A 72089-nucleotide genomic window follows, 5' to 3' on the forward strand; every position below is an offset into this window, starting at 1 on the left:
CTATCCATGTTTTATTGGGTATTCTCCTTGGGTTTTCCTAGCCTTCCACTTGAATCAAATCCTAACTCCTAACCAATGCCCACTTGATTTTTCCATTTTGTAGATGAAATAAATAAAGTATTTCCAACATATATTTATCTATCCTAACGTATCATTACAATAGAGATATTGGTGTCTATAATGTGGTCCCATGGGACCACACTATGCACACTATGTCTAGGGAAAAACATTTATCACACCTTGTGAGAAAAAAAAAAAAAGGATTTTTGTTTTTGCGAGTTTTTACCTCGTAAAATCCTAGATTTGATCATCTATCAAATAGAAGACCAGAGTTAATTTCACTCAGAGCATGACTTTTCATATTGATCTCAATTTTTGAGACGAACATATATCTCTTAAACTGGTACTCCGCGGGACCAAGTCTACAATTAGGTACGTGGGTCCATATTACCAATGAGTCTTTTCCCTTGTCACATAGCCAAGAACGGAAAAGTTCATCCTTTTCCAGGTGAGAATAACACAAAAGGATGTTTCAATTATATAGGAAAATTTATCAAAATATACATTGTATTGTATCTATCATGTTTGATTTAGTTTCAAAATACCCATAAGACGAACTATTTAACATTGTATCCATAATATTTGATTTAGTTTCCAAATACCCATAAAAAAACCTATGATCATGAGTTAGAATAGTGTCAAAAAATGGAAAATACTAAATAATGTGTCTTTCATGAATATTTTGATAAATTTCCTAGATATATATTGTCCCAGCACTTTCTATGTTATAGTCTTTTACATAAGCGTCAAGGACACCATTCCACTTGCTTGTATTCAAACTAAGTGCTTGTACTAAGCCCGGAAAATGTCGTTGTCTTAAAAACTTCAAAAATTAACTTACACTATTTTTTCTCTCCCTAAAAAATAAAAAATAAAAAATAAATAAAAAAAAGAGAAAAGAAAAGAAAAGAAAAGAAGAGATGAGAAGAGAAAAGAAAAGAGAGGGAGAGAAGAGGCAGTCTCACTCAGCTCTGAAAGTAGGGTCACAAGACTTATTCCCTCAAACAAAACTCTATTCACCCTGTTACCCCGTCCAAGCCTCAATGGCAGACCAATTCTCAAACTCTGTGTTTAAATACCCACTTCTCTCCATGCTGTTCCGGCACTCCAAACCCATTGCTCCATTCCCACTCTCTCTCTCTCTCTCTCTCTCTCTCTCTCTCTCTCTCTCCACCATGACAGGCCGCCGCAGTCAGCTGAGCCCCGATGCTGACAATCCAAGCCGCGACCAACAGGAGCGGTTGCTCCCCATCGCCAACGTCGGTCGCATAATGAAACGCTCTCTACCTTCCAATGCAAAGATCTCCAAAGATGCCAAGGAAACCGTCCAAGAATGTGCGTCCGAATTCATCTCCTTCGTAACAGGCGAGGCCTCTGATAAATGCCTACGCGAGAAAAGGAAGACGATCAATGGCGATGATCTCATATGGGCCATGACGACTCTTGGCTTCGAGAACTATGTGGCCCCTTTAAAAGCTTATCTGAATAAATATAGAGACATAGAGGGAGAGAGAGTGATAAAGTTGAGTGGGGGAACCCCGTCGCTGGTTTTCGATGAGAGCAGTGGTGATTTTCAATCGAGAAATGGTGAGGTTCAGGGGAGGACAGGAAGTTTTCAGGGTGGTTTTGGGGGAGGAGGGGTGGGGGGGTTTATGGTGGAGAGGGTGGGCTATGGTGGGGATGGACATGGACAAAGAGTATTGCAGTGGTAGTAGTCCAGTAAAACTTGATTTCTTTTTCTTGGTCTCCCTCAACTTTGGTGGAAATGCTCTCTCCCTCTCTCTCGGTCTTAGATTTTACAGTAGAGAGGAAATGTGGTGGAATGTTCTTGTTTACCCCTTTTTATGATACTCTAGCTAAGCCATTTTATATCAATTTGGTGTATGACTTCTTACTATATACTCTTGATTTCTATGAATTTGATGTACCATTTCTGTATCAGTGTTCTCTCTCTCTCTCGTTTGGTTTAAGCCGAACTTCATCCTTCATGTTGAGGTGGAATTAACAATCCCTTTTGTTTACTTATTTGCTTATTAAACAGGTGAATATGTCATGACCTAGTTATGATTTTTAACCAGCAGCTTTGTCCGACTAGTTTTAGTCGGTTGAATTGGTTGGATTGGAATTTTTTTTTTTTAAAAAAAAAGATATATAAAATTTATTATAAAGAAAGTTGTCTAACTTTGTTTTGTTGGACTAATTGATTGGTCAGTCAAGCATCTAAAACTGGCTAAACATTGGTTTTGATCTATTTGCAATTAATTTTTCCTTTGAACTAGAATGACAAAGGCACTGTTGATAGTCTGACCAGTTACACGAGCCGGCCTGGTCTTGGTGCCATTGGTTTAGGGAGTACACATACATGATTGATGGTAAGACTTGGAGGTAAGTAGCCTCAAAAGGTCAGGGCGATTAGTGAGAAAAGAAGCTAAGGTCCTCATTTAGATTATTCGAAGAGGAAAAAATCAATTGATTGGCTTATTTAAGTTATAGCTATTATATGCAATGTTTCAAATCCGGCAATCTAGACTACGAATCGTCGATCTAGATAGTGAATCATTTGGGACCAAACTGGTCCCGGAAGGTATGACACACTAGTCTAGTTCTCACCTAAATCCCCCTACCATATTTGTTGTCTTTTTCTTTTTTATCTAAAGTTTTCTTAGCTCCCTCTAAATCCCCCCACCCCATAAACTCCTATTCGAAATTTTCCTCTTTTCTTTTATTTTTGATATTTTCTAGATTGCGATTCAAACCGATTCAGATTGGCAATCCGACATGGGTCTGTGGGATGGATAAACCATCCCAACAATCCGGGTTGTGAAACTAATATGATTTTAGTAAGGGTGAGGCTTATTCTAGTATCGTAAACCTTATGATGGCTTCAAAATATATTTTTATTCCTAGTTATAAAACTTAACATTTGAATCAAGTAGATCCATAAACACTTGAAAATCTTGAAATATACGGTCCAAATAACTTGTTACACGATGCACTACTTTTAATATTTATTTATTTATTTCCGTATCCGCATATCACGAAGTGGAGATGATCAATTTGATAGCTTTCCAACTCGAAATAATCTAGACTCTGGAGGATTTTTAAGGCGCAACTTTCTTCAATAGTATAAGTTACAACCTTATATAAACTTTTTCCCCTGTAAATTGGTATCGAAGTCGTTTGCTAAGCAAGAGAAGTTTTCAAGGAGTGATATAAAGTAAAATCCAATTGAGGTTGGTCCATATTGCTATTCTAGTTCTTTTGACAAGCATCTTTTCAGCTTGAGTTTTTTCCTTTTTTGTGCTGAGTTTTTGGTGTTTGTAAATTCTCTTTAGGTTATTTTCAGGTGGGTGGTAATTTATCCACAAGAATGAAAAAATGAAAAAACTCGGGCATATCCAAGCTTTCAAGTTATAGAACCAATGTTTTAAAGCCTGGCGATGTTTTATTTGGATCAGCCAACTAGGATTTGGTATGCTGCTGGTCCCGGTGGATCATACTTTTTTTTTTTTTAAAGCCTATCTAATATTTTATTAGGCTCCCCTTAAATCCGTACCCTATAAAACCATGTTGTATTTTAGATATTTTATGGATCACTGATTTAGATGGATCTGGATCATAGATCTGATGATTCGATACAAATTTGTGGGATGAATGTTCCAAATCACTGGTTGGAAATGAATTTTTGTTCACTTAAATAAGCTCCATTTTCATTTGTAAATCAGGTTAAATGATGAGTCACCTCGGATTATCTTTTCCAATATTTATTCACTTGAATCATGTGATGCCTGCTGAAGTTTAATGGTCTAAAAATTGTATTTTGCAGATTTTTTCTAAAAGAAAAAATCTATTCACTTGAATCATGTGATACATGTCGAAGTTTTAGTGATCTAACAATTTGTATTTTTGTAGGTTGTTTTTACTTAGAATCAATTTCTATCCAAACAGAGTTGTTTTGCCAAAGCTCAATTTGACTGGAGTTCTATTTGGTCGGAAATCTATTTGATCGGAGCTCTACTTGGCCAGAGGCCGAGAGCTTGACTTAGTTGGAGCTCAACCTAGCTCTAGCAGAAACCTACAATACGTAAAACTTCAAATTTGAAGGTATGAAATGGTCTCGCTTTCTTCGAAATGGTAATACCCCTAACTCGATCTTAAAACTAAGTTTTAAGTGGGTGGGTTCATGTGAGCACACTCCCACATATGCTTCTCCTTTTTTAGTTGCACTCTCGAGAAACCCAAAAACTTCTTGGCTGCACCCTTCAAAATAGATAGGATTTGGTTGAAATATCGATTTGAATTGAATCTCATGAAAAGGGATGAGAAATATCAAGAAGATATGTTCTCTAATTAGCAGCAGTGAAGAACGAGAAGAAATATATACGGCTGGAAAATTTCGAACCCGGAAAATTTTAATTTTATTCTGAACTTACTATGGATAATGTGATATCTGTTGCATCAATGAAGCAGAACCAAGAGCAGTATTACGAGTTCTTCATATACTCGCAAGAATAACTAAGAAAACCATTAAAGAAGGAGCTTCTGTCAATGGATGGAGCAAAGAAGATACTGTAATCCTTTTAGCACCTTACATCATACATTGACAAGTAATCATGTGGCAACTTACATCAACTTTTGACAAATTCAAAGATATCAAAGTTCAAACAGGCACCATGAATATAGAAGCTGATGAAACTTTCAAATGAAGGATCAACCGGCCCTCCACTGGACCGGTATAGATCGGCAGGATTGTTATTTTAGCAAAATAAATAAATAAATAAAAGAAACATGAAATTGAACAGTATTTTCGTCTATAGGTTCAGCACCGTCATTTTTTCTTGGACTGTGGGGATTTGGCATAGCTACGAACCTATTATGTCCTTTACGGCACCTCTACAAAAAGTTGAACATAGCCCAATTTTAAATTGTTTTTTAAGGACTTATGATTTAAATTGTCAAATAAATATTAGAAAAAATAAAATACGGAATATGGTAAATTAGAGGGATTGGGGCCAATTTTTTAAGTTGGCCAGGTAACTCGACGAATTCAAATCCAAGCTGGATCGGTGACTCATAATTTTTCAAACCCTCCTGAAGAAGGAAAGGCAAAAACTCCCTCAGAGGACCTACCCGTTCGGGAGGTTTTTTTTTTTTAATCCATAATTTTGAGAACCGAATTATTTTCAAAAGAAAAACATTTGAATTTGAGTTTTATGATACTTAAATCTCACCTCACCTCTAATAAATTGGACTGTCTTATTCAATCTTGAGATTTCATTTTTTTCAAGTGCATGGATGCTGTAATTAGGAGACTCTTTTTGTTGAGGTTGATGTATAGGTTGAAGATGTTACATCCCCAAAAATTAGAGTCTTAAAATTGATCCTAGATGAGCTCAACCCAAAGGATAGACATTGTGCTCCCGGGGGACTATAATGACGTCTGGCATTATTTTTATAAATAGTATTAACATTATGCATAGCCATTACAAACTACCGAGAAATTTAGAAGAAAGATATTTTGATGGGGCTGCAACCAGCTATCAAAATAATTAGAGTCTCACCTCCTTGACAACTAAGATTGTAAAAAAATTTTTAGAATTTTAAGTCTTAAAAATAATACATAATTTAACGTATTATCTAGACCGTCTATTTCACACACTGAAAACAAGTGTCACAAACCTACAACCTCGGGTCTGTGCATGGGTCTAAAATTGGAACTCGAAACGTCGGGTCTGGGTACAAAATATAGACTCGAATACTATTCGCTGCCCGTAATACACTTTGTCCATTATTTAGCAGATAAGTTGCATCGTTTAGTCGGTTTAGATTCAGTATTCACCATACGCTACTTCCCACTGTTCAGAAAGCAGTCTGGAGTTGATGAGTGAGAAAAATTTGCAGAGTTATTAAACGAGGTGTGCGAAAATGTTATCGGGCAATGCATTGTGAACAAAATGGCGAGAGAGAGAGAGAGCGTTGCAGCGATGAAAGCCTCTTCCACAATGGCTTTTTCTCGTCCCAATGAATAGGTTTTTCGGGTTTGAAATCGCGGCTTTAAAACCCGCAACAATGGCTTACATCTCACCTCTGAGACGTTTGCCATTGTTTCAGAAAGACCAGCTGCTCTTCCTCTTGGTCTATGGAAAAACCCATTTTCCATTGCCTTCTTTACATAGAAAAATCTCTACCTCTCCAATTCTCTTTACTGATTACTCTTCATCAAAATCTCAAACCAGGGAGACCCATTTCAAAATCCATGGATTGAGGCTCCCTCAATCTGACATTGAAGAAGTGGTTTTCGAAAGTCCTTTGAAGAAGAGCAGGAATGAAAAGAAACGAGAGGCTCGACGGGCTGTGCAGTGGGGAATGGAACTTGCAGATTTTTCTCCTCCTCAGATCAATCTCATTCTTAGGTGCTTATGCTCCTTTAATTCCTTTGTCAGATATTTTTTTTTTTGTCATTTTTATTTAGTGGGGATGTTGCAAACAGAAAAATATTGGCATTTAGGAGTCTTTAATGGTGTAAATCTATTCATATTTTAGATTTGTTTCTGTACTCTTCATGTCCTCTCTCGTTCTCTCTACCTTTATCTCTATCTTGTATCATGTGTCATATAGGATTTTATTTCAGTTTATGCTCTCACTCATCAATAATCCATTGAGTTCAAAATTTCCTTTTGTTTTTTCTTTCTTGGTTAAATTTTCTATTCTGGCCATGTGTGTTTTTGAAATGGGATTTTGGGAGTTACAGTGAAATGGTTGATATAATATGATTTGGCTTAGGAGTTTAGGCCCCTAATGCTGGAACGCTTATGCATGTTTTATTATTTCAAAATTCACGCTTTTTTAAATCCTGAACTGGTTCAGTCTATTTAAGTGGTTTTCTTAACACAATGAATTGGAAATTTGTGGTGAATTGTCGATTGTGTTGAAGTTTTAGGTAGTGGGCATTTGCTTTTCTTTTTTTGGATTAATATTGTGAACGGTGTATATCTATATTTGGTGTTTCAAATAAGATTTTATTTTTGAATCACTGGTGTGATGGTGGAAATCTACTATAGTTTACTTAATCGGGAGAAAAACGTAACATTTATTCTTTATTTCTTTTTCTGAGTAACATTGTGATTTGAGGGCCTGCTTGGATGCACCAGTTATCACAAATAATTCACTCTTACGTAAAAATACCTGTTACACATAGTTATTTGTTGTTTGATAGTGTCCCTTATAAGTTTATTTGTGAGAATTTTTGTTTGATTTGCATATAACCTAAGGGCCTGTTTTGGATGACAATTAATTTTTTTTGGAGGAGACTATTCTGTGTAAAATTAATATATTTTGTATAATATTACTTTTGTCAGCTGTGTGGTAGGTGCCCCATATTGGTACCCTAACCCTAAACAATGCATATTGAAAGTTGGTGATGACCCTAATCTTCAATGCTCCATTATCCTCCATTCCAAATCCTACTCTCACTGTAGTGGACTGGCGTCCCATCAACCTGCATGCATCGGAGTGGACCATCTCCAGTGGAACCTTTGAGAAGGACTTTGTTAGAGGGAATGGTTGTTGGTGTTCTTTTCCATATTAGCAGCCTGCACACACTGTTTCATGCCAATTCTCAAATTGTGGAGGCCCCCTTCATAAGTTGTTGCCTTGACATTATATGTGACTTGTCGTATGCAACATGAGCAAGAAGACATGCCACTAGTCTGACATCTCGTTCTAGCAGATTTTATTGACTTATGCAGTCCCCACATACCGAACGTATACCGCCTCCATTTGCCACCCATACATGATCAGGTTTTCTTCGATCTTCACCTTCTTGAACACCTTCACATCTTCGGATCCAAACATCATATTGTGTCCCGCAGCCATGATATGTGGTACCCATACTAAGTTCTTTGTCATGCTTGGGACATGATACACATCCTCCTGGATAGTCTCTCCACTGTCACCCCATCTATTAACATGCACGTTACCCACATTGACATTGGGAAGCATCGAGTTGTCCGCCGTCACTACAGCATGATTGCCCTTGAGCTTTCACAGCCACACGAAGTTTTGGGGTCCCCGTCACATGTTCTCCGATACAGTGAAAGCAAGGGAAATCTGCCTTTCATGATGAATTCCCAAGACAACCTGCACAAATCCCACTTGCGCATCTTAGTCACCATCATCACTTTGCGAATCACACTGTGTTATCTGTCACAATGTTCCCATTCTCTGTCTTCCGCGGCATTCTATAGTGTTTCACAAAATGGCCCTGCTTTCTATAGTGATAGCAAATATTTTTCTGTTTCTTATCCTGCGACCCAATGCTGTTCTCCTCCTCTATGTGTGAATCCAACCTCGGGCCTGATTTTTGTTTTCCTCCACCGTCTCTAATAGTTAGCCGTGAATGCCTCCTCACTCTCTCTCACAAAGAGCCCCGCCATATGTCTTGCTAGAGCCTCTTGATTTACTAAGAGGTTCTCTAACTCAACCAACATGGATTGTGTGGACCAACCTTGAGTCGCGGTCAAATCCTATTAAACTCCAATCTTAACCCACGGATGATCAACCTCCCCATATGGCTGTCACTGATTTGTGACTTCATATCAAGTTGATAGATCTCGTTGCACAGGTTCTTAACTTTCATAAAATACTGAGAAACTGAAAGAGAACCCTATGTCAATGAACTGAGCTCATTCTGCAACAGTTGCAATAGGGCTGTGTGTTCTTTTGCGAGAACAATGATGAGAACACATCCCATACCTCCTTCGGTGTCTTCACATCCCTTATGTGGTCCATCAACATTTTGTGCATGGAGGCTTTCAACACAAAAAAGTGCCTTACCTGCTTGGATCTTCCACTTACACAAGGCCTTTCCGTTTGCAACCTCTGCTACTGGTGGGACAGTGTCTTTGCCATTCACCGTCTCCTAGAGATCTTGCCTCTGCAAATATGACTCCACGCAGGATCGCCAATCAACATAATTATGGTTCCCGAGCTTCTTGATCCCGGCCATCAAACTCATGTTTTCTGCCATGTCGGTTGTGTTTCATTTGGTTTTGATGATCCAATCTTTCAAGTCAAGCGCCCAAAATCACAAACCTAGGCCTTGTGGGTTATGGGCCCATAACACTTCCACTGCGTAAGTAACTATGGTGTACTTTGAAAGTGGATGAGTGTATGAAAGAAAGCGTTCTTTCTCTTTCTAATATTCTCTTGTGTTTTCATATTTCTAATATTCTCTTGTGTTTTCATACATGGTGTTCTTTTTACAACCTTATGTTGGTGGGCGTATGATGTTTATCGAGCAGTAGTTTGTTTCTCAAAGCTCCTTTATATTTTTCTTTGTGCTCAGTGTGTGTTTCTCCATGTGCATGATCATTCCGCATGTCATCATCACCAGAGCCTTTTCCCTAATATTTGGGGTCAGCTTGATCGTTCCGTATGTAACTCTACAAAAAGATTGCGAGAGGGGCAAAGGGATAGAGAAGGGTAGTTAAGAGGGGCCTGAAGAGGAGGTTTGCTTGATGGGATCATAGGTTGGGGGAGTTTGGCTATGCTCTGAGGAGAGGGAATTGGAGCTCTACTTGTTGAGCTATGCTAAGAGGCATTGGAGCTTTTTCTTAATGAGGCCATTGGACTTTTACTCAATGAGCTTTGTGAAGATCGCAACGGAGCTCTTCTCCTTGAGCTTTGAAAAGAGAAAATTGGAGCTCTTCTCCCAGAGTTATGAGAATGGCAATGGGGAGTTTTGAGAAGGGAGTATGGGAGAGACTTGCAACTTCAGTGGTTACGAGGCCAATGAGATTGGGGGATTTGAAATGAAAACGAAGAGATCGAGTCTGTCTCCTACCTAAATCAGATTATGAAACCAGAGGAGGCATCATTGATGTATGGAGAATTAAGGCAAAGGCATTTTATTTCAGTTGCCAAAAATGAGATTCTGTTTAGGGATCCATGGCCCTTAACTCGGGGGTTAGGGTTAAGGTTGTAGGATGGGGGGAGAGAGAGGATTTGAGGGTTGATAGAAAGAGGAGATCATGAGAAGAAGAGAGCTTCCTCTGTTTAGACAGAAAGGGCTTGTTCTCCAAACCATTAATCCTTGTCAAAAAATGAAAGTTCTATTTTTTTTGAATCTGTTAATTGTTCTATTCTATTTCGTAAAAGGGAAATACAAGTGGTCCAAAAAATAGGCATCCCACGCCTCGGGAGCACTATACAAAAAATAAGCTACCCACTAAGTGGTAGCGCTATACAAAAGGAAACTAAAGGCAAACCATATTAACGGCTGCCCTATACAAAAAACACCGAGACAGTGTGTAGACAACACAAAGATACCAAAAATTCTCTCTAGCTGCTGCTGAGGAATCTGCCACGAGTAATTGCCATGTGCTCCATCCTTAGCAAGAGAGTTAGCTTCTGCGTTGGCCTCCCGCAAAACATGCTTCTATTAGACGTCCATATGCCTTCAAATGCGAGTGATTTCATCAAAGACATGAGCAAGAGACCAAGAGCATGGGGAAGCAACTGAGGCCACCAAATTACATTCTTAGAATCCCCCTCTACAACTAAAGTCTGGCCCCACTAAGGGTTGAACAGTTTGAGGCCTTCGAGAAGGCTAAGGCCTCGGCCATTTGAGAATCCAAATGTATGATATGTTTGGAGAAAGTGGCAATGGTGTTGCCCTCATGATCCCTAAAGATGCCACCTAGACCTGCAGGGCCAGAGTTGCCTAAAGAGCAACCATCAAAATTGAGTTTGGTTTGCCCAAGGAGAGGAGGTATCCATAAGGAAACACAGGGTGTAATGCATGCCAATTCTGAACAAAGGCCCAATGGTGGACACCTTTAAATCTTTTGTGGTTGGAAGCCCAGAAAATCACCAGAAATTTGACATTGTCAAACAAGGATTCTGGTGAGCGTCCTTCCCCCTTGAATATCCGGTTATTGCTTTTGAGCCAGATAGTCCAGAGGGTTGCTGCGACTGATGCCTTCCACCGGAGGATACCAGATTTGGGCCAAGGGAATGGTTTTAGCGATTTGAAAAGGATAGGGATAGACGAAGGTGTTACCCACTGCCACTTACAAAGCTGAAGGAGAGCATCCGAAATTTCCTGATTCAGAGGCAATGAATGAAGAGCTGGGCACTGCTTTCCTCATCAGCAGTAGACATTGCGCATCCATTAGGATTGGGCAGGCCTATCCTTTGAAGCTGGTCAACTGTCAAGGCCCTTTCGGATAAAACTATCCAATGGAAAACCTGGACTTTAGGGGGTGCGATAGAGTACCAAGTCTGAGCCACAATTGATGTGGGGGAAAGCGGGAAGGTGGGCGGTTGAAGTAGAAACACCTTTTTATTAAATGAAGCAGAAACACCTTTTTTAAAAAAAAAATAAAAAAAAATAAACAAATAAATAAATAAATAAATAAATAAATAAATATATATATATATATATATATATATATAATATTATATGGAAGTCAAACGAAAATTTAACAAATAAATAAATTCATAACAAATACCACAGAAGAACAAATAAATCTTTATAATGAGAGTTTTTAATGTGACAGTGCATTAATAGTTAAAATGGGTGCATCCAAACAGACCATAATCTATTTCAAAATTTTGCTTTTACCTATTTCAACATAACTTTATCCTTTTTTGTTGGGGTTTTTGTTCAGCGAACCAAGTTCTCTTTCTCAGAACATCTCTCCCCTTCTCATAATCTCCTCTCTCTTCATCCTCAAACGTTCTCTTTTCTCTTTCCCTCGCATACTCATAGCCCTAACCTCAGAATCTTCGACTACGGATCCTAGCTACAATCTCATTTTTCAGCAGCAGAGCAGCAGAAAAACCTTTAGTACTCTAGTTCTCTTACCAATGCTGCCAATTCTGGTTGCATGGCTTGAATTAGGTAGGAGATTGGCACATTCTTCTTCTTCATCTCAAATTCTTTGATCTTAATGCCAAATCACGATTGAAGTTGCATAACTCTCCAAGAAACCCCTTCTTCCTCGCTCCCCCCTGCTCAGAGCTATAGGATAATAGCTCCAATCCCCTATTCTCAGGGCTCATGGAGGAAAGCTCCTATAGGACCTTTTCTAAGCTCATTAAGTAGAGCTCCAACGGAATCATTGGAGAGAGCTCCAATACCTCCTTATCGGAGCTCAATGAATAGAATTGACCTCCATTCCCTCTTATTAGATGAAGCCCAAGTTCCCCCTTCTCAGATCCCATCAAGCATACCCTCTTCTTGGACCTCAAGATTGTTGTCCTAAAGTAACAAAATCCTAAACAAACCCTACATCACTTGTAGTTGGAAGCCCTTGATTGAATGGTTGCAGGGACCTAACACCAATCAAATGGGGGTGAATGATATCAAATTTATGTTGGAATTTGCAGAAGAAGAATAGAGTATTTTGGTGAAAAATCGAAATCCTGAAATCCAGTAGGGGCATGAAGGTTGGCACTGGATTTTTAGCCAATTGGCCTGAATTTATCGCTACAACATTATATAACATTTTGAAAATGAATAATTGCATTGGGCGGAGAAGTTTGCGGGAGAATTTGGGGTTCTTTATTTGGTTTTGAAAGGGAGATAGAAGGGGAAAATGGGGCTATGTGATGCTGAGAGAAGATGAAGATTTTGGTAGTTTCAGAGTCAGAGACAGAAGAACAAGAGAGTGAGTGTTGGGTTTGGAATGGACAAGAATGGAGCTTCAAAGGTTAGAACCATGACTGGTTTTCAATATGCAAACTATTCGGTCATGGCACGAAACCACTACCCAAATAATATTATGGAGAATTTATAGTACCTGCCAAACAACTAAGAGAATAATATTATGCAAGATATATCAATTTTAGGCAAAATAGTCTACCCTTAGCTCACATCTAAACGGACCCTCAGTTTAGTTTATATTTGGTTTTCTGAATTGATTATCTTTTTCTCTTGGGAGTTGGTGGCCTAATGGTTGAAGGCTACTCATATTTTTGTTTTTGCGATATTCTTTGTTTAACCCGAAATCATGAACTAATTTACTGGATTTGTTGTTTTGAGTCGCATAAATTGGGAGCTAGGCACTGAATTGTTGAAACTTCTAGAGTTTGATACCCAAAGAATTCATGGTGTTTTGTCCTTGTTGGAACTGGTGAACTTGGTTTCCTTATTTTAGTGTCATACATGGGTTCAATTCTGCCTACCCCAATGAATTGGGAAAGCACTTTGACGATGATGATGATACATGGGTTCAATTCTAGAGTTGCATAATTGTGAAAATTTACACAAATTTTGTTGACGCAACAATCACTTTTTTTTTTTATTGACATTGTTATTGTGGTTTATTTAGTGTTGGTTTTGAGTAGAGTATCCTTTTCTGTTGGTAATTAGAACATGGAAAATATATTATCAATGCTGCACTAATATTTTCTTTTATTTTTCTGATATATGAACTTAGTTCTACTTGATCATTTGCATACGGTGTTGTTCTTTTGCAGGGCAGCTAGTCTTGAGCTAGAAATTTATGATGCTATCATGTTAGTGAAGGTCCTATATGTTCCTTCCCAGCATTTCTTGTGTTTTCTTCCCTTTTCTTTTCATTTTAGTAGATATCTATTTTAAAAACCATGCTTTCTTGTAGAGGTTGGGCCCTGATGTCAGAGAAGGAAAACGAAGACAATTCAATTACATAGGTATGGGGCAGACTCTCTCTCTCTCTCTCTCTCTCTCTCTCTCTCTCCATTTCCAAACAAACAAAATACTAACATAAACATTCTGTCTCTGTCTCTCTCTGTCTCTGTCTCTCTCTCTCTCTCTCCATTTCCAAACAAACAAAATAATAACATAAACATTCTCTCTCTCTCTCTCTCTCTCTCCATTTCCAAACAAACAAAATAATACACAAACATTCTTTCTCTCTCTCTCTCTCTCCATTTCCATACAAACAAAATAATAAATTCAGATCTCTGATTTATAGAAGGAATCAATTACAATACCTTAAAATATTATGTAAGATTCAAATCCTGTAGTTTGTTGCGGTTGACCAAAACCCCATAGTATAAGGATACTGATTAAAAATGTTATCGCTCCGATATGTCTTACATATGTTTTGGACTTAAAATACTTAAGTGTCAAAAAGAAGTGGGAATTTTATCATCAGGTATTTCCTTGTTTGGTGGTTTGAATGGAAATAGATGTGATTTATGTTATCGGGCTGGCATCCTTTCCTTTTTAATAAGTATTTGTCCTTATGTTTCTCTTCTAAGATGCTTTTCCAAGAGACATTTGAATAATTTTGTTTATTTTATGGGAAATTGGATAATTTGTACACCAGGAAGACTTCTCCGGAATGTGCAACCTGAACTAATGGAAAATCTCATCCAGGCCACGAAAGATGGAGACCATGCTAAACTACACGCTTTGTCTGGTCAAAGGACACAAACCATTGTAAATGAAGAGGAAATACAAGAGGAAGAAGATGAGGAAGAGGAAACTGATATTGAAGAGGAGGTGGAAAAATAGAGATAATTCTCATGTTATTTTTCTTGTTTATTTTGGTATGAATGCTTTTCTTATTAGTCTAGCTTGAAGCACATTGTTCATTAAATGAACACAATGGAAGAAGAGTTGAAATTACTGATAAAGACATTGGTTATCTATATGGTTGAGCATCAATGTAGTACTTGCATGATCTAGAAGACAAGGAAGTTCTAGACTTTAATTATCAAGAAAAGGAAAAAAAGATACGATTTTAGGTATTTACTTTTCTTGTTACACACTTTTGCAGGCACACCCGAAGTATATAGAACTGGCTGACAGATGGTTTCAAGGATTAATTAACAAGAATTCATCCATCACTAATGAAGTGTATTCAGTTCAAGATGTTGATTTTGATCGTCAGGTATATTGGAACATCGTGTTATCCTGTGACCGTGTATATTTTTTCATAGATGGTATCAAGGAATGAAAAACTTCGTGTCATATATGTGGCATAGTCAAATCTAAACGAGATCCTTGTACAAACCTTGTTGAGCATATGCTGGTGACAGATTTGCACTGTACAAAATGCTAAATTACGAGTGAAGAAAATAAAAGATAAAAGAGAACATTACCAAAACAATATTGGATAATATTTCATCTAGAAATACATATGATGATTTAGTTTTCTAAAGACACAACTTACTGAACCAACTTGGGACCTGCCAAACCGACTTGTACCATGTCCTGTCTCAGTTTTGGAGCAACGGTGCATACATTACAGAAGAATAAAACAAATTGAAAGCCACATCCCTCTTTAAGAAATTGCTTGCTGTAGGATCTTAAGAGCAATAGAATCAATTAAACTTGTAAAATGCATATTATCAAAAAGAAGTCTTGTAAAATGTGTTAGTGAACTGAAGGCATTAGTGAACCCGAAGAACGAAGGCTTGCCTCACCTTCAAGATCCAGCTCTTACCAGGTTGAGCTCCTGATACTAGTCAAGAATCTTTGTGTATATCCATCTACACACAGACGCACACGATGTACTGAGTGTGCTTCTCTAGGATCATGATTTAAAATAAACCATGAGGCCACCACAATAGCATGTGCAAAATTTCAGTAGGCACTCAACAAGTGGGTGAGTCCCCTCCAAAGCATCTTATGAAATTAACAAACTGTAGTCGACTAGCAAAGGATCTTTCACAACTTGTGAAGCACAAGATCCATTTCCAAGATTCCTGCACCAGTTTCTTGGGTAAATTAGATGGCAGTTTTGTATTTGTGTTTCATTTTATTAGTGTTTTTTTATGGTTCAGTTTTAGAAGAAAATCTCAAGATGGGTTGATAGCCATTCATGTCCTCTCTTAGGCTCAAGGCTCCTTATAATTAAAAATGATGAGAGGCTTTAGAAAAACAAAAGACAACAGAAGAATATGCTAGCATAGTGGAGACCAAAACAATTTCTTGTTAATCATCCTGCTCACATTCTGTATGTGCGTATAACCCCCTGTAGAGACCCATTTATATCTTTCAACCTCTGCATATCATGTGATTATAATGTATAGGTAAGCAGGGTCTTGTTCACAACCAGATAGTGACTTGGAAACAGACCTGCTTAATTAGGAGAGAGGGCTAGAAACTGATTTTTAATCATAGACATGTGCCAAAAAGATTGCTATGTGTATTTAGCTTCTTCCTTTAATGGCACATATGTTGGGCTTTTGAACTCCTGTTAAAGCCATAGGAGGTTGCAGTCTCATGAAACCTTAACATTTATTGGATCAGAAGGTCAGACTGACACTTCTACATAAGAATTTTTACATAATGCAACTGTTAAGTATCTCAAGGTCTCTTTCTCCTACAAGCTCACTTTCTGGTAACTTTCTTATACAGATATCCTAGTTCACTCAAGAACCCCATAAGTTCTACAGTTTCATCCTCCTCCAAAAGTCCTACCCGAAGGAAACACCAGACGACATCAGTACCTTCAAGCAAGAAACCATGGCACTTAGATGACCATACTCTTCCTACGTCTCTTCACCAAAACACCGATTCTACCAAAGCACGCATTCATTTCCACACCAATAACAATGATCAATCCCATTCAAGGTTGTCCATATGGCCGTTGATGGCCTTAAGTTCCCTGAGCTATTCTCACCATTTCCTACCCGAAATAGTCGTCCCTCATATTTCTTGTTCAATATCTGTGTCCAAAGGCTCTAGCTGTCATCCCTAAAATGAAGCACCTCGGGAAAAGAAAATCATCTGGTTTGAGTTGACACTTTTTCTGTTCGCAACCACTTTGGCATTTAACTAGCAACATCTTTTTGCTATGCATCAAGTGGTATCTACACCTTTTTGGATTTTCACACACGAAAAGTGGCAGTGGTTCCCTAAAGCTCCCCCAAAATGTATGGTGTGCTATCAACAAAATGCAGATGTGAAGTTCTCTTTGCATGACTTTTAATGGCCACATTTAACCATGAAAATGGCCTCTTGAAGAACCATCTATTGTCGAATCCCTCTATTGTGTTTCGAGTGCTTAGTCAAAGCCTTGCTTTCATTTTATTACATATGTTGTTTGCTTTTTGGATTTTTTTTTCCAGGAGTTACGAAAGCTTGTTCGAAGAGTGCAGACTATGCAGGGGAGAACTGTTGATGATAGCGCGGCAGATTCTGAAGCAGCCTTGCGAGGAGCGAGAAAGTCTCTGAGTCGCTTCCTACGATCTCTTGCCAAACAAACCCTAATGGTTTAGATTACTAATAATCCTCATTTCTTCCATTTTTTATTTTCTCTTTCTTGTATAACATCACCTGACAGAAAAGGAAATATGAGAAAAATGCAGTGAAATTGGTCACTCATTGTGTACTCGTAATTTATTATGGAACATATATATCAAATCTGAATTTCAATATATGGAATTCATGATATAAGTAGCATCATTTCTTGATATTAGAAACAAAGTCGATTTATTCACTCAAGTATGGATACAAAGTCGATTTATCCCTCTCAGTCAAGTAACGATTTCCCATGTCTATTTTTAATAGATAAAATGTGGATTAAGAAGAGAAATATGTATTAATCTCACCTCTCACCCCTAAATCTCTCTCCCCTATCTTATTCTTGAAATTAAGTATTGATTAATATATAAATTTTTATCACTCTTTTGTTTATAATAAGATTAATGCTTCTTGAGTATGCCTAGATATAGACATTAATAGGATCTAATGTCTTAAACTAATATATTGGATATACCCTGCATAAATTTATTTCTTAGTTTTATTTATATAATTTAATTGATTTTTAAATGATCTTTATTATTTTAAAAATAATATTTACTATCAAATAAATTCATGATATTAGTAGCATAAATCGACTTTGTTTCTATCTCAATTTTGCCATTTAAATTTTTTTTTTCTAATAAAGAGTTCAAAAGAGGCAATAATACATTTAGAAAATAGCTAGAGAAAGCTATTATTGTCATAAAAAAAACTAATGTAATGTTAAAATATTCATAAAAAATTAAAATATAACAAAATGTCGTTAAAATCATAAAGGGTGAAATTGAGACATAAGAATCAAGAAGGAAAAAAAATCATTTTTTCCATTGGCATTTAAGATCGATGGGCTTTATGTTATATGATAAAAATAATTTATAAGATAAAATTAAAATATTATTTCATAATAGAGGCATAATACAATTGAAAAATAGCAAAAGAAAGCTAGAAGAGACAATAGCATAAATAAATAAAATATAGGCAATCAAAATAAAATAATAATAATATTATCAATAAATAATAATAAGTATTATTTTATTCTTATGTTCAAATTTATAATTAAAAAATTAAAACTATTCAAGAATCTAAATCCTTAGTTTTTTCGTTCTAATTGAGTTTCACGACCTATGAGATAGATCAAACCATTTATTTTCTACATGTAAAATGTCATAGTACGATTTGAAAAAGGGTAAGCTTTCTATGAAACTTATATACTTCCAACCGTCCATTCTAAATGGAAGGTTAAGATTGTCCTAATCACAATGCCACATCTCTACACTATTTTATTTTTAATTGTTTTTGTATAAACCATTTTGACACCAAATTTTGGACATTTAATCTTATATATTCGCACTAGCTAAAAATAATTATTTTCAATAAAATAAAATAACCAAAATACCCCTAAAAATTTTAAGGGGTATTTTATTTATTATATTTTATTGAAAAATTATTTTTAATATTTTTTATAGATGCGCTCCAATAAGAAAATGGCACATACCAAATTTTGTATTCATACAATTTGTATAAAAAAAACTAAAAAAAAAAAATATTTTGAGACGTCGGATCTAATATCAAACGGTGAGTGGCTATCTTGATCAAAATTGGACGGCTGGATGGTAGGGGAAGCATAGATCTTCTATGTTGTAGGGGAAGCATAGAAACCTTTCCATTTGAAAAATATGCCATTATTTTATTACTATGTTCAAGTTTTTAATAAAAAATTAGAACTATTTAAGAATCTAAATATTATTACTATGTTCAAGTTTATAATAAAAAATTAGAATTATTCAAGAATCTAAATATTTAATTTCTTCAATCTAATTGAGTTTCACAACCTAAAAGAGAGATCAAATCACTATTTTATTACTATAGTCTACAGAGAGATTATATATATTTTTTTACATAGTGGTCACAATCATTAAATGTCAAATTAAACGGTTTGAGGTGAGCCACAAAATGTAAGAATTTTTTTCTTTCGAGTTTTGTGTTTATTTAATGACACTTTTACAACTACCCATCGTGAAACTTAAGGGACACGAATGATTGTGGACCATGTATAAAAGATAAATAATCTTCGTGTAAACAATCTCGTGGCATAGTGAACCATTCCATTGGTTTAGGTTAGTGTCTTAAAAATTGGAGCACCAAGCAATCCGAGTCCACTTCAGGAGTTCAAAGTCGGCTTCTTGACTCAAAGCATTAAGGATATCACCAAAAGGAATTTTTATGCAATCCGAGTCCACTTCAGGAGTTCAAAGTCGGCTTCTTGACTCAGAGCATTAAGGATATCCCAAAAGGAAATATTTGTTATTATGAAACTACTTAAAACTTTTTGTTATTACATTCATGTTCATTTTGTAAAGTTCAGATCATTTTTCATTTTTTTTTGCAAAGAAATAAGACTATCAACTTCAAATTTTCAAAACATGGTCCTGATTTCAGTTTTTGAAAACCCAAAATGCAGCCCTTTCCTCATACTTTACTGGTTTTTGGCAGACAACTCTCGAGTTCGATGACTGAGTTGTCTTTGCAGACAATACTTACTTTGGACGAAGAAGGTGAGTAGCAGAGATCAGCAGTGGTGTTCCAGGCATTCAATGCTGGTGGGCATTCAAGATACTTCCTCAGCTGCTAAGGATATGGGTTTGAGAGGTGGTTGTGAAATGGGAAGGAAGAAAACCCATGAAAAGAGAAGCACGACCGGTGCAAGGAAAGGTGCCATGCGTGAGTTTTTGCAGGAACAGAGTTGATTGAGGGAGAGAGAGAGAGAGACTTGTAAGGATTCTGCAATGAGGTTTAGGAGGGAAAGAGAGAAGAAAGCAGACTACTGTGCAAGTGGATTTTAGGTTTGAGTGGTATTCTGAAGAGCAGAGAGAGGGATTTTCCCAAATGCTTCTGGTTTCAATAGAAACTGAGAAATCCTCTGCGATGAGTTTAGAGAGCGACGGAAAATGTAAGTTTTTGTCAATAAGAATAGAGTGAGAGAGTGAATATTATCCCCAAAATATCCCAAATTTCATTGGAAAATGAGAGTTTGCCTGAAATATATTTGGTGCTTGAGCTGGGCTGTAGAGAGAGAGTGACACATGGAGTGTATTGATCTGGATGTAGATTGCTTGATTGATGGAGGTGGTTGCCGGCACCACGTCCACACTGACTTCTCCGATGCATCTTTTCTGATTGCCGCAATATTTATTTAATTATTTTATTAAGACTGCCGTTGGTGGCACCAGATTTTTAAAAAATACAAAAATAAAAATTCGGATTAATTTTGAATTATTTTAAAATCAAAATATTTAGTAATTTCGATTTTGAAAAATCAAAATATTTTCAATATTTCTGTTTTTCAAAAACCGAAAATAGGCGGTTTGTCTTTTTTTAAAAAAATATTATGAAATTAACGGAAACTAAAAGATATTTTTGTAATAACGATAAATATAACGGATATATACATAATTTTTACTAGAAATAATGTGTATCTCAAAAATCCAGTAGAGTATTTTGAAGTTGGAAAACTTTACAATTGATCATCTTGAGAGAAATGGGTTTCAAGTCCCAAAAATAATGTAATTTGTGTAACATGTTACGTAGACTTTCTATTTTTTAGATTTTCAAGTGTTTATAGATCTGATCAATCAATTTATAATTACGGTTCAACATAAATTTTCAATTTATCGTAAGATTTCCAACATTAAAACTATTTGTACAAGGAGCTCATTGTAAGAAATCTAACATAGCTCTCCTCGTTTACTTGGGCTTAGGACCGGCATAACAACAAGGGCCGGACAAGGCGGAGTTTATCAATTAATTTTTTTGATAAAATTTAAAATTTTGCCAGTTAAAAATATTAAATTTTTTTAGCAATGGACCTAGACCCGACTTGGGACCCAACGGACATACCCGACACGGGTTCATGTATGGATCCAACATTTAGACTCGCAGGTTGGGTCTAGGTCCAAAACCATGACTCAAACACTATTTGAGTCTGGGTGTGGGTGTGGGTCTGGTTTTGATTGGACCGAACCTTTACTCATAAACTGTTGGTGATAAAATACTTCAATTCATATTTGTTTGGGTGTATTAAGAATCATGTACAATAAGAATTTATGGTCATCTTTAACTATTAAACGAGAAATCAAACGGCTTTAAATATAGAAAAAGTATATAATGAGGCTATTTACTTTTGGTACAAGTCCGTCACAATTAATATTCACTATTATATATGAAATTGTGTGGCTGCATTTACTTCATTGACCAAGTTCAAAGTTCAAATTAAATTTTATCGTGACACAACCAAACAATGAGATTTTACAATGGATGGTTGCATTGTGTACAATCTCTTCAATTTAATTGCTAGTGATTGTGAAGTTATTGCCAATAGATGTATGTATTATAAAAATAAATAAACCATAACAGCGGCATTGGACTCAATCAGACTCGATGGGGACGAGTATGATCTAGGTTTGGACCTGAATACATTTAGGTCTGGGTCGATTCTAGGTCTGGGTCGAGTCTATGCCCAGGCGGACCCGACCCCTTGCCACCCCTATTCAAGAGAACCTTACTCTATACTTCCACGATCCCAATGTTTTAGAGAGAGAGAAACCCTGCGTTTAAAGGCAAAGAGAGAACTTGGCCAAGTTTAATTTTGAACTGAGGACTAGCAAAGTTGCAGCGAGAGAGTATGTGTAAAGTGGGGGTTTCTTCTACCCTCATGAACTTGTACTAGGTACGTTTTCCCTAATCTCTCTGTAACCTTTCCATTTCCTTTGTTTTTTCCTTGAGGTCTTATTCGGAAATGGTGTTATGGGCCCTTTTAATGTAAATGTCTTTTGCAAAACCCCATTCTTTCTCTCTCTACAAACCCCATTATCTCCTTTCCCTTGTCATACCACTTTCTTTTCCTTCTCCCCACCAACACTTTTCTTCAGGGCCATGTCCTCTCTCTTCTCCTCCGCGAATTATTGGGCTCCGTCTTCTTCATCTTGTATAGTTAATTTTCTTGTAGACTCTGTTGGGCTCTCAAGGGAATCAGCCATTGCTGCTTCTTCCCACCTTGGTAACTTGAAAACCCCTGAAAAGCCCCTCTCTGTAATAAACTTCCTCAAAAGCTCTGGTTTCAATGAAACCCACATTCATGATTTTATCAGGATACGACCCCAAGTTCTCAAATGCAGTGTAGAGAAAACCCTAAAACCAAGATTCGAATTGCTCCAAAGTTTGGGTCTTTCGGGTCCTGAACTCGCTTCTTTCCTCTCTTCTAGCCCATTCATCTTGTGCTACAGCATGGATAAACATCTTAAGCCATCCATCCTCTTCCTCAGAAGCTATTTCAACACCAATGAAGAATTTTTAAGTGCTATACAGCACTGTAAGCGCTACAAGATGGTTGTTCTGGGGAATATAATGAAACCCAACTTGGAGTTTTTGGAGAGCTGTGGCATTGCTAGGCCGACACTCCAGAAGTTCATGCTTAGCAGGCCAGGTTTTTTCTATCAGAGTACTGAGAGGCTTAAGCAGATCGAAGAGAGAGTTCGAGAGTTGGGTTGTGACCCAAAATCAAAGATGTTTGTCTATGCAATGTATGCCATGAGTTCGTTGAGCGAGAAGAAATGGAAGGCTAAGCTTGAGCTTTTGGAGAGTTTTGGTTTTTCAAAAGGAGAGGTCTTCACTATGTTTTCTAAGGCGCCATATTTGATGTCCCGATCAGAGGAAAGGTTAATGAAAGTTATGGATTACTTCCTCAATGAGCTCAAATATGATAAATCTTTCCTAGCTTCACGCCCAGTCTTGTTCTGTTATAGTTTAGAGAAAAGGGTGATTCCTAGGTTTAATGTGTTGCAAGCTTTGAGATCAAGTGCTTTGCTCACAAGGGATGTGAATTTATCAAATGTTTGTTTTATTTCGGAGGAGTCATTCTTGCAGAAGTATGTATTCAGTTTTGGGGAACAAGAGGAGTACCTGTTGAATATTTTTAAAGGAAATAGAGAAAATGATGAAATTGATGCTATGGCGAAGGCTTCGTCTTCTTCTCCTCTCTCGCTTCCTCTCACTGGTGATGAGGTAAACTTAATGTCTCCTTCTAATTCATCTCTCTCACCTCCTTGTAATAGTAAGGAAATGGCCTTATCATCAGCTTCTTTGAGGGTTAAACAACTGATAGACTCAGTTGACCTTTCAGAGGAGGCGGCAATTTCAATATCTCACCAATTTCTCCACTTTAAATCCCCTAAAAGGCCTCTCTTTGTGTTAAAATTCCTCAAAAACAGTGGTTTCCATGATACCCTTATCTCTAATATCGTCACCAAGGTTCCCCAAATTCTTACCACCACAACTCTAAAATCCAAATTCAAATTGCTACAAGATTTGGGTCTTTCTGGATCTGATCTTGGCATATTCCTCTCTTCAAATCCAGCTTTTATTACCTGTAGTACCAAGAAGCATCTTGAACCGTCCATGCTCTTTCTAAAGAGTATTTTGAAAACAAATGAAGACATTTTGAGTGTTCTAAAACGACATAGTCAGCATGTTATGGCCAACCCCAAGAAGGCATTGTTGCCCAACATAAGGTCTCTGCTGAGCTATGGAGTTGGTGCCTCCCAATTAGAGGAGTTCATGTTGGCAAAGCCTGCCAGTTTTACACAGGCACCCAAATGGTTTAAGGAGATCTTGGGAAAAATTAAGAAGTTGGGACTTGATTGTCAGAGTAACGTGTTCTCTCTCGCAGTTTTATGCATGTGTTCCCTGAGCAAGGATACATGGCAGAGTAAGCTGAAGACCTTTGAGAGTTTTGGGTGGTCAGAAGAAAATGTTCTATCTGTGTTTATCAGGAACCCTTTGTTACTGGAAATGTCAGAGAAGAAGTTGCAAAAGGTTATTTATGGTTTTATTAACATACTGAATTTCGATAAAGATTATTTGGTTTTGCACCCTTCTCTTCTTTGTTTTGATTTTGAGGGAAGAGTTCTTCCGAGGCATAAGGTGTTGCAGGCTTTGAAATCAAAGAATTTGGTTAAAAAGGATATAGGATTATCAGGCATTTGTGGACTGACAGAGGAGAAGTTTTTGCAGTATTTGTTGGGTTTTGGGGATGAAGCTGACTTTTTATTGAGGATTTATAACGCAAGCAAGGAGAACACGAGAATCAGTGGTGAAATGGGGGGTTAGAAGCCGCCTAGCTATCCAAGTCTGAAAATCATGTGTGGTTTGCAATTGGCTTCTCAAAATTTTCAAGAATTGTGCAGTGTGATCCTCATTATTTTGTGATATTCTAGATAGTTAACAAAGTTGTGATACGAGTCATTGGCCTCAGATGTTTATTATTTTGTCCCTTCTACTGCATCAAATTGAAGTTTCTTCTTCGTGATAGATTTTTTAGTTTGCTTGCATCTTTTTATTAATTTTTTGAAGTTCCCTTTGACAAGGGACCATAAATTACTCCATTGGCAATGTTTCACAGTAGGTGGGGGTAAATATTATCAAACCCTTTTGGTGAAGATATAAATTCATCATACGTTGAGAAGCTAGCGTCTGTCTAAGCTTGACGTAAAAGTTAATACCTTTAGTGGTACTGCTGTGAATAATATCCATAGTATAAACTTAAATTAGAAAGAAAGATGTTTATGATCTTCAGGTGTCTCTATCCATAGTATAAACTTAAATTGGAAAGAAAGATGTTTATGATCTTCAGGTCTCTTCGAACCGTTCTTTTCTTGTGCATATGGCACGGAAAAGGATCCTCCCTCTCGTTCTTTTCTTCAAGAACTATTTGCAGACCAGTGAGAATGCAGTTCGATTTCTTAAATCAGTCACTTGGGTTTTGGGTGGCATAATCAAGAGAGAGCGGTGATGTAAGGTTCATAGAGAGCTATGGAGCTGAGGGCTCGAAGTTAAGAACACTCGTATTGCATAACCATAGTTACTTTGCCTGAAGCCCAGTCGGTTTAAATATTCACCAAGAAAGTTAAAGGAATCGGTTCTTGATCCTCACTCTCAGATGTTTCCTACAGCAATCCTTATCACGAGTTCAACGAGCAAGGAGAGAGGGAGGCTAAGATTGATTGCTTTAGGGCCTCAACCTTATACAAACGACATACAAGGTCTTAGGGTGTCTAAATCACTCGATTTTTGTCTCTCTTTTTTTTGTAATTTAGGCTAGTTCTAAACCCAATGTCCAAATCCATCACCCCTTAAAAAAGCACAACTAAACATTTGAACCCACCCAAATTTTTTTTAAGTGGGAAATGGGTTTAGAATTGGCTCTCTAAACCTATCTCCCACTTTAAAGAAAAAAAAAAGTGTACAGGCATGGGTTGTAGAGGATAAAAATCAAGGTTTAAAAAAACGTAAGAAAGAAAAAATAATAATTCAGAAAACAATATTTATATGGTTTGATAAATTGTCTACGTCCATGGAGCAGCAAAATTATCTTGTACTAATCCAAAAAACACCTTATATGCTTGGAGAATCCTAGGCCTTACAATGTCTTTCTCACAAGTCTTAAAACATGTTTTTTCTCTCTCTAAAAAACTCATCTCAAGGCTACAGAAATAGGGAAAAGTTTCTATACTTCCTCTACAACATAGAAGATCTATGCTTCCCTTATTATCCAGCCGTCCAATTTTGATCTAGAGAGCCACTTGCCGTTTGATCTTACATCCGACGTCTCAAAGTATTTTATTTTTAGTTTTTTTTATACAAATTGTATGAATATGTAATTTAGTACGTGCCATCTTCTCATTGGGGCGTACCCATGAAAAATATTAAAAATAATTTTTCGATAAAATATAATGATCAAAATAACTTCTTGAAACTTTCAAAGGTATTTTGGTCATTTTGTTTTATTGAAAATACTTTTTTATATATTTTTTGTTAGTGCGAGTTTAATAAAGGATCGGACGTACAAAATTTAGTGTCAAATTAATTTATAGAAAAAAAATTAAAAATAAAATAGTGTAGAGACGTGACATTGTGATTGGGACAATCTTAGCCCTCCATTCAGAATGGAAGGTTGGATAAGGAGAAGCATATGAAAGGTTGGATAAGGAGAAGCATATAAGTTTTATGTTGTAGAAGAACCATAGAAAGGTTGCTCCTGTAAATATTAGAAACTTGGCTTCACGGTTTTAACACGGGTTCATATACATAATGTCTGGACCCTTTTACTAAATTTGTTTTAGAGTGGGAGACATATATTACAAAAAAAATAAAATTTAGAGTAAAAAAGATGTAAACATTGAGTGTTTGAACTCGAAAAAATACAATTGAGCTAGACATGTAATTTTCTGATCCAACCTACTTATTAACTCCCATTGGTGCCCCAATGGGAGGTTGTAATCGCTTTTGTGAACAAATGCGTTTTTTTGTATATCTATCCATTTTGGCACCACTGCATTTGGAGTGGATTTTCCCTAGCAATTTTGTATTTGGTTCTTTGAATTGGGCTTATGTTTCATTCTAGTGCACATTACATATGAGTTTTTGGATCAGGTCTCTCTCAAATAGGTTTTTGTTTGCATGTTTAAGATTCCGAAATAGTTATAAACTCTAGGGGGAGAGTTAGTATGCAGTTTCTATAGGCCTAGGTTTTAGGAAAATAAAGTACCTCTTCACCTTAAATTTTCGTTTGGAAATCACCTTAGGCATAAATCTCTACGATGGTTTTAAAATCATTTTAGACTTTAAAGCTCAAAAAATGATACAGATCTTACGTATTTGTGAACACTCATTTTTAGGTCGAAATAAATGGTCTTGCTAACGTGTTAAAATGTTTAAAATCTTAATTTTTTCTTCACAACTATAATGATCAAGACCGAGTTAGATTTGAAGGTTTTTTGGCACCAGAATTGCAATCTTCAAGGACTTTTGAGGCGGTGCTTTACTTGTTTCGATAGGGCTGCAACCCTTTCATTTTGAAAATTGGTAATTATAAAAAATATCTTTTTTTCAAAAATACAAAAAATACTCAAACTTTTTTGAAATCATCGCCCACACCCATTTTGTCGCGGTTTGTTTTTTTAACTAAAATTTCCTTCATGGACTTGATAAGGCTGTGAAGAGCCATCTCGAACCCAATGGTTCAATGATGATCCACAGACCTTCCACCCTAGTGATAAGCCGGTATCGTGTTCTCCACAATTATAAAAGTACCATGGTAGTCTTACCAGGACTAAGATGGTCCTTTAACGAATGAAAGGATGAGATTATGGCGTTATGGTAACTTATTTTATGGGGACTAGGAATGAAAGGATTACAAGGAATGAAAGGACTATCAAGGTCCTATGCTCTATTAACAAGGGAGAAAGTGTATAATGAGACCATTTACTTTTTGTACAATGTGCTCACAATTAATCTTGATCATTAGATGTGAAATTCGGTAGTTGCATTTATTTCATTGACTAAGCTTTAAGTTCAAATTTTTTTTTTTTGAACTTTGTGACACACCCAAGCTATTAGATTTTGTATCGAATGGACCTATAAAATTTTAGATCCAAAATCATTCTCAAAAATAGATTTTGGAGGGTGGACCGACTGCTATATGCGTGTCCTAAACCCGACCCAAAAATATATTTTATCCTTAGGGCAAGCTTTTTATGTTTCCCTACAGCATAAAACTTATATACTTCATCTTATCCAACCGTCCTGCATAAAACTTATATACTTCATCTTATCCAACCGTCCATTCTGAATGGAGGGTTAAGATTGCCCCAAACACAATGTCACGTCTCTACCCTATTTTATTTTTAATTTTTTTTCTATAAACTATTTTGAATCCAAATTTTGGATGTCCAATCCTCTATTAAACTCAGAGTAGCGAAAAATATAAAAATAATATTTTTATTAAAAAAGAGACCAAAATACCCATGAAAGTTTCAAAGGGTATTTGGGTCATTATATTTTATCAAAAAATCATTTTTAATATTGTTTTATAGGTGCGCCCCAATGAGAAGATGACATAAACCAAATTTCATATTCATAAAATTTGTATAAAAAAAGCTAAAAATAAAATACTTTAAGACATCGGATCTAAGATCAAACAGTGAGTGCCTCTCGTGATCAAAATTAGACGGCTGGAGGGTAGGAGAAACATAGATCTTCTGCCTTATCCTCAAATTAGTTACCAAGAACAAAATATATATATTAAACCTAGGTAAAAAGGTCATAATAGAATTTTGACCAGTCAAATGGGTCAATATGCCTACATGACATGCTTTGTGGGTGACTATGCCTCACACGAGCAAGATCCCATTTTGCTTAACCTTTCCCAATCTGAACATGAGCACAGGTGGAGGTTCGATGAACTCATTTTGACGCCCCTTATATCGGAAGAAGAGCATCACTAGAGATTTTGATGAATTCGTTTTAATACATGGGAGGAGACCAAACATAAGTGGTAAAAATTTATTGAAATTTTAGATAAATATTAAATTTATTTTAAAGAATATAGTAAGAAGAAATGTGATAGTAAGAATTTCTTAACTTTGCAAAATTTTTAGAGAAATATTATGTTTATTTTAGTAGTTAAGAAAAATGTTTTGGAGATGATTTGTAAAAATATTTTAAATCAAGAATCTTAGTTTTGTTAAATATTAGTAAATTAAATTAAAAAAAAAACATTTGAAATGATATTATTTTAATAGAGAAGCATGAAATTTGCATAAAAGTGAATTTTTATAATGGTTTTATTTACCCAATCCTAAACGACTCATCCACTGATTTCACCCGTTCCTCGTGCATGGAAATGGATTAGCCTCATACTCGTCCACTGATTTCATCTGCTCATTGTACATGGAAATGGATTAGGTGGGAATTTCATCTGCTCCTCTTATATATGGGAATGGATGATACAGAGGGTTGGGATGATACAGAGAGAGATGGAGGAGTAAATACAGATGGAATGGATTAATTCCATCCTCCGGACACAGATCCAGGGTTAGAGGAGTAAACACAGAGGGTTGGAGGAGTAAATACAGAGGGTTAGAGAAGGTTTCATTCACTCGTTAACATTTTATCGCCTGACCAGTTCTCGTAATTTTTTTACGGGATTGGGTTGGAGAGAGAGTGTTATCCACTCGCCTGATTTCATCATCCACTGGTTTCATCATCCACACCCACATCCCACTTCATCCTCAACCACCTCATCCACGGCTTACATCCTATAGTCCGTTTCATCCTCTGATTTCATCCACTGATTTCATCTTACCAGATACATAGAGTTGAAAAAGGTTTCAATAAGATATGGTTTCAATAAAGTTTCATCTATTGATCATCCCATCCCAAAAATCTCCTCATTGAATTCATCCACAAGATACATTTTACAGGGTTAGGGAGACTTTTATCCACTCATCTCATTTCATCAACTGATTTCATCTTCTGTTTCGTCTCATTTCTTGAACTGATTTCATCCTCTGTTTCATCCTTTGGATACAGAGTGTTCATCCCATCCACTGATTTCATCCTCTGTTTCATCTTGATTTCATCCTCTTTTGGATACAGAGTGTTCATCCCATCCACTGATTTCATCCTTTGGATACAGAGTGTTCATCCCATCCACTGATTTCATCCTCTGTTTGATACTTCATCCACTGATTTACTCAGTTGCTAATCATGTACAGTTACTAATCATGTACAGGGATCTACAGAGTTGGAGAGATTTTACTTAGTTACTAATCATGTACAGTGATCTACAGAGTTGAGAGATTTCACCAGGTTGGAGAGATTATACACTCGATTGATTGTTGATCATCTCAAAATCTCATCATTCATCATATCTGTATACAGAGGGTGGGAGGGATCTACAAAATTTCACTCGATTGATTATTGATTATTCCAAAATCTCATTATACACTCGATTAATGATTGATTATTCCAAAATCTCATATACGCTCGATTGATTATTGATTATTCCAAAATCTCATTATACACTCGATTGATTATTGATTATTCCAAAATCTCATTATATACATATGTATATGTATAATGAGGGCAGGAGAGAATCTCATCAATTCATATGTAATAATGAGGGCGGGGGAGAATCTCATCAATTCATCTGTATACAAATTCATACAAATTCATCTTCATCTGTATACAAAGGGTGTAATTCATCTGTATACAAAGGGCGATTGATTATTGATTATCCCAAAATCTCATTATTGATGTGTATAATATTATTGATATGTATAATGAGGGTGGGAGAGACTCTCATCAATTCATCCGGGGTTGGAGAGTGAAATCACTCGATTGATTATCCGAAAATCTTATCATTCGTATGTATACAGAGGGCAGGAGAGGGGCGGGACGGATCTACAGGGTTGTCTACAGGGATTTCACTCGATTGATTATCCCAAATCTCATCATTCATATGTATACAGAGGGAGGGAGGGAGGGAGGGAGGGAGGGAGGACGGGAGATACAGAGGGCGGGAGGGAGGGATACAGGGTTCGAGAGATTTCACTCGATTGATTTGATTATCGATCTACAGGGTTGGAGATGATTATCCCAAATTGATTATCGATCTACAGGGTTGGAGATGATTATCCCAAAATCTCCTATCAAGTATACAGAGGGTTTCATATACAGAGGGAGGGAGATAGAGAGAGGTTTCATCTAGATTGAGCATCCCCAAAACCTCCTCATTGTTGCCAATGATGTAACGAGCTTCTCAAAAGATTTGCTAATGATCTAATGAGCAAATGTAATGATTTTAGATAATCTAATGAGTAATGATTTTAGTGATAAAATATTTGTAATTTCAAATTTTTTAATTATTCTTACACGACGAAAATCTCCATATTTCTAAATAGCCACCCCCAAACTAGAGCATACACACCAATTATCAATGTTTATACCTGTACGGGATGCTCAACACTCAAGTAACTAGTATCGCAGTAAGTTCCAAATAACCATATCAAAACAGTTCTTCACGCAAACTAATAAAATGACTCTCTCTCCTCTCTAAATTTTCATCTAATTTAGATGCGCAAAAACTAATAAAATAACTCTCTCCTCTCTAAATTTTGATCAAATATAGATGCCACATTCATCTGATTTCATCTTACCCATTCAAAATCACAATATATCAAATTTCAGGTCTTGCGCATCTCATGATAGAACTCGAAAGATACATTAAAGTATAAAGCAAAATGCAATCAAATTACCAGCCCTACGCATCTCAGCAAAAAGAAAAATACAGACAGAAATCTAAAAGCATACATTTTAGAAAAGACCTCGGATGATACATTGCTGAGAAAAATACAGACAGAAATCTAAAAGCATACGTTTTAGAAAAGACCTCGGATGATACATTCATCTAGTTTCAACAGTTCTGTTTCTAATTCTTGCAATATCAAGGCTAAAGAAAATTGCTTTCAATTATTCCTCTAAGGTCTAAGCTAATGTCACATGATGTGGAATCACGTTACAATGTTCAATGAGGCCTAAGCCTGCCTAGGAAGCACCTGAGAATGGGGCCACTAGTGATTGATCATGATCGAGGACGAGGCCGCCTTTTTCAATGGTATTAACATATTAAGCAAGGCCCATTGCATGTCCATCTAGTGAACAAAACTTTTGCTCAATTTCCTCGAGCGAATGAAACTGCCAAATGCATTTTGATGGATTACTTCGCCTCACAGAACTTGATGTGCTTTGCCGTAATACCGGTTTATGTATGAACACTGGTAAGAGAAAAAGACAAGTTAATATGAGAGAGAGAGAGAGAGAGAGAGAGAGAGAGAGAGAGAGAGAGAGAAGGAATCTACCTTGTTTGGTATAGGGGGGGTGTCTGGCGTCTGAACAGGATAGAACTTGTAAAATCGCATGTTCTGGAGGCCAATTCTCTTCTCCTCACTCATGTCTTCGATTGCTTTCCTGCGAGCCTCCTTTGCCTGGAAAGAAAACCCATCCATCACCAGGAAGAAAACAGCAGCAATTTCAAGATGGTCTTTCCATTCTCATTCATTTCTTTGATATAAATATGAGTTCAAGACAACATGAAACCATACCTCCCGCTGCTGCTTCTTTGCTTCTCTTACTTGCTCCTTGACATAGTTCTGAAGAAATAAAAGATTATTCACACTTTCGCAAAGAATCAATAAGATTCAAGCAAATAAGAATTAAGAATGGTCTACTATAAGCATCAAATAATTAGGAATGCTATACCATGAATTTCTCTTTCTGATCTTCAGGGAGTTTCTCCTCCTTGATCAGATCATCAGTAAAATCCTACATAGCAAATAACAGTATCGTTTAATTTACATCTGCAAAATTGGTATTAATCACAAGATTAAAAACTCTTTAATGGCGTGTTTTTTTCTTCTAATGATAACCAATAAAGACATCAGAAAATACAGGGAGTACATCGAGTCAATACCTCAACTTCATCAAAACTCCAATCAAATTCGCAAACAACCTGCACAAAGTTTAAATGAGCCCCGATTACAAGACTGACTAAAGAAATATAATTCGAAAAGGTATAAATTTTAACTAGCATGGGTTACTAAACGGAAGCAAGCTAAAAGAATGGAATCAACAATGTACACATGCTCTTTTCTTTCAATTTTATGAGCTATCCACCTCCACATATCACACAGTTATTATCCACTACCAAGTATCACACAATCATTTTGTATGACTATTCGTTGTAGGTAGTTTTCCTCAGGGTAGGCCTAAAAGTGTAATGGATCATTGCAAGTTTCTTGATGGCAATCATATCTACTGCTTAGATGTAATCAGAATCAAAATCAAGATTCATGTCGAAATATACTTGTATCAGCAACATTGACTTTGAAACCTATAAGGAGAATAAAATAAATAAATTGTTCACTCTAAAGCTGCTTAACAATTGACCCTACAATAGACAATAATTTTTTATATCCTTTTGCAAGCTAATAACCAGTTAATGACACATCACTGAGAAACCATCAAAAGCTCCATCAACTGTTGTATTAATGAAGTAAAAGGAGGACGAAGCAGATCGTGTACAGATAGAGCATATACATGATTGGGCTAGCCCGCTTGGCAGGTGCCCTGTACAAAAACCGCCAAGGGTCCAAAAAAAAGCTCCATCAAAGGATCAGTGTTTGTTCTTTAAAAAGGTACATTCTCGAACAAAAACAAGAAAATGGAGGAACTATTCCCAAGAAGCCAAGAAACAATCCAAAGAAGCACAATAGGATGTCATGGCAGTGCAACAAAAACAGCAAACAGACAATGTAAATTAATAATAAAGGGAAAGCTGCCTTACAGGAGGTTCCATGGGGTACATTAATTGAACTGTTGTTTCCAGTTCCGTATCATCCTCCTTCCGAGGATCGTAAAAATCTGCTAGAAGGACAGGTGTTAAAGTAGAAAACTCCTTAAAAAATAGGACATGGGAAAACATTTGGTCTTGTCCAAGGGTGGAATGCAATCCACCCCCTATTTTTAGGGCCTTGGGGTATTTGTTACGCCTCAAATTTGGCACACATCCTCATGGTCCAACAACAAAAATTGTGAAAAGAAAGTTAAAAAAAAAGGAAAATGGTTTTTCTTAGAAGAGAGAATGCTGTGAAAGCATGCCATCCATCTCAGAAAACAAAAAATGGAATTAAATCAAGGCCACAGGGAATTGTTTGATCTTAAAATTTGCAGATTGCCTCGTCATCAGATGAACAATTTACAAATAAATAGGGATTTCGAGTTCTTAAAGGGATAGATCTAGCACCCATGAATTGGAAGCCTGCACTCATGAAGTTAAAACAAAAAACTTTCAGTGGTTTGTATTTGAATTTTTTTAATGGGTTTCTTCTTCATCAGGGCAAGAGAATATGTGTGCCAAGTTTGAGGGCAAAACAAATCTCCCTAAGGCTCCCAAAATGGGGGAGGATGGACCAATGTAGACGTCCACCGAAAGGTGGAGCAAATCTTTTCCCATATGAAGCCTATTTCTCAAAATTTGTCCCCTGAAAAAACACATTGCAATCATAACCGCCCAAAAAACAGTAAGAAATATTTTCATCATACCAGATGTGAAACAGTAACATTAAATGCCTTTGTCACTGAACTGCTCAATTATGACAGACGATTTGGCTATAACTATTCATAAATTGAAAGAAAATGTAATATTGTTAACCCTACTCCAAAATCAATCATAATTAGGAGGGTGGAATAAAGAAACTCACATGGCAGGCAATAATCGTATTTCTTGATGCGATCCGTCTTGAGGTGCTTTAGGGCGGCCCTGCATTAAAAATACCAAATGTCATAAACACTTGATGGACATACCAAACTACAGCAAACCATACCAATCTCAAGGACCATACCAAACTACAGCAAACCATACAATGTCTTCTAGAACTCCAGATTCAGATTAATATCCTGCCTTCTTAATGTCCATTTGAGGAAGTTCTCTACTTTTATATACCATTAATTTGTATTCTTCAGCAGACAAAATTGGGTGGTATCTTGGTGAAAGCAATCTCTCATCCAAACCATAGTACACAGTCACCCAGCTCACTTAGATTTATACAATCAAACTTAAAAGGAAAAAAAAGAAAAAAAAAAAGGAAAAAGAAAAAAAATGATACATAAGAACATATTGAATGCCCACTACATATAGAAAGTCATTTTTACAATATCAACTAAGGCAGGTAAGTTACTCATTCTGAGAGATGATGGACATGAGAACCCGTCAGACTATCTTCAAAGCAAATAACAAACTAGAAGAGCCAACACAGCAAACTACAGAAATTAAATGCTGCTAGCTCTGATATGCAAACGATGTGTTCGGTCTGAGATGTTCAAATGAACAGTCATTCTTATCACCAAGAGACACATTTGGCTAATTAAATAAAACATTGTTAATTATCAAGTTATAAGTACATTCTGGCAACATTCTGGCATACAACCAAAAATCTATCATGTACATCACGAATGTAAATGGCTGCAACAAGTGCTCATAGATAATCACAAATTGCAACGCTTGAATAATGCAACAGACTGGCTTCTAATAGAATGCCCTAAATTTTATAGTTCCCCTAGCTCACCACTTTATGAAGCTGGGTTTCTATGTTCAAAATTTCAATGCAGATAAGCTACTTTTGACCATCACTTATGCTCTTATAGATTAATTGCCGAATGGTAGTTTACATTTCAACAAGCCTAAGTGTTTGCAATTTTCTCATAAATAAAGATAGGGCAATTATAACCTTAACAATAGTGCCACAAGAAGGCCATGAAAGAAATGTCCACATATTCAAGAGTAGCACACAAACGCCTATCAAAAACAAATATTTCTGTTCCAGAACTATGAAATCCTCGAATTCAAATAAAATCATAACTGAAAGAGATGTCCATATCTCATTTATTGAAATACTATAGATCAAGAGCTTTATTCATTCAGATACAAAATCTCATTTCAGGATTAGCCAAAACTTAGTTCATTTCATTATTGATGGATTTTTTTCTTTTAATTTATCATCATCAGAAAATCATAAATACATGTTCAAACCCTCATCTGCACAATGTGAAAACTGAATCCCACTCTTCTAGGACATCTACAAGCTTGTTATACGAAATGATAGGAATAGATGTCTGATTACTCACCTTCTCTGTGTGCAACTCAAAGTAAAGATTTGAGACTTCAACCGCTCCACAGAAATACCTCTATGTTTCACAAAGCTTAAATTAGATCATCTTACACAAGTCGTATACAAAAAATCTGCATCTATTAGAATAAACATTGGTAGCAATATATTTGATAAAATATTTGCATCAAAATTTTTAAGGGGAAGTACCTATCCTCGAAAGGAATGTATGGAACCCAGTCCATTTTCATTTCTTTCATTGGTACTATTGTTTCACCTTCCATTTGCACAGATTTTATCCCTATCTTGTCAGAAGGAGGAAATGGGGAGACCACCTGTCCAAACATTGCCATAAAACAATATGCAAACACACTTAGCATGAAGAAACGGCATATCCTAACACCACAATAAAAAACTTCAACAAAATTATACCAGCCACAAAATGGAGGCAGACAATATAATGTTTTAACAGAATTACACAACTTATAAAGTTAACCACCTTTTAATACATAAGCTCAATATGCCGCGTGCATTATTAATACAATATTGCAAACCACTGAAGACATAATTTTCTGATAAGACCAATATTTTTACATGAAATATATAACTTACATATGCATTTCAAAAGTATGCTAGAATATCCGATACTAATCAAGTAAAGCACATATTTCATAAATCAAGTAAATGAGAGAGATACATTGGCCAAGTAAACTTACAGCCACAACGACAGGAATACAAATGATTTTTTGAGTACCACTGAAGTCGATCATTTGAGCTGCAAAGAATGATGAAAACAAGTTAGTCAATAATAGCAAATTAATCCCCAAAAGGAAGGGAAAACATGTAGTCAAATGATAAAAACTTGAACTTCTGACATTCTGTATGGGTGCAAGGACAAATCAAGATGGTACCATTCATTTAGCTAAACATGTTCCAAACTTCCCATTAAAAAAGCACAGTTGGAATAATAAGGAAAGAACCTGGCACCCTCATACGGGCTGCAAGGGGTGGGGGGGAGGGATACTGGTGCCAAGGAGATGGAAAAAGGTTCTGACTAGTAGTTGGAAGTAGTAGTACGAAGAGATTTTCAATGAGCTTGGTGAGTACAATGACCAGAATTGGATACCAAATTAGAAAATTTCATTGAGAAAATAAACAAGACACACATGCTACAATTAATAATCAATTCTAGATTAAGACAAAGAATAAGGAAATCTGCTGAAGACAGAAACCCAAAATGCTAATGGATGACAAAAACAGCTCTTAATATCTTCTTTGGAATAGTAAGTGGTCAACAAAAACATATTTCAATCAATGCATGAATGGAGTATGTTTCCATTCTGAACAAACCCTGAGTTCCTGAAGATAATTGTGGACTTCATCAAGCATCTACACAAGTCAGAGGGTAAGAAGACGTCTTCAGTTGGATACATTGGAATTTGATGTACGTCCATAGGGGTTAATGAGAAAGCTTGACTGAAGATTTGAAGAGGCAGAAACAATTGTTCAATCTGGGGTGTAGAAGTGCACCATTGACAAACTTGCATTTGCGTATCAATGGGAACGGGAAATTGTTAGAAGAAATTCCAAAGGATTTACTAAAAAAATCCTGTAACAGGACTAGGATGAATCATGGAGTGCATGACACCTTTGAAACTCTACTTCCAAAATGGAAGCAGCCGAAGGGAATATAACTTCAGATTACAATAAGTTCAGAAAGAAGCCTTCTTTAAAAATCCAGGAAAGGATCAATCCAAAAGGATTACTGCCAACCCCAAACACAAAAGACAATAGAAAACCAGTGCATATTACTTTGTCTGCCATCATAGAAGACAAATCCCAAAATTCTAGAAAATAGGCAATCACACAAAGTCTACAATTATGTTATGAAAGTCTTTTGCCTTCTGGCAAATATGCAAAATAGAATTTAGAAATAAACCACTGAGAATAACTACTTAAAGTTTTACCGAAATGTCTTGAATTAATTTCCAAATGCCCACAATAATACACATGATTTTGACTTGGAATAGTAGAAAAATGGTAAAGTTTAAATAGCTGAAGTGCAAGGTGTATTTTGATCAATTTCCCTAGATTTTATCAAGAAGATTCAGAGATAGAGAATAAATCATGAAATGGATTAATATTAGATAAACAAAACAAAAGAAAATTAATAAACCAATCACAAAAGACTCCTTACGTTCTGTGCAGCCAAAAATATACAGAGTCTTCTCATAAAGAACTCCATTCGCTTCAAATGCATTCTGGACAAAAATACGTAAAACAGGCCAGAGTTAAACCCTACTGGTATCCTGCATAAGTAATGGATTTCACATACACTAAGTCTGAAATGCCACAATTTACAATCCCATACTTATAACAAACAAAATCTTAAAACAAACCTCCAGATTGGAGAAGTTCCAGTTGGTCTTGTATACAGAATCCAATAGATCCCACTGTCAAACAAATTATAGAATCATGAGAAGAAAAAGACGAAATGGAACTGTACCCAATCGAATATCATGAAAAGTAGGGGTCTATAAGCATGCTGACATGCAGGTGTATGCACATGCACTTAAATATGTACATGTGCAAACAACATCTAGACTTACATATATGTATTTAACTGCTATTCACCTATAAATTATTCATCTATGAATAAAATTTGCATAAATACACAATCAAATTCGAACATCCAAATGGTTGTCCACAAGCCATATGTTAACAAATATACACATAAAAAATAGGAAATTTAACACTTCACCCATATGTTTTGATTTAATTTCAAAATACCCATAAAAACACACATGGTCCTGAGTTGGAATAGTTGCAAACTGGTAGAAGGTTAGATATTTCATCTCTAATGAGTATTTTGATGAACTTTCCCCCAAAAAATTTGTAGTCACGCGAAAACTGTCAAGTTTAATATCTGGTTTTGTCACTAGGCCTACAGGAGAGAAGCATAACATAAAATCCAAGTCCCAAAAAAAAAATTCAAGTCCACGCAAACCTCAGTGCCAACGGGGAATGCTGCTTTCCATAGATCTTCCTACATAAACGATATACACAAGATCTGTTATAAACATATAAAAAATGTATGTTTTAACCATCAATAAATGAATGAACTGCCAAAACTTCAATGTATTCACATCAAATTATAAACCTACTAGAAATAGCAACAAGCTAATCAATATATTTCAATACACAACCACATAACAGCATTATACTTTGTAAATTAGAGGAATATAATTAATGTTAAAGCTTCAACCATACTTGGGATCCAACCCAAATTAATAAAGCATCCATAGCAACATGGCATATAAACTTTGTCGATTAGAAATTTTAGAACAATCATTATCATCATTATCATTATCATACTTGGGATCCAAATCAGATTAATAAAGCATCCATAGCAACATGGCATATAAACTTTGTCGAGTGAAAATTTTAGAACCATCATCATTATCACCATCATCAGAGCCTTTTCCCAACTATTTGGGATTGGCTACAAGAATCTTGGTCTGCCATTCTGCTCCGTGAAGGGTCATATCCTTAGTGGGACCTTAAGTCCGAATATCTTTTCTCACTACTTCCAGCAGATCATCCTGGTTCAAGCATTTTGATCCCAATTCCAGGAATTCCAAGACATTGGGCCACAAACATAGTTTTAAAGAGCGTACCGCCCAGCGCCTAGGTGGCCACCTAGGTGGTCTAGAAGGCCTGGGCGCATCACACAGGCCTAGGCGGCCAAACTAGGCAGATATCCCTGGGTGCCCGCCTAAGCGCCTGCCAGAACCCGCCTAAGCATGGGCGAGGTAGAATAACGACTCCTTGAGGGTATTTTTGGGTTATTTTTTTAATACTAATGGAGCAAAATTGTGGGTTTTAGGTTCATTTGAAAATTAAAACCCATTAGAGGCTATTTTAGATAGAGAAAACCCAATAAAAAAAAAAAAAAAAAAAATCTATTAGGCTGCCCAGGTTATGGGCAGCCTGGATCCCCCGACCACCTAGGTGCCGCCTAGCGCTTTTTGAAACACTGGCCTCAAATAAACTAACAAGATAAAACTTTTTCCATAATTGGTACTCCAATATACATAAATGAGAGCCATAATCACAATGAAAATCTCTTCACGCATTAACCATTCTGACAAATTTCAGCATTACAGCAAAGAAAGATGTGACAATTACAAAGGCCAACAGTTGAATGATGGCTTTTAGACTACAAAGAAAAGCATCATTGGCTAGATTTTTAAAGACCAATTAATAGTATGAATAGAAGAAGACTCAAGGTGCTGATGCAAACCTATGAAGCCTACAACTTTTGGACTTCACAATTCATTCTTATAACTGAAAAGTTCGCAAAGTGCAAACAGGTTCAGTATTCCATAGTTGCAACGGACATCATAGAAATGAGAAAACAAATTGCCTCACTAGGAAAGAAAAAAACTAAAAGCATAAGAAGTTGGGTTACAGCAAGTACTCTAAAGGAGGAGAGAATCTTGCTGAACATGCTTTGTTGTAAAGGGCCACAATTTTTTTCATTCACAAGATTATTTTTTCAGTTGCTAAATGAGAGTGGACCTAACCAGAACAGATCAGTCAAGCAAATTAACAAAACTTCCACTCAATATAAATTCCTTCAGATTCCAGAGCCAGCAATATTCCTCCAATATTATATTTTGACTCGAAAAGCTGTTTTATTTTTTCAGTAACCCAGAGGTTTTCAATTCAAGATTCATTTTCCCCAAAATATGGAGCTTACTACTGGTATTACAAAATTGAACCTAAAACAAGTTCAGGAGCTAGAAAAGCAACAACCAGGGAAATACAAAATAGGAAAACATCAAAAGAAAATAAACTCATAAAGAACCAGATTATTTTAATGTATTGGAACAATTAAGTCCACATTATGCAGAAAATCCACTGAACTCAAAAGCATTCCAAATATTATCAAATAAATTTGAGTTTAACAGTGTGCATAAAAAGCAAACAGGCAGTTAAAACATGAGGCCACCAAAAAAATAAGCAATTTAAAAGGCTCTACATACAAAATCAAACATTTCTATCCCAAAATACAGAACACTATGCATAAATCAAGAGCTTCTAGGTGAAAATTTCATCCCAACCTGAGTGACAGAAACTCATAATGGAACAAGTGAATAATTAGAACCTCCATATGTTACCAAGTTTCAGAGAAAAAATTTAGAGGAAACATACACAACAAGTTACATTTCGGTTTTCTACAACAATATAAAAAAAAAATTGGCACAGGAATTTAACATAAATATGCTTATGTATTTGTCCGAATTTAAATAATTTGATCAAGAGGAAAATCTATATTTATATCCATCAGTTCCAGACCATATATTTGGGCGAAAATCAAAAAGACCACACATTTAATCCGTCATTGGTTGCAAAATTTTATCGATTTCTACCAGATTGAACAATATCATTAAAGGATGCAAACTAACAACTAATTAATTCATCTCCATTACCAAATTCCTCTGATCCTCTATGATTTCAGGCTCTTCTATAGGTTTAGGAGCAGCAGGAGCCTTGACTCTCTTTCCACCTCGGGAAGCTTTTGTTGAACGCTTTGGAAGCTCTTCAGGTGAATTGCTCTCGTTTTTCTTTCTCTTATCTCCCCTTCTGCTCTTAGGCTTTGCCATTACTTACAGAGAGAGAGAGATTGAAAATATTTTAACAGGATAGATAGAGAGGGAATTTGAAATCAAGAGAGAGAGGGGGGGGGGAGATAGGGAAGATTTAAAAGGTCGAGAGAGAAGGATTTGATGGGGATTTTGAAAGGAAGAGAGAGAGAAGGATTTGATGGGGATTTTGAAAGGAAGAGAGAAAGAGAGAGAGAGAGAGGGATTTGTGGCGTATAGGGAACGCGGCGCTCCTGGTTTGAAGAGAAGAGAGAGAGGACGAAGTGAGAATGGAGGGGTGAATGAGCGATTTATAGCAGCCTTGGGAACAGACCAGATTCAAAATTTTCGTAACAAATGACGAAAATCACCCCGGAGTTTTGTACAAATGACTATGACGTCCTATTTCTTTTTTAAGAATACAAACAGAACCCGTTTTCCAGACATATCTATGGCTCTATGACAGTCTTGTTTTTCTAGAAATCAGGCGGTATAGACGGTATTGACCGATGGGTTTAATCTGAGCCGTTAAATTTTAGAAATCTTGTAAGAATAACAATGTAGAACTTTAAACATTGCATGAAATCATGTGTTCCATAAAGATACTATCTCTAGTAGAAAACTATCACAAGAATAAAAAAGATCCTATCTCGAGTTAAGATTCAGGGCATGTGACCTATAATGTAAGGTATCTTTTTATTTTTTAAAGAAAAAAGTTTTTATAATGATGCAACCTTATAATATAAAACTACAGATACACTTAAAAAGTGCATCGGAAAATGTAGTTTTAATGTTGAAAAACTCTTTGATTGATCATCTCGACATCAAGATGATGACCATGAAAAATAAAAAGATTTTAGGTCTCATAAATAATGCCTTTTACAACTATTATCTACACCGTCCATTTTTAATATTTTCATATGTTTATAGAACTACTTGATTTTAATTATTTTTTAAATTTAAAATTTTATAATTAGATATAAAAATAGATTTTAAGATAATCTTAAAAATATTTTATATCAAAATTATATACCATGATAAATTTTGAAAGTACACTTATCTCTACAGGTACGGATGCAACCGTATGCCAACTGCACCGTTTTTTTTAAAAGTGGAGATCCTATCTTTTTGTTTAAAGAGTTATTTTAGAATAAGAAAATGGTTTGATACCAATGCAAGGGTTGAGAGTTCACTCCATCCAGATCCGAAACACAGAATTCGAATCCAATTCGGATCCGATTATGGGTCTGAAATTTGGATCGAATCCGGTCGATTTAAAAAATTGATATAATATATATATATATATATATATATATATATATATATGAAAAATATCATGTCAGCCTAAGGGCGTACTGCTCCAGTAAACGCCAACTGCTGACAATCCCAAATATCCGGTAGTGTTTGAATTTTAATTTTTTTTCCTGCGAATCGGATTGATCTGAAATTTAGCGTGTGTGTACATAAAAAATAGGTGAATCTTTGAAAAATATAAAAAAAAATATTTTATATGAAATAATTGACCAAAATAACCCTATAAAGATTCAAAGGTATTTTGGTCAATTTATTTTTTACGGATTATTGTTTTTATATTTTTATTAGGTGCACCTTGATGAGAAGAATATATAGCTAAAATCTTAAGTGATTTGGATTTATATAAAAAAAAATTAAAATTCAAACATGAAAAGAAGTCGTGACCGTCAGATTGGCCTACATTCAATCTGGGCCATTGGTGTTTACTGTAGCGGTCAGTTAGTGGGTGTATAGAATCTACTTCCATGTGGAAAAAGCTTGGGTGAGCCCACTAGCTCATAAAAAAAAATGAGCTCAACGACTTAGATTGAATTTTGGTCGATCTAACGATCACTGATGTCCGGCAGTGTTTAAATTTTAATTTTTTCTACAAATCCAAATCAGTTGAAATGTGGAGCGTGTGTACATAAAAAATAGGTAAATCTTCGAAAGATATCAAAAAAATATTTTACATGAAATAAATTGATCAAAATACCCTCGAAAAGTTTAAGGGCCAATTTGGTCAATTTTTTTATGAATAATTTTTTATATATATATTTATTAGGTGCAGCTTGATGATAAGAATACATACCTAAAATTTCAAGTGATTTGAATTTCTAAAAAAAAATTTAAAATTCAAACACTACCGGGCATCTATGATCGTCAAATCGGGCCATTTTTTCCTGTGAGTTAGTGGGCTCACCCAAGCTTTTTCATATATATATAGTCGACTCTGGCAGCCCATGGGCTGGCTGCTACAGTCTCATCCAATGGCCCAGATTCAATCTGGGCTGATCTGACGGTTACAATCTCATTTCGTATTTGAATTTTTATTTTTTTCTACAAATCCAAATCATTTGAAATTTTAGACGTTTATTCTTTTCATCAAGGCAAACTTGATAAAAATATAAAAAAAATAATTTGTAAAATATAAATTGATCAAAATACCCTCGAAATGTTTCAAAAAATGGTATTCTGATGGAAAACTCTCCAATTGATCATCTCAACATTAATATATATATATATATATATATATATATATACATGAAAGAAAAAGCTTTGAAGTCTTAAAAATAACACATCTTGTAACACATTGCGTGGACCGTCCATTTTCAAGATTTGAAGTGCTTATAGATCTGTTCAGTCTACATCATTTTTATAATTTTAAATTTCATAATTAGGATGAAAACACATTCTCAAGCTATCATAAAGTTTTCGATATCAAAGTTACATCTTTTGTAGCACTTAGAGGCGCGGTTTACTTTGATTTTTTGTGTTGGTAATCATCGCTCTACTTTGTAAAGATTTGTATTTTGCCCCATTTACGTTTGCGTTTCATGCAAAATGCATTCTATTGGAAAGGAGCTAAGCAGCATTTTGCATTCTATTGGAAAGGGGCTATAAGTGCTAGGGCTAATCCATTACCTCCCTACTTGGCACGCTAGTGATTTTTTGAGAAAGGAGTTCATGTCGTAGGGATAGTTTTCAGTCGTACGTTGTGGTTTCTATTACTAATAACGATTTAAAAAAAAATATTAATTATTTAAAAAATAAATAAAGCTAGTTATCCCTATTGAATTACCCAAAAAAAAGACTCCATAACCTCATTTAACCTATACTTTCCCAAATGGAGCCTAAACCATGTAAGAAATATCATAAGTAACTTGTATTATGCACAGTAGTTTGTGCATAGGTGACTTAAAATCGTTGGCACAATGACCTTAAGGGAAGGCACAAAAGGTGTGTCACCTCCTAGAAAGTGTACCAATCTTCAATTCATGAGAAATCTCTTTCCAAAAGCGATACCTTGCGGGGTATTAAGCCGTTTTTCCATGAAATGCTGCTAATTTATTTCGCAAAACAACCTTTCTATTTTTACGGGAGAATTTGTGATTTTCCTACCTTTTCAACAGTCGATCAACTTTCACCCCCCTGCCTCTTTGGTGTCTAATATATCTCCAGTAAACCCTACATTTTTCTTTTTAAGATTTTCTCTCTCTTTCAAGAGGCTTTCGCTCTTTTAAACTCTTTTTTCTAGGAGCTTCTCCTCGCAAACTCTCTCTTTCTGCTAGAGTTTATTGTGATCAATTTACAACATTTAAAACTGATAGTTCCCTATATGAAACTGACTATACCAATTTTCCAATCATGTTATCAAACAAGGGAATTTGACTGCTCCAATTTTCTAAACTAAGTTATCGAATTGGGGAAAGTAATTGTCAAAATCCCAAAATCCCAAGTATTCTCAAGGGTTTTTGGTGAAATAATAAAAATCTATCAAACAAGGTCTTTGTAGTCTCACCAAGACTTGGTCGAGTCTCTATAAAAATAATAAAAGTGGGGCCCTGATCTAGTGAGACTCCAATGAGCCTAAGAATTTTTGAACGGGATATCTCGCTATGTCAGAGTGACTTAGACAAGTTTAAGTTCAAATGCCAAGTTTTGAATCATTAATTTGAATTCTCTACCACGTTTGAAGCTGTCATTTTTTTTTTGTTTACTTCTCCTTATTTGGACAATGAAAAAAGGTAAGGAGGGAGTTAAATTTCTGTTTTTGGTTAACTAGGAGATTCCAAGGGCTTTTTATAGGAACAGGGGTTGGGGAAGGGGGTATAGGCCTTTTCAACATTTGGTCCTTGTGAAAATATTTCAATTTTCACATGATAAAGTTCTCTTATGTGGTTAGTTGTAGGAATATTTTCACACCAATTAATTATTAATTGGTGTGAAAAGATACATTAAAATTAATTGTTGTGAAAATATTTTCACAATTACCGCATAAGGAATTATTTCAAAATATTTTTACTCTAAAAAACCGTGCCATTAAATCAAAACTTGGAAAAAAAAGAGTGACAAGCCAAGAATTATAGGAGAGAACTAAGAGAAAAGCCTATTTGAGTATCTTCCATACTTTTTTCTCTAGCGTGACAAGCCTACATGTCCGAATTTCAACCAAAATAGCTTAGGATACCTCTTTTAATAGGGGAAATTATGCCCTTGTGGTGTAGGGAGGTGTAACAACAAGCTTTGCAGATTTTGACAAGAAAGATGACAGCAAAAAAGGTTTTACTATTGTTTTACCAACTATAAAGGATCGGATCTCTCGCTCTCTCTCATATGACGTGCACACATATAAGTTGCTCAACAATTAAATACATAATATGCATATGAAGACTGTAGGAAAAATTGAATGGGAACAGTTAACGGGTCGGAAACGATTCAACTCGGGCAAGTCCCGGATAATAAAAAATGTTCAAAAATAAAAAAAATACAAAATAAAGTAATAAAATATGATAAGCATATTTAAAGCATGATCGAATGAACCACATCTGAATGAAGTTAAAAATTAATGAAAAAAATGAATTCCAAAGAATTGATTTGTGTCTAGAGATATTTTTAAATTTTTTTAAAAAAGATGAGAAAATATAAAAATAACATTAATAGAAAAAACAATTTTCAATCTTTGCTAAAATGATGAAAAGCATTAAAAAATATATTACAAATAAAATTCTTTTTTTTTGGAATTTTATATATATATTTTTTTAAATACTTGATTGGTTTACCAAAATCGGCCGAAATCAAAACCGGCCAGTGGCCGGTTCCAATCTAACAGCCTGATTTTTCCTACGCCTATGAGTGTAAATAGGTCAGTTAAGTCGCGACCTGACCCGACAAGGTTTGGGGATCGATTTGGACCCGTTTGGGCTCAAACTTAGGGATGTAACCTTTTGAACCTAGAGACGAATATTGAAAAATGACTAAATAAATAAAATCTCACACTTTATGTGCTTGAAAAAAGTATAGTTCCAAAATCGACAATGGCTGTCCAATCTTTGGAAAGCGTGATCTGAGTGTTGAAGCACTCACAATTCCTTTTTTTTTTTTTTCTTTCTTTCAAAAAATAATTGATTATTTAGTGGAATCCTAAAATTTCATATTAGAAAAAAGGTGTGGTTTTTATAACGTTGCAACCTTAAACAAGACTGTTTAAGATGCACCTTAAAATTTTATTATAACATGTAATTTTGTTATAAAAAATTCATAGTATTTTCTTAAAATCTATTTTCATACCTAATTAAAAAATTTTAAATTCCAAAAATGGTTAAAATCAAGTAAGCCTATAAATATATGAAAATCTTGAAAATGGACGGTCTAGATAATGTGTTGCAAGATGCACTATTTTTGAGACTCAATCTTTCTTTTTTTTTTCATATTTATACATCTCAATGTCAAGATGATCGATTAGATATTTTTTTAATATTAAAACAATATTTTCGATAAATTTTGGAGGTGCATCTGTGATTCTACATTTTAAGGTTGCCACCTTATATAAACTTTTCCCTTAGAAAAATCCTCCTAAGTAGCTCTTTTTTTTGCTATGTTTAAAGAGTAATGTACAGTATGCTCATGCAGAAACACTCTACACACGCGCGCACACACACACATATATATATATATATATATATATATATATATATATATATATATATATATATATATATATATATATATATATATATATATATATATATATATATATATACATCGTATGTATATATGCATCAATATCTACATACATTCATATGTACACACAAATACACGCGCACACACACATTAGGTCGACCCATACACATGCCACATCTTCGCATTCATTTGCTTGCATGTGTGTTCCAACTTGTGTAAAATGCCCAAAAAGAAAAAAAAGGAAAACAACTCGATTTCATGCTACTTGGAATTCTACAGGAGTAAGAACTTGTGTAAAATGCCCAAAAAGAAAAAAAAGGAAAACAACCCGACTTCATGCTACTTGGAATTCTACAGGAGTAAGGAAGACATGAATTGTGGTTATTGAGAGAATTCATACTGCGTCGAGTTTTCTGCATGTCTTCACACCTATAAAAGTAGTTAGGGTAGTGGGGCATCATAATGTGATATTTTGAGTTTTGTTCCTACCAAGGATATTGGACCCTTTCCATATTGATCAACCAAAAAAAATTTATACGCATAATTTATATGTGTCTAAAGGTACCTAGCTATTGATATAAATCAAATGGCTAGGGTGAGATAAAAATAATTTCATACATTAATTATAGCATGACAAAAAAAATTAATGTCACTCTATAATATTTTTTTACTTACTTTTATTAGATTTTTAAGTAAAAGATTATTTATTTTAGTACAATGAAGTCACAATCACAAACATTAATAGCTACTGGGTGTGAAATTCAAAACGTTAAATTATGTCTCTATAATAAATCTTATTTTGGACTTTGTGCTATTTAATGATATATTTCCCACTACCCAATTTCACATTTAAAGGTCAACAATCATTATGATCTCTTTTTGCCAAAAGTCATAGTCTTATTGTATATAATTTTAGTAATTATATCCTTATAAAAACACATAGATTTCACTCTTATAGGCTTCACATATGTCTCACTCTTACAAACTTGGGTACAACTCCATGACTCCTCCTTAGTCCTCCTATTTACAACGCGAAATCGAGAAAATTTCAAATCTGAAATCCACTTATCTATCACTATAAACTAGTTAATTTAAAATTTGATAGAGAATGCGTGAATTACGATCGAATTATCTATTCTCCTTTAAATCGCCAGCAGTGCAGGTTTGATCTTTTGTCAAAAATAACAAAGTTCTCTGCAAATTAAATCTCACTAAAATATTTGAGATCAAACAAAATAATAAAAAAATAGCTAATTTCAAAATGGGGAGTCTGTAGTTCTTAACATTAACATTTTAAGCTAAAATTAAATTCTCAACATGTTAACCCAAAATACAAACAAGATGACCATCAAAATTGAATAGGAATGCTAATTACTGTTCTAAAAATCGAAACTGGGCTTTTACTTAGGGTTCTCTGATTCTTATTCCTTTGGTTTGACTCGGACAATTTTGAGTTCGATGAGGGTATACATAACAAACCATTTTCTGAAAAACTAAAAAAACAGGAGTCTAGGGCAAGTCCATGGTTGCTTGACCTGGAATTACCAGCATCCTAATTCAGCCCAACTCAGCCGATTCTAGTCATAGGGCTGGCGATGGGCCAGGCATGCCTTGGCCCTACCCCAACCATGTTTCTTGAGGGCCCTTGCCTTGGCCCGGCCAGGCTAAATAATTTAAAAAAAAAAACAAAAAAAAAAAAAAGATAAAGAAATAAGAGCCTAGCCAGGCTAACCTTGTCTTGCACCAGGGTCAGGCCCAGCCCTCGGGCCACATTTTTTGGCTGGGCCAGACCAACCGGGCAAGGCCGGACCAGCTTGTCCATTGTCACCCTTGCTTCTCGAGTTAGTCTGGCCATTTTTGAATCATTAATGTTAATCACAAATAACACATAATCTAAGCCAAATTTCTAGACAACTCGCGACATTCCTTTTGATATCTAAGGACATTGTCCTAACTGTATTCACAATGGGGAGCATTGTGCACCTAATATTAATACATGGTAGCTTATATATATATATATATTTATGACCTAAACCGGATTATTATTTATTGAAAGGAAAGAAGTACTATTCAAAGTTCCATACAAAAGGTATGTCCCACGTGTGAGGAGATAAATACGCCCTCCTCATGGCAAGCATCCTTTAAACTATGAATATGAGGAAACTAGTGACGACTAATTAACTATCAAATGAATCAAAGCCTTACTAAGAAATTCCAAGGGAAATCCGATTTGTATACCTTTATATATTGAACTAAATACCATCTGATCTACAATATATTTGCACTTGCGTCGCACTTAAACCAAACAAATCCCCCCCCTCCCCCCCGCCTCTCTCTCTCTCTCTCTAACACACATACACACCATTCCTTTCCTTTCTTCCATTAGTTGGTGCATGCACTCCACCCTAATTCTCTCTCTCTCACACACACACAAGCACACACTTCCTTCACACCATTATTTGGTGTATTCACACCCCTCCTTCCCTCCCTCTCTCTCACACAAACACGCAAACAATCGCACACACACTCACTTCCTTCGTTTCCTTATTTTTTTGTAGCCACACCATCCTAATGGACTCACTCCCCCCTTTATCTCTCTTTCTCTTTCTCTCACGTAAACAAAACAAACACAAACACACACACACTTACCTTATCTCTCCCTCTCTCACGTAAACAAAACAAACACAAACACACACACACACTTACCTTATCTCTCTCTTTCACTTCATTCCATTACTTGGTGTATGCACACCACCATGATTGTCTCTCTCTCTCTCTCTAGGAGAGATCAAAATCATATTTTCACCTCTTATAAATTTCCATGTGAATTATTTAGATTTAAACGTGGCCCATTGTGTCTCATCGTGCCGAGGAGAATATGGGAGAACAAAACAAAGCACAGGTTAAAGAAAAACACAACACCTCCTCCTATATCTCACTTGAATATATTACTTAAACCCTAGTGCGCATTAGTGGCTGGCACCTGCCCCTGGCCCCACCTTTTTTTTAATCAAACCCGCCACCCATTCCCCCCTTTTTCCGGCTAAAATCCCAACTTTCCGGCTATATAACCAGCCCACCACCTTCAAAAAGTTCATAGAGAAAGCAAACCCTAAATAGAAAGCCTTAGATTGCACTCAACACACTAACACCAGCACAAAGCTTGAAACTATGGCGGGACTTGGTCATGGAGTGCAATGGCCTAGCCGAAGGCGAAGGGGCCGTGAAGGGGGAGGATACTTGGGAGTCCGACGCCGGCCATGGGGGCGTTATGCAGCCGAAATTCGAAACCCTAACACTAAGGAGAGACACTGGCTCGGCACCTTTGACACTGCAGAGGAGGCGGCCCTAGCTTACGATCTCACCTCGATATCGTTTAGTGGCCTCGGTAAGGCTAGAACAAACTTTGTCTACCCAATTTTGCAGCCGGTGCCTCCACCCCCGCCGCCTCGGACTCCTCTTGAGTGTCGAGTTGTTGAAGCCGTCGCCCCTGACAATGATGATTCATGGCAGATAGCCACCATCTTGCAGAGTTTCAGGCAAGTTGATGAGCAAGGGTCTTCACCCTCTTTGCTAGACTCCTTGGGGTTGTTATGCATGGTTGATGATCAAACTAGTTTGTGGTATATAGGTGAGGAGTCTGGAAAGCTGACTCTAGGATAGACTAAAGGTTATTTAGGTTAGGGTTTCTTGTTAGTTGTACTTTAAGTACTTAGAGAGAGAGAGAGAGAGAGAGAGAGAGAGAGAGAGAGAGAGAGAGAGAGCATGGAGAGGCTAGTAGAGTGGCTTAATAAATCGTATTTCAGTGCAATCCGAAGTCAGATGTAAATCTTTTGTTAAGAAGCATCCTTTAGGTATAGACTAATTAATTATGTGACTGTGGTTTGCTTATTTTGTTTATGAGTGTGCATATGGAGAGAGAGAGTGAGAGAAGGGGGGGGGGGGGGAAGGTGGGGAGGCAAAAGTCTTCTAAATCTTCTTCAAAATTCAATTTTAGGTTTCATAGCTGACCCTCCATACCAATTCATTCCCAGACTGTGACAAAAATTAAGATGTTCATTATGCTTTAATGGGGTCTGTGCTCAGTAATCGCTTCATTTGGGAGGGGGAGAGAGAGTCCCATGGGGAATAGATTAGCTTAAGATTTATATTTTGGTGTAGATGTTTATCCCATATAATTGTTCTTTGCTCGGTTAGCCGGCAGCTTCATTTTGCTTGATTATGCCTGAGAGGGCGAGAGAGGGGGGGAGGAAAGAGAGAGAGAGAGAGAGAGAGAGAGATGGAGAGATGTCCTTTGGGAAATTAAATAGCTTAATGACTCATATTATTAACAATCTTCACTTGAGAGAGAGAGTAAGGCCTTATAGAATAGCTTAACACAAATGTTCGAGTGGGTTGTTTTTGCTCATTGCCATCTTAATCAGGTAGTGGCCAGTTTCATTTTGCTTGAGACCTAGAGAGAGAGTCAGGTAATGGCCAGTTTCATTTTGCTTGAGACCTAGAGAGAGAGTCAGGTAGTGCCCAGTTTCATTTTGCTCGAGACGAGAGAGAGCTACTCGACCATTCTCATTTTAGACTACAAATGTAATATAGATCCTCATGACCTAATAATCCGAGAGAGAGAGAGAGAGAGAGAGAGAGAGAGAGAGAGAGAGAGAGAGAGAGAGAGAGAGAGAGAGGGAGAGAGAGAGAGAAGAGAGAGATTGCACTGAACTACTCCTTGACAATGTAGAGAGAGAGAGAGAGAGAAGAAAGAGATTGCACTAAGCTACTCCTTGACAATGTAGAGAGAAAAAGAGGAGAGAGGTGAGAGATTGCACTGAGCTACTCCTTGACAATTCACATTTTAGATTGTAAATGCAATTTAGATGTCCATGTCCTAATGATCCGCTTCAACTTAAGTTTTTTTCCAGAGAGAGAGAGAGAGAACTGGACTTCTCCTTCCCCTTGACAATTCACATCTTTTATTGCAAATACAAATTAGATCTTCATGAACCCATATTCCTCTTGAAATTGATAGAGAGAGAGAGAGAGAGAGAGAGAGGCATTGTACAAAAGGCCTGATACCCCAATGTCTCAATGATTGTTTACTTACAAATAGTTAGACACGTTGTGCAAGACCCTGCATTTGGCATTGAATGCGGATATATATGATTTCAGGTGAATGATGAGGTTTTATTGGAGCAACAAATAAATATAGCTTTCTAGCATTTGGGACTTCCGTTTCTTCATTTCTATCTTTCTCCACAGAATGCGCGTCTTGTCTGAATGTGGGCCTTCCTGTGTGTTATGTGAGAGAGAGAGAGAGAGAAGGAGAGTATTTCGAAAGAGAGAGAAAACATTCAAGAGAGAGAGAGTTAGAGAGAGATAGTTCTAAACATTCAAGAGAGCGAGAGAGGAGCCAGAGAAGGACTTGGCTTTAAGAGCCGTGACAATAAAAAAAAAATAGATGCAGATAAAAACTAAAGAAAGATCCTGAACCTTAGAAAGTAGACACCATGCCAATTCAATACAACTTTGAGCTTCAATATGTGACGCAGGCTATTGAGTTTTCTTTTGTGCTGACCTCTCTCTCTGAGTTTCTTTTGTAATGAAACTGGGCAGTCTCTCATTGACTACTTTCTTTTGCATTCTCTCTCTTCTCTTTCTTTCTCTCTCCACATTGTCAAAGAGTAGCTCAGTGCAATCTCTCTCCTCTTTTTCTCTCTTTCTCTCTCTCTCTCGTATTATTAGGTCATGAGAATATATATTATATCTGTAGTCTAAAATGTGAATGGTCAAGGAGTAGCGCTCTCTCTCTCTCTCTCTCAATAAGAGGAAATAGTCACAAAAAAGTTTCCTAGGTTCTTGCATGATTCTCAACTACTACCGCAAGACAAAAACCTACACGACAGTGTTGAATTGAGGACAGATGCATTTGATGTGTTTGGGATTAATGGTTAGACACATTTCTGGACAACTGTTTGGAAGTTATTACCGATTCCTTCCAATTTACTGAAACTTTCTTGAAAGACATTCAATAATGAGAAACAAATAAATTTGCTGAACTTCAGTCCTTGATAAATTAATAAATACATTGGAAATATAAAAAAAATGGAGGGATTCATTTTGCTCTCTCTCTCTCTCTCCTTGCACCAAAATGCAAGGTTGAAATTCATATATATATATATATATATATATATAGGTAATATTTAATTCATGCAAAGATGGGTGGGATTAATATAAGACGTCCATCATATACTTAGAAGTAAGGTGTGCCTCTAAATTTTACCTGTAATGATGACTTGAAATTTTATTTTCATCATTCGTTATGAAATTTAGCATTTTAAAAATGGTACAAGCAAATCTATAAACGCTCTGAAATCTCGAGACTATACAGTCATTACATGTTACATGATGCTTTTTTTTTTAGTATTCAAAATTCTTTTTCTCTTCGTATCTATAATCTCAATGTTGAGATAATCAATTGAAAGGTATTTATACATCAGAGGACTCTCTTTAAGAGGATTTTTGAGTTGCAGCTTATTTCAATAGCATAAAGTTAGATACCTCATGTAAACTTTTTCCTGCAAATGCAGATAGAAACCCTAGAAGTGAAAATCATTTATGATGAATTGGAAGAAAAAATATCTTAAACTTTCTGTGATGGTGTACTTACCTTCTAGGTTATAGTAAATTAGTAACTTGGCTATTGGGTGTTTGGGGAAATCTAGAGCGTGGATTGATTTGAGTAATAGAGATCTAATTGATTCGGTTAATCGCTTGATTCTTCTTTAGTCATTTCAAGTTTGGGCTCATTTTAGGGAGTTTAGTGCCCTTTTGATTTGCAGCCATAGGAATGTTTGTCCCCCTCCTTCCCCTTTTCAAAAATTCAAAGAAATCTCTTTAAATTTAAAATTAAAATTCGGAGGGATTTTAAAAGGATAGAACTCACCTTCCTAAAATACGTAAACTATCTACAGTCAAAATTTTATTTTTTAATAGGTATTTAATAGTCAAAAGTTCTGGTATAGTAAATGCTAAGTTCATCTTAGTGTGTATGTATGAATATATATAAATCACTTTTGGTGTAGTAAATTCTAAGCTCAGTGTGTATGTATGAATATATATAAATCACTCTGTCACTACCACCATAACACCAGTATCCCCTTGCTACCATTACCACCACCACCACTATCTTCGCCACCACCTATCCCCTTGTTACCATTACCACCACCACCACTATTTTCGCCAGCACCACTACTACATGCTCCACCACCATAAGCTCTATCATCAACACCACCACTGTAGCATTGCCGCCATCGCATGGTCACCACCATTATGGCACTCTATGACAAGAGATTGTATAAACACCCCTAGACAACAAACTGCAATATACCGAATTGCAATTTGGTTGACAACAGCTGGAAAATAAAGGTATTGATGAAATTTATCAATCAAACCTACCCTCAATTCAAGGATGCATGTTTCGTATTTTGGTAACCGCTTGTTACTGGTTTTCCTCTTCTTTGAAATCCTTTGCATTTATATTGAATATAGTTTTTTCACGGTCTTTTTTATTTTCCAACGAAATCCGTGGTCCTCCTCGCTCTCTAAATACTTATTTTCAATAATTTGACTAAAATCCTTTAAGATGAAGGATCATTGAAGGAAAAATTGGGCGGTCTAATCGGAAACCGCCAAGTTAGATCGGCACCGGCCAATGGCCGGTTCTGGTATCAGTCGGTTTTGGTCACCATCCGGGTATTTTTAAAAAAATTACATAAAATAGAAAATACAAGGGATTTTGTTTGTAATGTATTTTTTTAATGTTTTTCATCATTATGGTACTGATTGGAATTCTTTTGGCCATTAACACTTATTTTTAAATTTTTTTGTTCTTTTAAAAATTTCAAAAAACACGCCTAAACACAATTCGATTATTTAAAATTCATTTTTTTTATCGATTTTCAACATTTAAATGTGCTTTGTTTAATCATTCTCCAAATATAGTTTTATATCTTATTAGATTTTTTGGTATTATTTGTATTTTTAATATTATTTTTTTCTACCGAGAACTTGTCCAGTTAGAACGGTTGAACCGGTACATGTACCGATTAGAACGGTTGAACCGGTACATTTACCGATTAGACAGGTTGAACTGCTTCCCAGCCCAAATCCGGCTAGCCATTACGGTTTAATTTTTCCTACACTAATTCCCACCGTGCTTTAAAACGTGAAATGGTGGAGCACTTCTTTGCAAGCATTAGATAATGTTATTTTACAAAGGTGAGAGAGAAGCCATTTGATAGATTGAAACACCATAAACACTTCACCTTTAACCAACGGTATCTTTGGCATTTCATACTCTGTGACTGAAAACACTCACGCTTGTGTCCTTCCAAAGAGCTTTACAAACTCGGCTCTCTCCATGCATAAATATTGAGGACCCAAAATTTACTACTTTGCTCATAAGTTTTTTTATTCTTGCTGATATTTGAATTCAATTGAAGCATTGCCTTATTATGACATAGACTCCGACTTGTCTTCTATGAGATACACATGTTTATATGTCGTATATTGATTCTATGAGCATAGGACTCTAATCATGGACTCCGAAATTTTATATTCTTTGTACAAGAACATTTGCTTATAAAAGTAATTAATTATATGTTTCCCAACCAAAGTTCTCACTATTGTTTTGGACAAATAACTGTCTTTGCAAGAATAAACGACATATTTATTATTTTTGGTAGTTTCTACTTATTTTTGTTGATAATATCGTTTTGTAGAGCCTAGAAGCTATTTAGGCTGCTCACACATAACTTAGCAAGTCCAATGGCTAGTAGAATCGTAATGGCTGAACTTTTAAGAATAGAGAAAATTACATGGGACTAACTTTGGTATGTGGAAGAGAAAAATAGAATGTCTTCTCATCCAAGATAAAATTTTATACGTACTAAAGGAAGACAATGAAGAAGATAAGAAAAGATTAGAAAATTTCTTAGAATATGACCTCATAACTAAAACATAAATGCCAACTTATATGCAAGAAGACATCATTAAAGTATTTGAATATTATAAAATAGCTAAAACAATGCTAGACGCAATAAAAGCAAAATATGATAACATCTAAAATCCCCCTCTAATTGCTATTGGAACAATATAACTCATTTAAAATGAAGGAGAACAATAATGTCGTGGAACACATGAACAAAATGCTAGTTATGGCTAAGGACTAGCCATTGGGAAGAATGAAGTTCTCGAGCACCTGCAAGTGTCCACAATCTTAAATAGTCATCCACCTTCATGGAGGATAATGACCATAGCACTCAGAGTGAATGCAAAATCTTTCACTTTAGGGGACCTATCTATACAACTAGCTTTAGAGTAATAACAAATGAACAAAGATAAATGAGTGAGCTCATGCTTACTCAAGGACACTCCCAAATTTAGCAAACCGAAGCCTAATAACCAAAAGTTTCAATGAAAGGTTAAAAAATAAAGGAACCAAGCTCTACAATCAAGAGACTAAATAATGACCGCTAAAATGCTTCTTATGTGGTCAGCCAAGTCACTTCAAAAACTGTTGCCCACATAATAGAAACCCGCAAAACTTAAAACACAATAGAAATGGAAGCAAGAGGCTTGAAGTTGTTTATGTGGTCTTAGAGTGTCTACTTGCATACCACAACATCAAATGATGGTGAGTGGATTCAGGTGCTAATCGTCATATTACAAACTCAAAAAGACTTTTCGATGACTTCACAGAAATAAAAACTGGGGAGAAACATATCTATATGAAGAACAACACTTATTCTGATGTATTAGGTGTAGGAACATGTAGGGTATATGTAGGGGCAATCAATATTGTAATAACTGATGTATATTTTGTCCTTGGTGTGAGGTGAAACATTGTATCGGTTCCCTTGCTCATTTGAAATGGCTTTGAAGTTCGCTTTTGATCAGTGAAAGTGTCAATTGAAAAGCGTGGACAAATTTATGTTTGGTGAGACTTAGTTGTTAACCATAATTTGTTCTTCTTCATGTAAATGAAAAACTTGATAATAAAGAATTATCTTTCTAAAACCAAAACATAAAAATAAACTTAATACAAAATCACAGTGCCCAAATAAATAAAGAGAACAAGTAAACGACCACTGAGTTCACAATGTCACAAAAGAAAATACTTAAATTGTTCAATTTTATGATGATGAACAAGCCCCACTATAAAAATCACAAATGGCATCCATACAACAAGGTGATCATTGGCACCTCTCTTTTTTTTTCTTTTCTTTTTTTGAGAATAAGGGTAAAGAATAAAACAATCAAGCACAACCTCAACAAAATCAATCATTCATCAACATTTAATAACAACTAATAACAAGAATTACTTAATGAGAAAGTGTACTTGTAGACACCCCGATCTCGACTGAAGATATTATGGATAGGTTGAAATGTCCCAAGCAGACCATCCGGATATTTTAAACCATTCATCCCACCAAAACCCTCTTTACGTAAACCTAGCCACAACTAAACCAACATTACCCCAGTGGGTTCAAAGGCACTAAGAGACAAGACAGACTCAGAGCGATCTGACTTCGAAGCACTTCAAAAAGGAAGACTCCGATGATCGCGCCAACGGCACCAAAGCACTATCAAAAGTCCGAAGGCGGCACACCGGAAGCACCTTAGTCACTGAGCAGGCAACCTGAAAGACCAGACGTCTGGCACCATTCCTAGTGGCGCCAGCACCAGTACAAACAACGCTCAACTCCACACCTCGCCATGAGCTTCCCAAAGTGACCAGAAGTCTGACGGCCCTACCAATGACGCCAGCTCCATTCCGAATAGTGTCATGCTCGATGACCTCCACCAGGCTGGAAACAACCTGGCCGACATGATGTTTCGACATGTTAGTCTGTACATGCCGACATGGCAGGCCCGCAGTGACACCTCAGAATTCAGTATGGCCTATGGTTGTCGAATTTCTATTGGCCGATAAACTGACAAAGATGCAACAAAGACGGCGAGCCAGTTGGTATTTAACGACAGTCCAAATGTCCCCTACACCGCTTCAAGCTGTGATCGGTTCATCAGATCCAAACTAGAATCACCAGAATGTGATGTGTCCGAAACGAGATTTGAAGGCAGTCGAAACGTTGTCGACGCCATGACAATGGCGTCAAACACTGACAGGGTTGTATCGGCCGCATTAATGAACAATTAATATTTGTTGACCATCATTATTGTTGCATTAATAACATGGTGTCATTCCCACTATCGTCACCGCCACTCCAAACGTCGCCAAAACTTTGATGGCTCCAAAATCACACAAAACCGACCTAAAGGTTGTCATGGGTCTATTTTTCCAATAAATCACCCCTTTTACTTGAGGCTTAAGGTCCGAAATCCTGATTATTTTTTAGCCTAGGCTATGCCTAAGTTCCTTTGATCTTGAGATTAGTCTATGCTCAAGACCTTTTGATCTTAAGCTCAAGCTTGCGGTTGAGAAAAAACCCCAAGCTGAGCCCATTTGAACAATCTCCATTCCATCCAAATCCCTCAATCCAAAACTAAATTACTAAAATCTGTCAAGCTATGCTTTCAAATCAAAGGCGGTCCGGTAATCAGACCTTCCGGGCCTTCTTCCTTTTATTTATATTTACCTCTTTAAGAATCGAAAAGCTCAAGAATTGGCACTGACTCTGGGCACCAGGCCTGGGGGCCTGACCTAAAGCATCATTTCTCTTCTTTTGCTTCTTGCATTTACTTATCTTTTAGCTATTTTCATCTATTTTTTCCTATTTCCCTCTATTTATGATCTTATTTGTATTCTCTTGCTTTTTCATTTAATGTAGTATTTAATATACACAGTTAGTTATATTTAATCCTTTCTTTCTCCTTTTATCTTCTTCTTTGCATGATCATTTTCCTTTTGTTGGTTTGCATTTTTCTTTAGTTTGTTATATTTATTTTTCTTGCTTGTTTTCTTCATTTGATAGCATGATCTTCTTTCCTTACTTCTCACCTAATCTTGTCATCTCGCTTAGTACATAGTTACTCTCCTTTCTTTGGTTACATTTTCTTTTGTTGTATTTATTCTTATTAGATTTATGGCATTCATCTCTCTCTCCCTCTTGTTCCCTTTATAATATAAATCTCTCTCCCCTCTCATTTGTTCATCAAATACTTGTTTTCTTTTCTCCATTGTGTTTCTTTTCTTTACTTGAAGTACTTGTTTTATTTTCTTCTTTTCCCCTTATCTTATAGTTTAGATCTTACTTCTCCCTATTTCCCTCTATTCCCTTTTTTAGTTTACACTCATATTATTTATTTTTCCTTACTATATTTTGTTCAATAGTTTAGTTTTTGCCTCCTTCTCATCTTTTCAAATAACCATGTATTTCTCCTCTTTATTGTGGTCAGTTTTCTTGGATAATGATATTCATTTTTCTCTCTTTTTTCTTTTATCTTAGAGCCTAGATTTCTTTTATTTTCATTTCTTTCTCTTTTTCTTCTTTCCCTTATAGGTATTTAGTTTATTCCCCTTATATTTTGTTCAATAGCTTAGTCTCTTTTATCTTCTTCCTATCTATTCCATGTTATATTATTGCTTATACTATCATATTGTGCTTATGTCTCTTTGTCTCATTGATAATGACCTCTTCTCTTTTTTCCATCATATTTATTCTCTTATTTCTATTATCCTCTCTCTTTCTTTTATTTTATTTTATGCATGTTTAGTTTAGATAGCAGCTTAGGCTTTGTAGTCTCCATGCTTTTTATTTTCTTATTCATTTCACATTTTGCAGTTACATTCTTTACCCCCATGTATTTCTATGTCCTTAGTTTAGTTGTTTACTTGTGGTTTTTCTCTCTCATTCTTTTTCTAAATTTGTTTTATTAAAAGCTTCATTTTATCTTCAAACCTTTTTCAAAAACTTTCTTGTTGACTTCCAGGGTTGAAATAGGAGGGAAACCGGCTTTGTCGGCGGTCTGAGAGGGATAAGGTCTTAAGACTCAATTCTCCCTCGAAACGTAATTTGACGGGACCCATACTCTTCCAAGTCTTCGATTTGTTTACACATGAAACCAAGGTGAGGGCGAATTCCCTTGCCCACATTTTCGAGCATAAAACCATAGCCCATTCAAATAAAAGAACACCAGCAAAAAAAAAAAAAAATTACCTTGTTGAAGGAGATGAAAGCTTGCAAATGGATCCTCGCTTGAAGAAGATGAGGTATATTTTATGAGGCTTGCAAATGGATCCTCGCATGTGGATTTGTGAGAGAGGTTGCAGAAGGTTGAGAGAGAGTGTTGAGGGAGGGTTTGTGGGAGACTGTTGGGTTTATGTGGCCTTTAAAGACCTTATGAATGATTGTAAAATGAAATGATATAGTGGAACATGAACTCATTGGGAGTGTGGTCCCTTGTGGACCATACTAAGCAAACGATGGTTTGCTGATACCGATTTGTGCTTAACGATCTAAGTCAATTGGTTGGAAAAAACCCATATTACCTAGGCATGAAGAAGAAACTGATAAGGTTTTATGGGTTAGCCCTTGATGAGGTCATAGAACATGCCTGGATGAGTGAGTCGAGGGACTGTGTAACCCTTGTGTGTGATGGTGGCCTGTAGAGACAGAAGTCGAAACATCATCCATGTACTATCACACAGCATGCATATGGATAGATCATTCGAGAAAGCCAGAAATCCACCTTTTAGGGTGACGCGTATGCATGTGCGAGAGATACCCCTATGCATCATAGAGTTGTGGTCGCATAAAGTCTTGGTGACCTTGACTTATCTCTAGGGGAGGACCTGAAATCCACAGACTGGGATTACGATCCCTTGACTCATCGACCGGACTTTAGTGACCCACTAATGAGCCCCTGCTTGGACTGTGGGTCATGAAAAATACTGGATTTGTCTGATAAAGCAAGTGTGGTCTGTAGTCCACAATTGAAGGTGGAGTGCCCGATGATTGTTGATTTCTAAACCATATGGATCATTTTTTCCATCAAATTAATTTAATTGTATTTTTTTATTATAAAAATTATTTTAAGATTATTATTTGAATTTTTATGAACCCTTAGATATTTTATTTATAATTTTTAGATTTATAAAATTAAAGATATTGATTTTAAAATTATTTAAATATTCAAATAATATCCTAAAATCCTTTTATTAATTTTAAATATATATAAAAATATCAAGGGGCCTATTGTCCACATGGGCGCACCATAGTTTTAGAAGGTGGGGCCCATGAGTGCCACCCTTGGGTGTCCCACCTTTATTCTCTTTCCTATTTTTTGGTGATATGATATATGGCCATATGATTGGAAGATATTGATTAAATATTGACTTGATATATCTTTGAAAGATTTTGTAGAAATATTGAGTAGACTTGTGCTATTTTATGGTATACATAATATTTTGATTATATTTAATTTATTTAATTTCTATCAATGGGAAAATAGTTTAAAAAATGGGGATAATGGTTCATGCACCTTCTATAATATTGATGGCCCATCTATGGAATGGATGGCTCAAATCTCTTACCCTACAAGTCACCATTGATCGACGGTCTATGTTCAATCTCACAAGAAAAGGCAAGCAAAAAAAAACTCTAAGAAACCTTAATCTTATTCAAAGCTTATAAAAATGGATTGTCTCTACCAAAAAATATCTACACCTTATCTTTATATATCTCTCTCTCAAGAAAGTTTATCTCTCTCATGTTTGATCTCTCTCTCTCCCACATTGTGAAAGAACCTAAGGGTTTAGGTTATGAAGTTCTTCTCTCTTATCTCTCAAATATGGATTTATGACTAAGGGTTTTAGGGTTTAGCAAAAAGAGAGTCCATCTTTCTCAAACTAGGTTGCTAAGAGAATTCACCTAGGGTTTGAGTTTGTGATCAAAGGGGTTCATATTCCATTGATGTGGCTTGGCCGAAATTTGCTTTCTCGATTCGAGATTGAAATGAGAGTTGATCCTGCACCATCGGATGGTAGTGACTTGGTGTGGGGTATAATCAGCCCGCTTGAGGTAATCTCTGGTACTATTCTTTTTGTTTCTTGCAATCTTGTATTTTATTCTCAAGCATAGTGCATAGTTGTTTCAATGGCATCAAGTTTTTAAAATCTTTGTTTTATTGTTATGTTGATTTTATTTTGAAATTTATCTTATTATAATAAAGACCACATGTAAGTGATATTTTACCAAAAAAAAAAGGTGAAGATAAAAGAAAAAAAAAAATGTATTCCCCGATAAATATCACATAGGTCTTTCTTTCAGAGACAAGGCATGGCTTTGAAAGAGGGGGAGCGCTTTGTGAGAGGGTTGTGAGACAGAGGCTAGGGCTTGTGAGAAGGGAAGATGCAGAGGCATAGGGTTGTCAATTATGAACTAATTCTGAAATTGAGAGGGCATTTCTTCAAGAAAAAAAAGGAAGACAGAAAGTGTCTCCATTTAGTAGAATTTAAATGCGCATATTGATGCCATGTAGAGAGAACTAAACTAAAAGATACGTAAACAAACTAAAAACTAAAAGATACGTAAACAAACTAAAAAACAAGTGTACACCATCACGCATCTCCTTTTTCCGACTCTTGTTTCAGCAATTGTTTTTTCTTTTTCTCCCTACTGGTTGCCCTGTTGTTGCCCTTCCACCTCCCTGCCATTTGTACCTGTTGTTGCCCTTGCCCCTATTTCACCGCCCTTGCCCCATCTCATCTGGCCCTTGCCTCAATCCACTGGGCCGCGGGGGTTCCCCCAATTCCACCAGACTGAGACAAGAACCAAGGCCAACCAACTGGCGACTCCACTGGGGACACGCCACCCAAAGTTGGTCCGGCTTGTTTGCCAACACATTGAGGAATGTATTAGTAACCAAAGTTAACACTAGATTGTTAACCCACGAAAAAACATACAAAGATATATAGGAATAAAGATATATTTAATGAAATAATACATTATAAAACAATTCAAGTAATAAAAAAATATTGGAAATGGACTCCTCATACCCTATTTCATAAGAAAGATTATGAATTTTTATATTGTAAAATTTCTTAAGAAAACTTGTTAATGAGTCATCATTGAAATTGAAACCATTTAGAATTCATAGATTGAAATTAGGAAGATTTTGGAACTAATTTTCTATTTAAAATATTATGTCCATTCTATTTTTCTTTCGAAATTGCTATATAAATAAGAAAATAGTTGTAAACTCTTTTTTTTAAGCATCAAAATGCACACTTAAAATTTTAATTTTTAAAAAATTCAAAGAAAGAAATAAAATTGGTTTCATATACTCAAAAAGTAGAGGTTATATTTCTCAAAATTTTAATAAAATAACAATTATAATTTATATCACACTAATTTTAAGATCAATAATTGATTTTTTTATATCATGATAATCTTATTTTATTTTGTAGTGTGGAAAACTTCTAAATTCATTACTAAACAAGGATGATATGGTAATGGTGGTCACTAACATATAGAAATAGAAACGATACGAGTACTGATGATAAAAGATAAAGTTTGTCGTGAATGATTATTCAAAGCATTAGGATAAGTTTTGACTGCGCCCCTAGGTATATTCTTCCTTATGCAATAGAGTAAGTAAAAATTGGATTCCTCAAAGTTGACAAGCATAAAGAGTTTGTGCTAGGCTAAGACGGACCACCATGGTCCCTCGCCCGGCCATAGTCCCCATAGGGCCGGCCTAGGCCCGCACCGGCCAAAGAGGCTATGGCCTAGGCGCTGGCCCTATCAGGGGCTGCCAAATAAAACCAAAGAAAAATAAAAAGAAAAAATGATCATGCCGTAGTTTTTTTAGGGCCGAGCCACCAGGAACATCGTCACCCCTATTTGTGTCGGTATTCTCACATGTTTGATTTAAAGCTATATAATAACTTTAAGATAAATGATCCTATTGGACCCTCCCCCACCTATGTGTGTAGGACCCCAATGGATCATCATTAAATTTGGCAGGGATCTATTGAAAAGTCAAGTCACACACCCATGTGATAAATTTTCTAGAGATACTTACCAACTTTAATGGTGATCCTTTGAGGTCCTACGCACATGGGTGGGGGAGGGTCCTATAGGATCATTACTCTAACTTTAAATGAATAAATAATGAAGACAAAGTTTAGAAAAAATCAAATTACCCTTTTGGGGATTTTTGGTTATATAATCAAGGTACATCTATCCCATAGCACTCATAAATGCCATGCCAATTACATCTGATTAAGAAAATTGAATCACAACACATCCCACTCAATATAGAGAACATCTTCAAAAAATAAAATAAAAAATAGACTTAAAATCACCCAATATACCTTGACTATTGCTGGATAGATGTCGTTTTATCAAAGTCTCTGTATAATCTTTGCTATATGTCTATGTGCAGTTCTCTCGGTGTTCAGAATGTCTCTATTGTTAGTAGTTTTCGAATTATGTTGCTCTATTTGACAGAGGTAGAGGTTAAGGACGAAACCTTAATTTTACCTGCGATTAAATATCAAAATTTTTGAGTTTTTTGCTTAAATTTGTAAATAATTTTTGCTATTTTAATGCATTTTATATGCATGCAAAAACCTTTTCGTATCTTTGGACTCAATTTTATAAAAAATTCGCATCAGATTTGAATTTTAATTAAGCGTTTCATCTATGGCTTTGATTAAGATTTTTCTAAACGTGGACCTTCTAATTACAATCCAAAGGGTGGTTTACTACAGAATTTTATCTTAAAATGACTTTTGATCTTTTTAGTCGTATTTGGATTTATCTCAAAGATTTTGATTTTATTATGTGATTATGAAATCACATGAATATTGCTTCTCATGTTTCCTGTCCAAACCCCGCGATGCGGCGGAAAGAGCACCGCATAGATGGAGCCACTGGAGCTGGAAGGGACTAGATGCCTTAAAACTCCTCGTCGCCTATCTACGAGGTAGTGCCTAGGAGTTGAAGGCCTGGACCCTTAATTTGTTACTGGGCAGATTTTAAAAACCATCGACTTCAAAACAATCCCAAGATTTATAGTTCATCACCCACACCTATCAATTTGATCTTTTTTATCATGTTTGAGCTTATTTAAGAATTTTTTATTTTGGCTTCATGACTGTTTAATCCCTTTTAGCCATGCCTTTTGTGTTGTGACAAGGGTTAAAACTTAAAACTAGCAAGTGTGACCATTGCAAGAAACCCCAAACAGATAGTTTATCACCAATCTTCAGTATTGATCATTTTTGAAACCTCATTCAAAGTTTGTTGGTCCATTTCAAATGACCGTTAGATTCATATGCCAATTTCCTCAACCTGCATTCGCACCACGTTAATGACCCAGGCATTTCTAAGTGCTTTGTGCAATTGATAGTCCTGGTTTTTACCACAGTTATGAACTATAATGTTTTTAAGATACAAAAATCATGCAAACATTGAATAAGCGGAGGAAGATAATAGTCTAAAACCCTTTCAGTGGTTCATCCAAACTAACCCTTAGAGATAATAGTGCTTACTCAGAGTCCCGATAAGTAGGTAAAAAGATCTCTAAATTTTATTTTATTTTTTTTTGACTGAAAATTCTTAAGGGGATTTGAAATAAAGATAAGAAATTGGAGCTAATACAGTTATATGGTTTCATGTAACCAGATCTTAATCTGCACCAAGAAGGACACATTTGACAATGGGAACAGCCTAGGCTAGTGCTAGGCTACACCTTACACTGTAATCCGCTGTGATTAATTTTGAGGATCTACTGAAGCCCAAAATCATAGAACCAATTGTCCCCTTTGTTTTCCTGCATCCCGTCGTTTTTAGTGGGGATGGGGACATTCTTGACACCCGTCACCAAGACAGGTTATCCAACAAATTGGGGTGTAAACTAGTCGGGTTAGGTTTGGGTCAACCATGACCCAGACCACCCTACTGAGTCTAAGTTAGACCTAGACTCAAGTTGGAGCCAAACCATCATCATCAGAGCCTTGTCCTAACTTTTCCATGAATCTCTAATCTGGATCTATTAATAAAATATATATACAATTATTTTATAAAGTTATAATATAAAATTAATATTATTATATGTGATTGATACTAATATATTTGGGCCAGGCCTAGTCGGGTTGGCCTTGACCCATTCCCGACCCAACCCAATAATGTTCAAGCGCAACCCGTACCTGGTTGTGTCAAGTCAAGTGGACCAAGACCCAATCCATTAGGTCTATTGTCTAGGTCCAGACCTGGACCCGATCAAGGTCAACCAATCAGGTCCAGGGGTGCACCTGACCCTATTCATACCCTTACCAACAAGGTATTTTCCAGCTCCAGGTCTTCAAAATCAAGGTTCAAAAGGGCGGATTTTAGTGATTTTCTAGGTCCCAATTGTCAAAATTCTGAAAAAGTCAATGACATCATTTCATATTTGTGAACGGCTTTGACGACAATAATGATGAACTTTGTGCTCTATTTTTCTAATTTAGAGTTTTTAATATTGCTTGGAAAAGGCTTTGACGACAATAATGATGAAATTTGTGCTCTATTTTCCCAATTTAGAGTTTTTAATAAAAAAAAGTCAACTCCAGGAAAGAAAAATATGCTACATGTGGTGCCGGCAAAGAATCCTCAAAACTATAGTGGAACTGGAAAGCATCTGTGGATCATTAAATAAGAGTAAATAAGGTCCACGCATAGTGCACTATAAAGAATGACCAATAAGGAAGTTTCGAGAATTCAAGTAATATCTTTCATAAACACTTAAAAAAAAAAAAAAAAAGTTTATGTAGGTTGCAACCTTAAAATGTAGAATTAAAGATACGTCTCAAAAATCTATTATAAAAATTTGTTTGGATATAAAACCCTCTAAATTGATCATCTCAATATCGAGATGTATAAATATATAAAAAAAAAAAGATTTCGAGTTCGTGAAATAGTGTATCTTGCAAAATATTATCTAGACCGTTAAGTTTCAAGATTTTAATGTGTTTATAGATCTACTTGATTTGAATTATTTGTTTACTTTAAAATTTTCTAATTACATATAAAAATAGATTCTCAAACCATCTTAAAAAAATTATATTAAAATTATATTTATAAAATAAATTTAGAGATGTACCTCAATTGGATTGTTTAGGGTTGCAACCTCATGCAAACTACTCCAAAAAAATAAAAGTAATACCTTCAATAAATGAGGTAGGTTTTTTTTCCAGAATCCTTCGAGGTGGAATAAAACTTTTTCCTTTTCTTTTTATTTGTGGAGTTCATATATGATCACTTTATCCCCACTTTATCCCTTTGAAGTGGACATCTTCTTTTGAAGTGGGGTACCATGACCTAGGGGAAAAAACCTGAGGTCGTGCATGAGACTTTGAACCACAGAGCATTCAGGAAACCCAACACTAAGCCACAATCCCTAATCGGTTTATAGTATTGTCATACGAGTCTTAGCCTAACTATTTAGAGTCGTTTGAACTGTATCTAGTATAAATAACGTAATTAATACCTTCATACAATGATCATATCATTCTAAATCTCTTCTTCTCTTTTTTTGTTTTTTTTCTTCTTATTTTTTCCTAATATAGAGGACATCCTCGGGGGTCAAGTTGAACGAACTAAGTTTGGTTTTAGACCTTAATAGTGGACCCTATGGGTCGGGTCCGATTCTATTTGACATGGACTTGATCCAGGTCAAGTCTGGGTCCAAATCCATCTCAAACCAATGGGGTCGGATAAGGTCCATGTCAGGGCCAACCGACCCAACTAACCCAATATAGTTGATTTTTATATCATGGAGCTTGTAAAATATACCTATGTATATGTATCTTTTTATATACAAATCCAGGTTCAACTAAGACTTAGTCAGATTGGGTTTGACCCGAAACCTACCCAACCTGTTTATAATCTTATATCCTATTTAGTCAATGGTTACATTTTTTTTTTTTTTTTTGTCGTTTTTTGCAAATTAGGGAAGTGAAAGGGAAGGTTGGTTTGGTTTGTTTTGTAGTCCGTTAGATCATTTCTCATCTAAGTTTATGACCTAAAATGAAGTATATTCAATGTCACATTCTCAAGTTCTGGTCTATCCATCCCCCAATGGGCTGTAAATCTCCAATGCATTTTATATTCATGTTTATTTACTTTCCTTTTTTCGGGGGGTTTCTTTACCCTAATGAGCACTAAATCTCCAATCCATTTGATATTCATGTTTATTTACTTTTTTTATGGGGATGGGGGAGGGGGAGAGAACGAGTTGATGAATCCCATGGATAGGATTGGTCGACTCGATTGGGTTTAGGTTTGGACCGAGCAAATGGATCCTTGAGTATGGATTCATTTGACCTTGACCCAACCAAGGTCTGAGTCTTGGGCTCTAGGCCTAGGCCGGGCTCCAGCTTTGATACCCGACCCGGTATACATTAGTATTAAAAATATGTAAATAATTATTAAATAGCATAAAATGATTTTTAATATATTTTTATTTATATACCTAGAACTGGGTCCAATTGACTCGGACACGACAGAGGTTTTGGGTAATGTTCAGGTCTAACTTAAACGTAATCGGGTTGGATCCGGCTCAAGGTCAACCCAAAAACCTGACCTGACTCATTCCCACCCTACCTATTAGTAGGTAGAATGTGCTTATGAATTAATTAAATCCCTTTTCTTTAACTATTTTGATTTCTTTATTGGTATGGATGTTCCCGTGGGACAATAATTTAAGGATAATTTTTTGGTACGTCCAACCCCACACATGTTACTATACGAGTTTGGAGATCTACATCATCCACCAAAAAAAGTGTAGATTTACTCCACAAATAATAGTCCTCCAAAGAAATATTTTCTTCAAAAAAAATCCTTTCTAGTTTTTAAAATTTATATATTTTTACGGATTAATAATCTACATGTTAAAGATTATATATTCCCAAAAAATTAAGATTAAATTCTATTTTGAAATTAAATTATTAAGTAGCCCGTATTTCTACATGTAAGTCCGTGGACTCATAGAAACCGTGTCCATATTTTAAAACACTATGGTTAGCAAATTGTTTTTGTGCGAGTAATCTAGGATTTGAATTCGACATCTTGTTTTACGGATGTACAAGGTGGTTCTTGCATGAGCACAATGTACACTTGTTCCCTCCGGAAAAAGACCTATTTAGAAGTATTTTGTAGATACAAAATTTTACTTTAAAGTTACTAGATAAGTATTTTAAAATAATTAAGAAATTTTCAACTACTAAACATTCAGTTCTGAGAGTTCAAAACTTAAACCGACTCCATCCAATCTTAAGATATTTTTTCCAAGGTCGCTCCATGGCCTTGTGGTGGAGGGTCGCAGAGAGAGCATGCATTTAATTTTGTGCAGCTACGAAGTTGACACTCTCAGTCTATCTATCTATATATATATATATATATATATATATATATATATATATATATATATAGGAAAACATTATGTACCATTTATAGGGGAAAATGAACAGTGATTTCGCTTATTCCTATCACCGTTCAAAGTTCATTGTGCGGTCACGATTGTCCTGTAGTATTTTATTTTTCATTTTCTTTTTACAAATCAGAATATCCTGAAATTTGAATAGTATATTCATAAAAAATAGGGGAATCTTTGAAAAATTAAAAAAAAAATATTTTACATATAAATTTAACCAAAATACCCCTAATTTTTCAGGGGTATTTTGGTCAATTTATTTTTTATGGATAATTTTGTTTATATTTTTATTAGATGCGTCTCAGTAAGATGTATATACCCTCCAAATTTCAGGTCATTCCAATTTATAAAAAAAATAAAAAATAAAATACTACCAGACAATCGTGACCAAGCGATGAAATTTAGACAGTGATGAGGATAGGAAAAACCACTATTCATTTTCACCTATAGGCGTTAAGAAGAATTTTTCATATATATATATATATATATATATATATATATCATCATTATCATCGTCAAAACATTTTCTCAACTAAATACGATATGCTATTTTTATAATAACATTCCTGTAGGTTGGTCAATGTATTATTACCGTTGTCAACATTATTTTCTACTTGCTCAATGCCACCATTGCCATCACATCATTTTCTACTTGCTCAATGCCACCATTGGCATCACATCATTGCTTCAAAGAGCACCAACAATTTTGGCATCGCAATTCTACTAACTTTGATGATCACCATTCGGCACTATGGTGTCATTTAAAGAGAAGAGGAACTTTACACTTCCATCATGGAAGGAATCATCATTTGTTGATTGGTACATATCGGGATAGAAAAAGGTCACAATGCTCGTCAAGCTAGTAATCTTCATATCAACTACAAATATTATTGTTGCTTTATAGAGAGAGAAAGGTTGCTTTATAGAGAGAGAAAAATAGTTTGTATTTGATTGAGTTTACTTGTGATTCAATGATAAGCTTCCTACTTTGGGTAATCATGTAAAATCAATCTAAAGCGTATGACACGATCCTACTGGAGCATATTGTACACTTACTCTGTCGTGTAAAAGATGGGCTTGAGAGGAATGTTATATATAAAGTTTTGCTATCGATGTAAGATTCATATTTTCAAGAAAAATTTGTGGATTTTGAGTTCTACAACCTCTAGATCCTGCCCTCCAAAGTTTAGTTGGTCCTTGTCCAATTATGGGACATTATCTTTTTCAGGCACATAACATGTGTTAAAAAAAAGAGTTACTAGCTAGGTTTAAGAGGTCAGGTCCCCAAAATTAGGGGTCCCAAAACTATTGCTAATTTTGGTCTATCAGAGGGAGTAATGGATAGTGTGCTCCCGCCGGAGCATGGAATCATTTCACAAATCTTGATCAGGCTGGAATCCTATGCTGTGAAAGTGCATCACTGATTAATGTACTTGGCTACTAGCTGCAGGCATTTGCAATGTATATTTACTGTTGTATGATCCTTTTTTAAAATTTATTGGAGCTGAAGGTTTGGAACCAAGAAAGCATCTCCTTTTCATTTAAATTTAAATTTAAATTTAAATTGTGGACCACCCAACTCAATCCTCAAAATTGGGACCTTTATCAAGGAAAGACTTGAAAAGTCCCCTCTAGAGGATTTATTAATGAGCTATTACTATTGTCGTACTTTATCTATGTATAAGTGCACATATACTCTTTGATTTTTATGAGTGATATCAGGATCGGATTGGTCATTAAATTAGTAAGGCGTTTGGTCCAGTCAAAACTAATTCAGCTTGAGATTGAATTAGTTTGACCGCATTTTAGAAAAAAAAAAAAAAAAAGAGTATAAAAATATAATAGGTATTTAAAAAAGTTAGTAGAACATATTAAAAACTAGCTAGTAGAACATATTAAAACTAGCTTGTCTAATCAGCTAAAACCGATCAGACATTAGTTTGGACTGGGTTTTGATCAAATCTGATTTTCACTAGGACTAGCATTTAGCAGGTATGACCAATTAGACCATCTTGCTATTTAAACCCAAATTAGGCCATACATAGCTAGGTTCTATTTTGGCAGATGACCCCCGTATCAAGGGCATTAATCCCTGGCATGGTAGGAAACATTTTAGGTAAAGGAATTCGTAATAACAAAAAAAAACTCCAATAATTAATATAA

The 72089-nt window shown here is 35.7% G+C and overlaps 3 protein-coding genes and 1 long non-coding RNA gene across 11 annotated transcripts; 3 read left to right on the forward strand and 1 right to left on the reverse strand.

Annotated features, from left to right (window-relative positions):
• Positions 1-5861: 5861 nt before the first annotated feature.
• Positions 5862-17442, forward strand: LOC18422352 (kinesin-like protein). 7 transcript variants are annotated; one of them, XM_020666228.2, is made up of 7 exons: positions 5862-5975; positions 6297-6473; positions 13546-13594; positions 13689-13740; positions 14382-14557; positions 14835-14948; positions 17134-17442. In XM_020666228.2, exons 2-7 carry the CDS (start codon positions 6427-6429, stop codon positions 17281-17283), a joined length of 588 nt encoding a protein of 195 aa, XP_020521887.1. In that variant the 5' UTR covers positions 5862-5975; positions 6297-6426; the 3' UTR covers positions 17284-17442. The 7 variants fall into 7 exon arrangements, 4 of the variants coding, with proteins under 4 accessions (XP_020521887.1, XP_011621777.1, XP_088722003.1 ...); XR_016054954.1 differs by having other exon boundaries at positions 5961-6473; positions 14432-14557; XR_016054955.1 differs by having other exon boundaries at positions 5961-6473; positions 13546-13584.
• A 1910-nt stretch (positions 17443-19352) lies between these two features.
• On the forward strand, positions 19353-20349 carry LOC148782619 (uncharacterized). Its single transcript, XR_016054957.1, has 2 exons — positions 19353-19562; positions 19802-20349. It is a non-coding gene; the product is annotated as an uncharacterized LOC148782619 (long non-coding RNA).
• A 1274-nt stretch (positions 20350-21623) lies between these two features.
• Positions 21624-24673, forward strand: LOC18422349 (uncharacterized). The gene has a single exon (XM_006827024.4). It carries the CDS (start codon positions 22112-22114, stop codon positions 24470-24472), a length of 2361 nt encoding a protein of 786 aa, XP_006827087.2. The 5' UTR covers positions 21624-22111; the 3' UTR covers positions 24473-24673.
• Positions 24674-31517: 6844 nt separating this feature from the next.
• On the reverse strand, positions 31518-41797 carry LOC18422354 (Serine/Threonine-kinase). 2 transcript variants are annotated; one of them, XM_006827026.4, is made up of 14 exons: positions 41364-41797; positions 38876-38914; positions 38268-38321; positions 38066-38129; positions 36585-36643; positions 36079-36203; positions 35888-35947; positions 34465-34523; positions 33549-33625; positions 32676-32714; positions 32465-32527; positions 32308-32355; positions 32065-32190; positions 31518-31980 (listed from the first exon to the last, which is right to left on the reverse strand). In XM_006827026.4, the coding sequence occupies exons 1-14, from the start codon at positions 41535-41537 to the stop codon at positions 31933-31935; spliced, it is 1035 nt and encodes a 344-aa protein (XP_006827089.1). In that variant the 5' UTR covers positions 41538-41797; the 3' UTR covers positions 31518-31932. The 2 variants fall into 2 exon arrangements, 1 of the variants encoding a protein (XP_006827089.1); XR_016054958.1 differs by lacking the exon at positions 33549-33625.
• Positions 41798-72089: the final 30292 nt, after the last annotated feature.

This window comes from Amborella trichopoda, chromosome 4, assembly GCF_054954075.1.
Source record: "Amborella trichopoda isolate Santa Cruz 75 chromosome 4, AtrichopodaSantaCruz75HAP2 v2.0, whole genome shotgun sequence".
In the NCBI taxonomy this organism is placed as follows: Eukaryota; Viridiplantae; Streptophyta; class Magnoliopsida; order Amborellales; family Amborellaceae; genus Amborella; species Amborella trichopoda.

What these genes read in the sequence shown, in the direction of transcription:
- LOC18422352 (XM_011623475.3), top strand. Translation starts at nt 6,082, where the DNA reads ATGAATAGGTTTTTCGGGTTTGAAATCGCGGCTTTAAAACCCGCAACA. An exon ending in CAGATCAATCTCATTCTTAG is followed by an intron (nt 6,474 to 13,545) that starts GTGCTTATGCTC and finishes GTTCTTTTGCAG; the next exon opens with GGCAGCTAGTCTTGAGCTAG. An exon ending in AAGACAATTCAATTACATAG is followed by an intron (nt 13,741 to 14,381) that starts GTATGGGGCAGA and finishes TTTGTACACCAG; the next exon opens with GAAGACTTCTCCGGAATGTG.
- LOC18422349 (XM_006827024.4), top strand. Translation starts at nt 22,112, where the DNA reads ATGGGCCCTTTTAATGTAAATGTCTTTTGCAAAACCCCATTCTTTCTC.
- LOC18422354 (XM_006827026.4), bottom strand. Translation starts at nt 41,537, where the DNA reads ATGGCAAAGCCTAAGAGCAGAAGGGGAGATAAGAGAAAGAAAAACGAG. An exon ending in CAAAGAAGCAGCAGCGGGAG is followed by an intron (nt 32,191 to 32,307) that starts GTATGGTTTCAT and finishes TTTTCTTTCCAG; the next exon opens with GCAAAGGAGGCTCGCAGGAA. An exon ending in CCCCCCCTATACCAAACAAG is followed by an intron (nt 31,981 to 32,064) that starts GTAGATTCCTTC and finishes TTCTCTTACCAG; the next exon opens with TGTTCATACATAAACCGGTA.